The sequence below is a fragment of the Engystomops pustulosus genome, chromosome 2, assembly GCF_040894005.1.
Source record: "Engystomops pustulosus chromosome 2, aEngPut4.maternal, whole genome shotgun sequence".
Lineage (NCBI taxonomy): Eukaryota > Metazoa > Chordata > Amphibia > Anura > Leptodactylidae > Engystomops > Engystomops pustulosus.
Window position 1 is genome coordinate 157861358 of NC_092412.1, and position 71427 is coordinate 157932784.

At 40.9% G+C, this 71427-nt stretch overlaps 1 protein-coding gene across 1 annotated transcript; it reads left to right on the plus strand.

Annotated features, from left to right (window-relative positions):
* Positions 1-3243: 3243 nt before the first annotated feature.
* On the plus strand, positions 3244-60517 carry GUCA1C (guanylate cyclase activator 1C). Its single transcript, XM_072137112.1, has 4 exons — positions 3244-3534; positions 33111-33260; positions 57463-57550; positions 59319-60517. Exons 1-4 carry the CDS (start codon positions 3280-3282, stop codon positions 59450-59452), a joined length of 627 nt encoding a protein of 208 aa, XP_071993213.1. The 5' UTR covers positions 3244-3279; the 3' UTR covers positions 59453-60517.
* The last annotated feature ends 10910 nt before the right edge of the window (positions 60518-71427 follow it).

The window sequence follows — 71427 nt, forward strand, 5'->3', positions numbered from 1 at the left end:
AAATTATATCTAAGCTCTTGTTGTTTTTGGTTAAACTTTTGTACTTAAAGGGGTTTGCCCATGAAAGAAAGTTCTCAAATTCTAACCCCTTAGTGATGTTTACACATAAAGATAAATGTTAACCCCCTTACTTTACAACCTTACTTAGTTTTATTCATGTTTCAGGTCTTATAACTCAGTGATGGTCCATGTAAAATTGCAGATTGTGAGCAGGGACTCTCTAAGCAGACACATTATGATTCCTGTGTACTAAACTTTTATTTAGTTTCTGAACATTCACTAGTATCTGAGAGAGATGAGACATATGAGAGATGGTGAGCTCCATTAGATGGATATAAAACACAATGACACTGCTCTGCTAACTCGCCTACAAAACACTGTTGGCTTTGCTATATGCCTCCTTCTCCTGCTCTAAAGATCTATAAACAGAAGATTTACGGTCAGATCCCAGGGCAACCAATTGTATACACCAGGAGAGACAGGTAGAAGGTATCTCTGTGAAATCCTGTATTTTTAGTAACAGTGAATAAGAGAATGTGTTCTTTTGTTATACTGAGTATATTTAAGAATATATTCTTTTTGAGAATACCCCATTAATTCTAGATATCCTATGCCCAATATAATAGAAACCAAACCTGTGGTAATGCAAACGTTTTTAATTAACTCAATCTAAGGACCATGGTTAAACCCACTTTTGGCACAGTATAAATGTTACCTGTCACCTACTAGTACTAAAACAATACTATTGCAAATCTGCATTTGCATATCTAATTATTTAATGTAAATCTAAAATTGAGCATGATAACCCGGGAACACCCATGGCCTCCTTCCTTCTAAAATCAACTTTCAAAATTATGCTAATGAGCATGAGAGGCTACCCTAATCCCTGTGATATGGCTTTACAGACTGTTACACTATCTCCCTCCCCCTGCTCCTTCAGCACTTGTAGAGGTGCTCACTGCACAAGTGCTGAGAAAGCTTGGGGAGGGTGAGACAGTGTAACAGTCTGTAAAGCCAGATCCCAGAAGGGCTAGAGTAGCTCCACAGACTCATTAGCATAACTTTAAAGGTTTATTTTAGAAGGAAGCAGCCCATGGATTATATTCACTACATGTGAGAAGGATAATGGATATCCCCGAATGAATTCAATCAGTTGCTATTTTAAATGATCTACAGTATTACAATCAAAATATCATCCATACATAATGAGATCATTTCGACTATTCCCTATATTCAATTTCTATTCCCAACTCTTTCTGCAACACTGCACCAGTAGCACCTAAAATTGTGCAAAAACATTAAACTGCACAAGATTGAGACAGTAGAACATGGAGAAAGGTAGGATAAAGGCTATTGAAAAAAAAATGTTAAGCCCTGAGATAAAAATCCAATACAGACCAGACTGTAATTTGTAAACCGGCAACATGCAGAGTTGGTAGAGTTCTTTGGTAGAATTAATACATGAAATTATGAGACTGTCAGCCCCAAAGATTCAGGGCACAGCTATGCAAGCACCAACCCTACAATCCAATCCAAGCCTACAAGCTGCAGCCATGTCTCCCACAGCCCTACCATTCATTGCCATGCCAACAAGTCGGTGGCCGCTGGCCATTATTCTGCAAAACCTAGCTCCAGACCCACAGTATATACCTCTAGGCCCCCAGTATTTAGCTCCAGACCCCCAGTTTATAGCTTATTTTATTCCGTAGGGCTTCAGTGCTGCATCTATAAAAAATAAAACCGCATTCCTCTTCTATCATGCGACGTGGACACGGCACCATGATTCGCCGGCTCAATGCTGCAGTTGACGTGATGGCACCAGTTACATGGATCATGTCAGTGGCACTGGCCGCTGCATGAATTTGTAAACTGTAGCAGTGGTGGTGACTCTTAATTTTTCGGATCTTCATATGGGGCCAATGCTTGGGCGAGACAGGGCCATTTGGAGGCCGAAGGCCCTGGGCACCCACTGATGTCGGCCACCATGACATGGCTCTATGCTGTACACTGCATGTACACTAATGTTTCCTCCTTATGTACCTTTTTCCATCAGCCCATGATGAATCATTTCCCGTGATGTCACTTTTAATTTTTGCACCAGTCACATCCTTTTACATAGATGACGAGAGAGAATGAATTTTAGTTTTGGCGCTTGTATATTTTCAATTATGACTGAATGGAAAAGCTTTTCCCAAGCTATGACTCAGGCCTGTGTGTTCCGTACAACACAATATCAGTCTTATCATGTATGTAACACATATAGTCATTAATCATAACTCAAGTCTTGTTGTAGTATGCTTCACATGATTCACATGTACTAAACATGGCTTATTTGTAGATACATAGTAAACTTTGAGCAGGCAGTATGAAGTTGTTCAAAACTGTGGTTAATTTTAACGGCCTTCAATGCTCAATGTGTACAACTACAAAGTATCATTATGAGTACTGTCAAATTTCAAGAATTTCAAGGGCTACTATCAACATACATTACTACCATGCACCACATGAAGTAACAATGGACCCACATACACGACCTATGTGGTGCAGTTTTGCAGTTAAACTTGCATTCTTTAGAAAATTCTTTGTTGATGTATCCAGTGTTGCACACCCAAGGAAATTGATATATGCCATGGTGGTGTATTTTTTCGACATTGTGTGATTTTAGATATGCGTTTTTTTTCTCACAAAAAAATGCAAAAACGATGTCTGCACAAATATTCAGCAAAAATTATACGCCACGAAGCTACATACAACTAGTGATAAATCTCCCCTAATGTATTTATTTTGAAATCTGACTTTTTTGTTCACCACCAATGCATTCCACCATTTATTCCCTTTTGTTTTGTCCAACCCTATTATCAATTTCTTGTTTGTATCCCTTGTATATTACGTTCCTGATTAGCTTTAATTCTTTTTGACGTTTTCAAGCAGTTAGCCTAGTTCCTCTATTCCCAAACCAAAAAATTTGACCTTACATTTGGTATTAACCAACAATAACTATTCTTGGTTATTTAACTTGCGTTCACATTTGTCCCATAATATTTTGAAGGATATACTACCATTATGCCGATTAAACACACATTTTCTGTTTTAGTAAAAAAAAAAAAGCACCAGTAGGAAGTGTTTTCATCTTCAAAGTGAAGCAACTGACAATACACTTAATCTTACCATGTTTCTATTTTTGTACATCTAGTCTTTCCCCGTAACAAGCTTTAAGAGGTTTAAAACAGATCTTTACTGTAATATGAGCAGTGTTTTGGGAAACATTGGGACAAGTGGATGAATCTGTGGAGCCCTCTCAATGGAATGCCAAGCACAACTTCCCCTCAAATAAGCAATATGGGATCAACTAGCTCGACTGCAGATGATATTAATGCTTTAGAGATTCATCACTGGTACAGAAAATTTATGAGAGAGTGTCCATCTGGTCAGCTAAGCCTGCATGAGTTTAAAGGATTACTTGGCCTTCAGGGCATGAATCCAGAAGCAAACAGATACATTGAGCAAGTGTTTGGTACTTTTGATATGAACAAGGTAAGATTGCAATGTTGAGTACAATGAAATATATAGCATCTTGTTATTGAAAGTATTCCATTATAATTGGATTTAAGAAAGGGTAAATGTGATGCAGCCTAGTTGATTTCTACTTTATGCTCAACTTTATTTTTAGAATGCATGTTATAGACACTGAAAATGTCTTGCAATGATATATGGTTAAAAAATTATTGAAAAACCCAGAATGTTTTATAAATAATTATCTTTGAAAATCGCATTTTAGAAAGCAGAATGTATATGTCTACATTTTTTTCCAAGAAATTGGGGTATACGTGGTCCACCATATAAAATTGTTGTAAACATCTTGAGCCTCATTCACAAAGGGAAAGGTGGCTTACAATTAGCCTTATTTGTGAAAGCAAATATGAGTAAGATTTATTATCCACTTATTAAAACTGTTAAGTCTAAGTATGCAGTGTGTAACTATTAGACAGATCTTCTCCATAGCAGAACATATCAAACTCTAATACTGCTCTTAAGTAGTTTTACATTTTTTGCATAGGAACATCTTTCCCTGAGGTAGGACTGCGAAATATCATATCCAATGTAGTCAGACCTCATGACATGAACATTATTAATTCTTTGAAGTAGCTTTGAGCAACTAAAAATGTCAAGTCGAGTCAACTGATATCCCTCTGGCATCAATTGATGGCAGAATATTTATTACCTATCTTCAGCAAATAGTCAATATATAAAGATTAAGTATTATATTTTCCATATCATTTTTCATGGAAGTATGCTGCTACATTATGGGGGCAATTTATCTTAGAATTTTCTCTTTTTTTCTCTTATTTTTGTGACTTTTTTGGCACATTTGATATACCTGTGCCCAACTTTTCCACTAGTCTAGAAAAGTTAGCCGCGCAATAATTTTTCTGTGTTGTGCTTGAAATATCCTTAAAATTCTGATGTAAACATATTTTTAAAAAATCGCTATTTTGTGTGCAAATGGAGGTTAAAAAGTTGCAAATAAACTCCAGTCCTGGCCAGGCGTGGGAAAAACTTTGGAAGAAGTTGCAGAAGAGTTTGAGATTTTTGTGTGACTATTTAATAAAAAGTTGCAAAAACCGAATAGACTCAGCCGCCTGATATATCAACCTCTAAGATACTGTAAATCAAACAAGTCCAAAACCAAGAAAAGACAAACACAAATGTCCTGACTAAAGATATATGACCCCTGATTTCTGTCAGTTTCTTTTCCTCCTCTCCCTATTTAGAACATATAAATACTTAATAATTGTAAGGGAAACATGGGAGATACAGCTTTTAGCTAAATGAGTCTCAATCCGACAGGTGTCTTAATTTTATGACAAACCTAAATCTATGACTCATTAGGGGTCATTTATCTTTAGTATGGACATTTGTGCCTATATTTTTTGGGGGGCTTGCACTTGTATTTAAGAAGTGTTCAAGGCACATTTGTGTCGCAGCTGCACTATACTGCACAGAAATGGACATTCCTGTGCTCGGTCGGACTGTGTAACACAGTGTGTTGCACGACCCATGTTTAAGGAGCACCAAAAAAAGTACTGCACTCTGTCGGAGGAGAGGGTGCCAGATTCATGTAAAATGTGTACCAGTAATCCTGAATTTGGCACCTTCTGCACACCACACAGGCAAACGGCACAGTTTTAAGTAAAGGGTTTTGCTGCATATTGCTGCTTCACCGGCGGCATTTAAAAGACGGCGGTTCTTGGCAGCTGACATCTACGTATTGATTGTGCCCCCCCCCCACCGTAATGTTATTGGGGAGCGACTTATATGGCCCAAGGCTGTTTGGTTTATGCAGATCTGTTGCAAAGTGTGCTTGTAGTATGGCAGTATATGGAAGGATCAGTCAGATAACCTAGGGTTAAAGTGCCCTAGGGTGTCATAAAAATAATTTTAAAAAAATTAATAAAGACTAAAAGTTCAAAAATAAATCCTAGAACTGACATAAAAATACATTAGTAAACATATTGGGCATTACTATTTCTCAACATTTACCAAAACTATTTTTTTTGGTAAATGTCTGCTTTTTGAGCGTAACAGCTTTACATTTTCAGTGCCCTGTTCCACTTGAGCAACTTTGCTGGCACTTATATTACCTTTTATGGTCCATTTTTCTTTCAAATAGGTTTTTCTATTTCTCAGCATGTCTGATCTATCAAAATATATTAACATTTATTCCCGGCGTTGAATCTCATAATGGTAAATAGCGCCCAAATGTGTAAAATTTCCCTTTTTTGTTTTTTACAACATATAAAACATTTAGCAAAAAGTGATCAAAAGTTGTACAGTCCTCAAAATAGTAGCAATGAAAATGTCAGCTCATCTGAAAAAATTACACCTTACACAGCTCTGTAGACCGATGTATGAAATAGTTATGTGTCAAGATAGCGAAACAAAATAAATTTTTTTGGGACACAAGGTTTAAATTTTTTAAAATGTATTAAAACACAATAAAACCTGTAGTGTACCAAATAAATATTCAGCTAAAGGTCATGGATCAAAAGATACGTTTCTTTCCATATTATAATCTAAAATCTAATTGTTTTTGATTGCTTATAATGACAAAATTCTGCCAATTGTGTTTTCTCACAGAATGTCTAAAAGCTTCAGGATAAGATTTTGGTTAAATAGTCATTATGAGTTGAACTTGCTCTTCTGCTTTATATTTCTGCAGACAACACAATTGTACTTCAGCTTCATTTGACTGTACATTTTATTTAACTATTTTCTGCTAGACAGTAACATTTATGGTTCCATAGTTGAAGAACCTTCAAAATGTTTATTTATTTACACATTTTTATTGCCGTATTAGAAATTAGTCTACATACCAATACTATCCTTATTTTATAAACCAATTTTCTTATATTATCTTATTTTATCAGATACAATTTCTTATTCCACCCTATACTCACCCAGACCCTCCCCTGACTGGTGAGAATATTATCTTCAAACCTTTTATCAATTGTATACTCTCTTATTTACCCATCTTTCTTTTCCTTAATTTTCATATTTTTGAAACTTATGTACCATATTTTCCCAAACTTTAATGTTAGGTAGACATGCACTCATCCATTTACTTACTATTAAAAACGTATCTCTAAATATTGTACATGTATTAGGGTAATTTCTGCCTATTTTCCTTTGGAAACGATAAATCATGGTCATCACCTAAAATACACAACCATATACATCCTTGAATTTTGTTTTCTAGTGACTCTTAAATTTGCTCTCTAAGTCCTAACCAGAACATTTGCATTTCATTACAGTACCACATTAAGTGATAAAAATTAGCATTTTCCATATGACATCTTAGGCAAACCAATGACTTTCTCATATTAATCTATGTAACAGCTCCAGCTTTCTCATATAATCTTTTTACAATGCAATATTGAATATGTATGATTCAAATTCATAGTACATATTTGTATGTATGTTCATATATTTTCCTGAAACTCTTTTCTTTTAATTTTACTGACAAAAAATAATTTTGGCACAGCTGGAAAGAGCCTTTGATAGCAATTCCAGTGATACCAGTATCATGCTGCTGGCTTCTTTCTAGCCTGAGATATATCTGGTATATATAACATTAGATTTAGATTCAGCTATTCCTGATGTGGGTGGGCACTTCCAGGTTGTGACATCAGCTCAGTGCAGTGAAGCCAGAACAGGACAGTATGTTTATAATACGCCGATATGAAGCATGTGATAAGCCACATGCTTGTGACATCATAACAGGTCCTACAGCCCCTCTCAACAAGCCTCCTGTTGTCTCTAGTTGTACTATACGGTTTCTACTGTTCCTATATGGTTTAGCATGGGGAGAAAGGTAAAACCTCTGTTAGCTGCTAAACCACTGCAGATAGCTAATTATAGTAAATTAGAGTATTGCTTATTTTAGCTGAGTGCAGAGTTAGGCAAAAGTTTTTATACTCTACAGTTGTACATTTTTCACAAGTTGTTCTTTACTAATATAAGATCACAAAGATCTTATATAATACACTCAAGTTTTCTCTTGTCCCCAACTTTTTCTGGATTAAGATTTCTATTAACAGTGGAGTTTTCTGAATACCAATAGCAAGATTCAATTTTATATATTCCTATTTCATCTCATCAGTAAGATTATACTTATTTCTCAGAGCTTCCCAGCTTTTGACTTCCCCACTGTCTACTATACCTGGGATATATAATAATACTTAACACTTGTTATCTTCCTAATACTTTATTCACCTCATATCAAATTCTATATAACATATTTCTTATTGGGTGACAACCTTTACTTGATATTTTTTGACCTGTTTCCAATATTTCATAAAAGTTTCTAAATATTCCTTTTTCTATTCCACATATTTTGTACAATGAATCAGTATCTTGTGCTCTATATAAATACTGTAACTATGAAACTAGATTGTATATGTATGTTTTGATATCTGGATAGCTGTTTCCCTTTTTCCCAGGAGGCCAAAAGATATTCCTGCTTAATGTTTATTCTTTTACAGTCCCACATCAGAAAATTAAATTCATTTATTATATTTTATGAAAAAATTATTGTCTAACCATATAGGGGCGCTTACAAATAGATACATTAGTTTAGAAATGATTACATATTTTATCACATAACATTGTCTCTGTTCTGATTAAATTGAATCTTTATTCTAACCTTTATTCATGTCATTGTACTTAATTTGTTACATCCTTCTACTTCTTCTGAGATTTTAATCCCCAAATAAAAGGCTCACCCTGCTGCAATATTTTCAAATTCAATTTATTACATATCTCCATCCTCCTCAATGGCATCAATACGGATTTTGGTCAGTTTATCCTTAACAATTATTTCTTACTAAATTCTTTTTTCATTTCCCTGTCTAGTAACCCTGCAGAGAGAGAACACATTTCTATCCGAGACATTTATTCAGAAATCTTGTAGCCGGGAACATTAACTGTAGCATTTCAATAAGTCTCTCCCCTATCCCTAAGTTTTTCAGGGCCTCCCATAGTCCCGATCCACCCTGTCAAACACTTTATCATCTAACGACAGGATGGAGAGGGACTGCTCTTGGCTAGTTGTATATTACCAAACATCCACCCGATGACACCTTTGTGAGGTGGGCAGGATATTATGTAAGTTACCAACATACATTTATTAATAGTTCTGTGCTACTTTCTTGATATGTAAAGTGAAGTATTATTTCTTTTACATCAGCCAAACATGAAATGGCTGCAGATGGAGGTCCATGTGATATTTAACAGTCCATGAATAATCTCCCATCAAAGACTTTAATTTTAAATTCAGGGCGTTGTTCATGAACATGGATCTCTAAAGGGTTATTTGTCATTGTACCATCTCCTATTCATACTTTTTCATTCACAATATTGCGTCTAAAGAAAAAAAAGAGCACTATTTTTTAATACCGTTCTATATTCCTCTTTAGCTTTCTCCCATTCTATTTTATTTCCTTAATTTGGAGAAATACTATATTCTTGCATATTTAAATTCACTGCTATTTTGTACCTTTCATTTTGCTTAAACCTCTATTAGAAATGCTTTTAAGGCATACAGTATCATATTCCTCCTGTACATGTTTCCCTATAGGGAATGGTAGGTAAACGGAAGAGCTTCTGTTTACCCTCCATTTATAGTTTCTATTATTCTCTTCAAAACAGAAGAGCATAATAGAAAAACCGATGGGGTAAATTTAAAGTCCATCATGTCCTTCCATTACTTTACGCCGGGGCCTTTTTTCGTTTTTGTGTTTCCATTTTTTACTCCACGCTTTCAAAAATGTATTTTATCACTTTCAAAAATGTATAAACATTTTTATTTTTCCATGTACAGAGCTGAGTGAGGGCTTAATTTCTGTGAAACAAATTGTACTTCATAGTGACGGTATTTAATATTTCATGCTGTGTACTGGAAAGCGGGAAAAAAAAATCCCAAAAAATTGGAAATTGGTAAAAAAAAAAAATGTATTTGCGCCATTTTCTTATTGGCTTGTATTTTACAGCTTTCACGGTGTGCCCCAAAGGACATGTCTATTTTATTCTTTAAGTAGGTACCGTCACGGGGATACCAAATTTATATAGATTTTTATAATGTTTTCATACATTTACAAAAATTAAAAACTCCTGTTTTCCTGTGTCTTCTGGCACTAACAGCTTTTTCATACTTTGGTGTGACTTTTGATGACGTTTTCAATGCTATCATTTTCAAGACTGCATTGCCTTTTGTTCACTTTTTATCGAATTTTTTATATTTTTCAAAATGGCATGAAAGTGGCATTTTGGGCGCTATTTTCCGTTACTGGTTATGCAAATATTTCCGATTTGCGCCGATTTTCCCTGAATTGCCCCGGGATTTTGGCGCACGCGATCATATTGTGGCGCATCGGCGCTGGCATGCACGGGATGGAAATCGGGTGGCTGTAAAAAAAAAAACAGACGGATTTGGAAAAAACGCCACATTTAAAAGAAAAGTTGCTTGACACACGCTTACCTGCCCCCCGTGTAGGACGATGAAGTTCAGTGCACTCCGGCGGACTTCAGCGCAGCAGCGACACCTAGCGGACATCGGGGGAACTACCTTAGTGAATCCAAGCCGGACCCGAATCCTCCGCAGAGAACACGCCGCTGGATCGCGAATGGACCAGGTAAGTAAATCTGCCCCAATGATTTTTACTGTTTATTTATATTTATTTCAGTTCTTGGGAAAGGAGATTTTAATTTTTAGATTATTTTTTTTCAACTTTTACTATTACTTTAACTATTACAAATTGCACATTGTAATATATGGGTCTTTGTACTAACCGATCGCCGCCTCCCCAATGATTTCACAAGGCACAACAATTGAATCCAATATGGAGGCGCCCACACACAGCCGGGATTTAAATGCCTCCTGCGGCTTTGACGGAGGCATTTACACGGTTAACAACCGCGATTAGTGCCAGCGCCGACCGTGGGTGCTACCGATGGGTGTTTGCTGCAATATGCAGCAGACGCCCACCTTGTATGGAGATGGCTCAGCCTGTATATATATACACCCACAGCCAACATGTGTTGTACTATTTTGTCAGGGGTTAAAGTACAAAAATAGCTCTGCAGTCCATTTTTTCTGAAGAATGACAGAAGCAAGCCCCATATATATAAGACAAATGGAAATGGTGGAAGGATGGGGACCTTCTATACCTTCTAGGCCTGTTATGAACTGACACTTGTCAAGGTTTGGCATCTAAGAGGACAATGGCTATGCACACTAAAATCAGCAGCATTTATAATGGTAAAATGCGTGATAAATCCCCAGCTGAGGTTCTGTAAGAACTTAGATGTGTATTGTGATATTCTGCAGGAGGTAATGTGTGTTAAGATGTTCTGTATCAGCTCATGTGTGTATTGTGATATTTTACGACATCTTAGGTATTATGTATTATGAGGTTCTTCAGCAACTAAGGTGGGAATTATGAGCTTTTACAGAAGCTGAGGTGTGTATTATGAGGTCCTGTCGCAGCTGAGATGTGTATTATAATGTTCTGTTGCAGCTGATGTGTGTATAACTAGGTTTTACAGCATCTGAGGTAAGTATAATGAGGTTCTGTGGCAGATGCGGTATGTAATATGTGGTTTTACAACAGATATGACGTGTATAATAAGGCTCTTCAGAAGCTGATGTGTGTAATGTGATGTTCTGCAGCACCTGAGGCGTGTATTATGAGGTTCTGCAGCAACTGAGGGGCGTATTATGAGTAGAGATGGGTGAATTTGTTAAAATTCGGTTTGATCCGATTTGCCAAATTTTTCGAAGAAATTTGATTCGACCCGAATCAAATCATGACGAATCACGTTAAAAAACAGGTATTTCCTTGCTGCAGAGAGCCTGTAGGGTATTGTAGAACGTTGTGCCATGCTCAAATGTGCATAGGGAGCGTGGTTTGGTCTTCAAACAATGCTGTGTTTTAGTATGACTCGCACGTTAAAGCCGCCGCTCTTAGAATCGCTTCACTCTTCAATTCCATGGGCACTTACAGAGTCCAACTTCACCAAATAAGTGAAGCGGGAACGCAGCCTGACAAGGTAGCATCTGTGCCAGCTCGAAAGGACTGAGCTGAGGGCCAAGAACTCACTATAACATCAAAGAGTGCACTCTTTATGCACTGACATCAGATGATTCCATAGATTACGAAAGAACCTTTTATGTTAAACGCGGATACATGTAGAAACCCCCCAAAAGAGTGGAGAGGGTGTCGGCAGTAATTTTGCATTGACATTACTGATCATTTTGCCCTTCATTTCATCCGTCAGTGTCTGTTTTCAATCGGTTAATAATCCATTAGTATTGCTAAAGCCAAAAACAAACAGGAGTTGATCCAGAACAGAGATGACCAGTAAATGGGATATTTGCATGTCCTCTGCGTTCTGTATCCACTCCTGCTTCTTGCTATCAATCCTGAAGCTTTTCATTCCTTCTGACAGATGAAATGAAGGGGAAAATCAAACATAGTGGCAATGTCATAGAGTGGTGGAGGGTGAAAACAGCATTATGGAAATCACAGGGTGTTCCAGGGAGAAAGCGGTCAGTTGGCAGAAGCATGAGTAGGCCATTGAGTGGCACAATGACAAATTATGGCGCTGGCAGAAACACAGTAGGCCACAGAGTGGCACAATGAAAGAGTGTGGAGGTGGTGTCAACATGGTAGGCCACAGAGTTGCACAATGAAAGAGTGTGGAGGTGGTGTCAACATGGTAGGCCACAGAGTGGCACACTGACACAGTGTGGAGGTGGTTTCAACATGGTAGGCCACAGAGTGGCACACTGACACAGTGTGGAGGTGGCAGCAACCTGCTACGCCACAGAGTGACACAATGACAAAGTGTGGAGATGGCAGCAGCAGCATGAAGTCAGATAGTGGCACAATGACAAATTCTTTAGGTGGCAGCAACATGGTAGGCCAAAGGGTGGCAGAATCACAGAGTGTGGAGGTGGCAGCAACATGGTAAGCCACAGTGTAGCACGATGATAGAGTGTGGAGGTGGCAGCAGCAGGAGGTCAGAAAGTGGCACAATTAAAAATTCTGGAGGTGTCAGCAACATGTAGGCCACAGTGGGGCACAATGACAGAGTTTGAAGTTTGAAATAAATTGGAAGTTTGAAATTTTTAATTTACGTTTGAATTTGAAGATTAGAGACGCCACATGCATCATTCATTAGAATTTCCATGAAAATATAATGTCTTTGCCAAAAAAAGAAGTGAAATTTGGGTTATACAGCTCACCCAGAATGGACAACCTGGAGCAAGAATCACTCCAGCAACTATGTGGATTTTACACCGATTTCTTGCTATTAACTTCAGCAACAAAAAAAACTGTTATTTAGGGTATACAGATCCCCCTAAATGGACACCCTGGGATAGGAGCAGAAATCACTCCAGCAACTATGTGGATTTTACACAGATTTCTTCCTATCAACTTTAGCAATGAAATAATATTGAAATTTGCGGTATATATGTACCCCAAAACGGACACCCTGGGATTGGAGCAGAAATTACTCCAGAAACTATGCGTATTTGACACATATTTCTTCCTATTCACTTCAGCAACAAAAAAAAAATGCTATTTGGGGTATACAGATCCCCCAAAACGGAAACCCTTGATTGGAGCAGAAATTACTACTGAAACTATGTGGATTTTACACATATTTCTTCCTTTTCACTTCAGCGACAAAAAAAAATGCAATTTGGGGTATACAGATCCCCCAAAACGGACACCCTGGGATTGGAGCAGAAATCGCTACAGCACAGTAGAGTACAAGCAGCTAGACACTACAGACAACGCAGTGTGAAATGCTGAGATTGCCAATGGCTGCCATTTGAATTTCCCTGAAATTCGGACCAAATCCACTTTGTTCGAATCGAATCGCCCATCTCTAATTATATGGTATGGTTCTGCAGCAGGTGAGGTGGGAATATTGAGGTTTTGGAACAGATGTGATGTGTGTGTATATATATATATATATATACACTCACCGGCCACTTTATTAGGTACACCTGTCCAACTGCTCGTTAACACTTAATTTCTAATCAGCCAATCACATGGCGGCAACTCAGTGCATTTAGGCATGTAGACATGGTCAAGACAATCTCCTGCAGTTCAAACCGAGCATCAGTATGGGGAAGAAAGGTGATTTGAGTGCCTTTGAACGTGGCATGTTTGTTGGTGCCAGAAAAAGAAAAAACATCCAGTGAGCGGCAGTTCTGTGGGCGGAAATGCCTTGTTGATGCCAGAGGTCAGAGGAGAATGGGCAGACTGTTTCGAGCTGATAGAAAGGCAACAGTGACTCAAATCGCCACCCATTACAACCAAGGTAGGCAAAAGAGCATCTCTGAACGCACAGCACGTCGAACTTTGAGGCAGATGGGCTACAGCAGCAGAAGACCACACCGGGTGCCACTCCTTTCAGCTAAGAACAGGAAACTGAGGCTACAATTTGCACAAGCTCATCGAAATTGGACAGTAGAAGATTGGAAAAAAAACGTTGCCTGGTCTGATGAGTCTCGATTTCTGCTGCGATATTCAGATGGTAGGGTCAGAATTTGGCATCAACAACATGAAAGCATGGATCCATCCTGCCTTGTATCAACGGTTCAGGCTGGTGGTGGTGGTGTCATGGTGTGGGGAATATTTTCTTGGCACTCTTTGGGCCCCTTGGTACCAATTGAGCATTGTTGCAACGCCACAGCCTACATGAGTATTGTTGCTGACCATGTCCATCCCTTTATGAACACAATGTACTCAACATCTGATGGCTACTTTCAGCAGCATAATGCGCCATGTCATAAAGCTGGAATCATCTCAGACTGGTTTCTTGAACATGACAATGAGTTCACTGTACTCAAATGGCCTCCACAGTCACCAGATCTCAATCCAATAGAGCATCTTTGGGATGTGGTGGAACGAGAGATTCGCATCATGGATGTGCAGCCGACAAATCTGCGACAACTGTGTGATGCCATCATGTCAATATGGACCAAAATCTCTGAGGAATGCTTCCAGCACCTTGTAGAATCCATGCCACAAAGAATTGAGGCAGTTCTGAAGGCAAAAGGGGGTCCAACCCATTACTAGCATGGTGTTCCTAATAAAGTGGCCGGTGAGTGTGTGTATATATATATATATATATATATATATCTCATCTGTGACATATTGAGGTTCTGCTACAACTAAAGTGTGTATAATAAAGTTCTGCGGCAGCTGTCAAAATAACTTTAGGGGGGAGGTTTGCCCACCTCAGTGAAGTTGGCCCCCCCACCTTGTTCAAATCAAACAAAATTGGTGTCAAACGTTTGTGCTGGTTTGTGCAGAAAAATTTTTTGTTTGTGCCGCTATCTATTGTTTTTCAGATTTTAATGAAAGTTTCCAGAGGTCATCAGAGGTCAACCAGCCCCCCCACATTGCCCAAACCAAACAAAGCTGGTGCCAATCAATTCTGCTACGTTTGTGCTGGTTTGTGCTGCTCAAATTTTTGTTCGTGCTGCTTTTGTTTTGGATATGTGAACAAAAATGAAAGGTCAAAAGTTCAAGCAGCCCCCCCCCCCCCAAGCAGCACAAACAAAAAATTGAGCAGCACAAACCAGCACAAATGTAGCAGAATTGTTCGACACCAGTTTGGTTTGGGCAATGTGGGGGGGCTGGTTGACCTCTGATGACCTCGGAAGCTTTCATGAATATCTGAAAAACGATAGAGGCACAAAAACGAAAATTTCTGCTGCACAAACCAGCACAAATGTAGCACAAACATTTGACACCAATTTTGTTTGATTTGAACAAGGTGGGGGGGGGGCCAACTTCACTCAGGTGTTTTGCCCAAGTTTTGAGTTTGAGTATGGGAAACTATGGTGAATGGGGTTGGCTCAGAAAACTTGCCAGTCAGGGCCCAGAAATTCCTAGTGGTGGCCATGCACAGGAGGTGTGCATATATATTATATTTAACAGTCTATAAATAATCTCCCTGCAACACCTTATTTGAATTTTAAGTTCATGAATACTATCATAAGGACTAGGCAGGGCGATTGTTCATGGACATGTATCACTAATGGGTCACTTGTCATTTTACCATCCCTGGACTTAATTGCAGATATTTGACTCTTCTCTTTTTGATTTTCTATCTTTTCTCTAGATTTTCTCCTATTCATCCTTCCCCCTTCACAATATTGCATAAATTGAGCTTTATTTTCCATATGCGTGCCCTACTGTAGCTGATTTGGGCAAAAAATTAATCAAATGCTCTCAATCAAAGTGTTTGTATGCTATGATTAATAGTATTTGATTTATTTTCTGCCCAAAGTGTGCCAGCTACATTCTAAAAATCTTAAAAGGCAGCCCCCCTAACACCAAGTGTGACCTACAAGAAGTCTAACAACATGATGTGGGATTAAGCAAAACAAGTATATCTATTGCAAAAGGAACAGAATCCAAACTGTAGACAGCACTGTTTAGACCTGGTTGGGTCTCCTCAGTACAGCGTAGGTAACTGGTTTGGCTGTGTGCGAGGCTATTGACTAGGGTTAAGGCCAATTAAGGCCGCCTTATAGGCTTGTGGAGAGTTATAGCCATAGATGCTCCACTAGGGAATTCTGGGAAGAATGCAAATCCGTTTTCCAAGGTGTTAAATGGAAAAGATATACCGGTTTGGCTTAATCCCACACCATGTTATTAGACTTATTGTAGGTCATTCTTGGTGTTAAGAGGGCTGCCTTTCAAGATAGCAAAAGCTGTGACACAGCATCAATGCTGTGACCGCGGGATTGATCCGATCCCGACTGTTAGAGCAGGGTCCCAGCTGTCATGAGAATAAAATGGATATGTCATTTGGGATGTACAGCGAAATCTGTAAAATCCAAGCCCACAAGAAAACAATTTTTTTTCCCGCTTCCCAGTACACAGCATGGGATATTAAATACCACCATTTTGAAGTGCAATTTGTTACACAGAAAACAAGCCAACACACAGCTCTGTTCATGGGAAAATAAAAAAGCTATAGATTTTTGAAGGTGGGGAGTAAAAAATGAAAACGCAAAAACAGAAGAACTGCGGTGCGAATGGGTTAAAACAGTTCTGAGACTGCAGGAGTCACTGTTACCCAACAGCTTGTGTGTGTGTAGTGTAGTGACAATGTAACCCATTCTCTGCCTGCCTGGATCACTGCTACAAGGAATACATAACACAGTTTGCATATGAACATGTTGCCTCATGAAACATACAAAATACCAATTGTGCACAGGTGCCATCCTAGGCCCAGCCACATAAATTGTGCTCTAATACACTACATATGAACCATAAATATTTTGAGCATCTTGACTACCCAACATGACTTGCACAGGTGCTCCATTGATTGAATGCTAATACCACATTCCAGAAGCACTAATATCTTTGAGACAGTGCACCTGGATAAAGCCTTGTCACAACACAGGAAACATTTAAATATTTAGCATACTACAGGTACACTATTGCAAATGTATCTGTGATGTATATTTCAACATTTGATATATTGGGACTAATGCAGCTTAATAGATATTAGATTTTGAGAACAATTATTTATACGATAGACACTAGTAACCAACAAATATCACAATTGGATTAATATAGAAAAGTAAGTGGGGTCAGGGCCCCAACCATGTCTGAAGCTATATATACCTTGCTTATATACTCATTGCCCCAGCCTGGTCATCTACATGCATTCATATATAGTTACATATTAATATGACTACAAATTTTGAGATTATTCATATTTTTTTAGATTTGAGTATGCATACAGGCTAGTTGTCCTTACAAGTTTATATTTGGTTCATCTATATTAGAGATGAGCGAACACACTCGTCCGAGCTTGATGCTCGTTCGAGCATTAGCATACTCGAAACTGCTCGTTGCTCGGACGAGTATTTCGCCAGCTCAAGAAAATGGCATCTCCCGCCGTTGTGATTTTTGGCGGCCAGAAACAGAGCCAATCACAAGCCAGGAGACTCTGCACAAGCGTTAGGGTGTTCTATTAGAATAGTGTTATGCAGGAGTGATTCTACAAGAACCTAACAGCCCTTCTTAGGCAAAAAATACAGCAATAACAGCTATGTGCTGCACACCTCTCTCATGGAGCTACAAACAGTCAAGTGTTGATCCAGTAAACCCAAATTGTAAAACATAGAAAATGAGTTCCTAACGGAGCTCCCGATTCCCTTGCTTCCGTGTGTCTTTCTCTTCCAATATGTCAAAATAGAGCAGTTCACACTCCTCCAGCACAAATTCCTGAATCCTCCGATAAGAATATACCGCTATTCAGACCAACACTCCTGCGTTTTTCTTGTGACGTCCTCCGTATGCAACATATGTTGCGGTAGATCGCTGGAAGAAATTCACCCGCAGATAGCGTAGTAAAGTTTACACTCAGGATTTATTTAGATTAAAAACATACTCACAAAAGAGCGATAAAAATGCGCATATAAAACTCCAATATGGGACGCCAGCTGCACGTTCTCGTCCGACCCTGGGTTTCGCCCGGTTTGGCTTCTTCTGGGGCGTTGCTGGCATCTCCCGCCGTTGTGATTTTTGGCGGCCAGAAACAGAGCCAATCACAAGCAAGGAGACTCTGCACTCCACCCAGCATGACGTGGTACCCTTACACGTAGATAGCAGTGGTTGGCTGGCCTGATCAGGTGACCCTGGAATAGACTAGCCCCTGCCCACGCTGCTCGGATCATTCCCTGTCTTGATGCCGTTAGGGAGAGAGCTGCTGCTGGTCAGGGAAAGCGTTAGGGTGTTCTATTAGAATAGTGTTAGGCAGGAGTGATTCTACAAGAACCCAACAGCCCTTCTTAGGGCTACAATAACGTTATATATTTTTTTTTTTATTTGCTTGTGGCTGGGCTTGCTGCCACTAGTAGTGCAGCTAGTACCATATTGTGAGGAATTTGCAGGGAGACTTGCGACCGTTGTGTTTAGCTCTTAGTGACACACATATCCATCTCAAACACCTAAGTGAGACAATTTATTAGGGGTTTGATTTGAATTAGGCACAGTCTGTTTTATTTTTTTTTTACGTTTATTTACTTTTATAACTCAAAGTAATCTGGCAAAGCAGTGTGCTTTCAGTGTAGGCTAGAAAATAGCCATAGGAGAACCCCAACGGCTTACTTAGGCCTACAATAGCGTTATATTTTACTTTTTTTTGTTTGCTTGTGGCTGGGCTTGCTGCCACTAGTAGTGCAGCTAGTACCATATTGTGAGGAATTTGCAGGGAGACTTGCGACTGTTGTGACACACATATCCACCTCAAACACCGAAGTGAGACAATTTATTAGGGGTTTGATTTGAATTAGGCACAGTCTGCTAATTTATTTTTTTTTACGTTTATTTACTTTTATAACTCAAAGTAATCTGGCAAAGCAGTGTGCTTTCAGTGTAGGCTAGAAAATAGCCATAGGAGAACCCCAATGGCTTACTTAGGCCTACAATAGCGTTATATTTTCCTTTTTTTTGGTTTGCTTGTGGCTGGACTTGCTGCCACTAGTAGTGCAGCTAGTACCATATTGTGAGGAATTTATAACTCAAAGTCAGGAGGCACAGCACAAAATCCAGTTGTGTGCTGTCAGTGTAGGTTAGAAACTAGCCATAGCAATAGGATAGCATCGTTTTGTTTAAAAAAAAAAACATACAAAAAACAAAAAAAATGTACAGTTTACACTTTAATTTTGAAAATGCTTAACCCGAGGGCTAGGAGTAGAGGACGAGGGCGTGGACATCCAACTACTGCAGGGGTCAGAGGCCGTGGTCCTCGGCGGGGTGAGACACCACCTGCTGATGAGGGAGCAGGGGAACGCCGCAGAGCTACACTCCCTAGGTTCATCATGTCTCAAGTTACTGGGACTCGTGGTAGAGCACTGTTGAGGCCAGAACAGTGCGAAAAGGTGATGTCGTGGATTGCGGACAATGCTTCTAGCCATTTGTCCACCAGTCAGTCTTCCACGCAGTCCACCCATGTCACCGAAATCAGCACTCCTCCAGCTCCTCCACCTCAGCCTCCTTCCCCCCAGTCTGCCCCCTCCCAGCAAAATTTGGCATTTGAACAGGAATACTCTGAGGAACTGTTTTCTGGACCCTTCCCAGAGTCACAAACCACTTGTCCGGTTGCTGCTGAGCTATTTTCCGATGCCCAGGTTTTCCACCGGTCGCAGTCTGTGGGTGATGATCACATTATTGACGTAGTGGAAGAAGTGTGTAAAGAGGTGTCGGACGATGAGGAGACATGGTTGTCAGACAGTGGTGAAGTTGTTGTCAGGGCAGGAAGTCCGAGGGGGGAGCAGACTGAGGAATCGGAGGATGATGAGGTGACAGACCCAAGCTGGGTTGATGGGCCGGGTGAACACAGTGCTTCTGAGACTGAGGCGAGTCCTATACCAGAACAGGTTGGAAGAGGCAGTGGTGGGGCCAGACGGAGAGGCAGGGCCAGAGCTGGTGCATCAGCGCCAAATGTTTCACGTAGTCAAGCTCCCTTGGCGAGGGCTAGATTTTCAGAAGTCTGGAGGTTCTTTAAAGAAACACCGGATGACCGATGGACTGTGGTGTGCAACCTGTGCCAAACCAGGATCAGCAGGGGTTCCACCACTACTAGCTTAACTACCACCAGTATGCGCAGGCATATGAATGCTAAACACCCCACTCAATGGCACCAATCCCGTTCACCTCCGGCCGGGCACACCACTGCTCCTTCCCCTGTGTCATCTGCTAGTCAGCCCCCTGCCCAGGACCCCGGCCCAAACACCTCCCGTGCGAAAACCCCATCTTCGCCTCCACGATCCTCCACAACATCCACCAGTGTTCAGCTCTCCATACCCCAGACGCTGGAGCGCAAAAGGAAGTATAGTACAACCCACCCACACGCCCAAGCCCTCAACGTCCACATCTCCAAACTGCTTAGCCTGGAGATGCTGCCCAATAGGCTGGTAGAGACCGAGGCCTTTCGAAACCTCATGGCGGCGGCCGCCCCTCGGTATTCGGTCCCCAGCCACCACTACTTTTCCCGATGTGCCGTTCCAGCCCTACACAAGCACGTGTCAGACAACATCATCCGTGCCCTGACTAACAGCGTTTCTGACAAGGTCCACCTGACCACGGACACATGGACGAGTGCTGCCGGGCAAAGCCACTATATATCGCTGATGACATATTGGGTTAACTTGGTGGAGGCTGGGACCGAGTCTGACCCTGGGGCTGGTCATATACTGCCGACGCCGAGGATTGCGGGGCCTACCTCGGTCCAGGTCTCAAAGGCCTACTATGCCTCCTCCTCCTCCTCCCACCCCTCCTCCACCTCCTCCTCCGAATTACCATCCGTGGGCATGGCGCCATCAGTCGGTAGCTCTAGGCACAGCAGCAGTGCCATCGCTAAGCGACAGCAGGCGGTGCTCAAACTGCTGAGCCTAGGCGATAAAAGGCACACCGCCCAAGAGCTATTACAGGGCATCACGGCGCAGACTGATCTGTGGCTGGAACCACTGAACCTGAAGCCAGGCATGGTTGTGTGTGACAACGGCCGTAACCTGGTGGCAGCTCTGCAACTCGGCAGACTGACACATGTGCCATGCCTGGCCCATGTGTTAAATCTCATAGTTCAGCGGTTCCTCAAGACATACCCCAATCTGTCTGATTTGCTCACGAAGGTGCGCCGCATCTGTGCGCATTTCAGGAAGTCCAGCACAGATGCTGCCACTCTCAGGGCAGCACCGCCTCCAACTGCCCGCTCACCAACTGTTGTGCGACGTGCCCACGAGGTGGAATTCAACATTAACCATGTTATCCAGAGTTTACCAGCAGCGCAGAGCGATTGTATACTGCCAGATGTCATCTTCCACCAGAACTGGTAGTCAGGTCAGTCAGCTTCCTCAAGTCTACAATGAGGAGTGGACGTGGATGTCTGATATCTGTCAGGTGCTGAGTAACTTCGAGGAGTCAACACAGATGGTCAGTGGCGATGCCGCCATCATCAGCCTCACCATCCCGCTGCTTGGCCTGTTGAAAAACTCTCTGGTCAGCATGAAGTCGGAAGCTTTGCGCTCGTCACAAGAGACGGGGGAAGAAGATTCCCTTGTTGATAGCCAAAGCACCCTCAGGTCGGTTTCTCAGCGCATATCGGAGGAGGTGGAGGAGGATTAGGAGGAGAATGTTGGCGAGACAGAAGAGGGGACCATTGTTCAGTCCTTCACTGTTCAGCGTGTATGGCCAGAAGAAGAGGAGTTGGAGGAGGAAATGGACAGTCAGGCCAGTGAGGGGAGTGAATTCTTGCGCGTTGGTACTCTGGCGCATATGGCAAATTTCATGCTAGGCTGCCTATCCCGTGACCCTTGCGTTCAAAGAATTTATTCCAGCACCGATTACTGGGTATTCACTCTCCTGGACCCACGGTACAAGCAAAATCTTTCCACTCTCATCCCTGGAGAGGAAAGGAGTGTGAGAATGCATGAATACCAGCAGGCCCTGGTGCACAAGCTGAAACAGTATTTCCTTTCTGACAGCGCTAGCGGCAGAGGGCGTACTTCTGCGGGACAAGTAGCCAGGGAGAGTAGGCGAGCAGGCAGCTTGTCCAGCACTGGCAGGGGTACGCTTTACAAGGCTTTGCCAGTTTTATGTCACCCCAGCAAGACACTGTCACCTGTCCCCAGTCTCGGCAGAGTAGGGCTGATCTTTACAGAAAGATGGTGAGGGAGTACGTAGCTGACCATACCATTGTCCTAAATGATCACACAGCTCCCTACAACTACTGGGTTTCAAAGATGGACATGTGGCACAAACTGGCGCTGTACGCCTTGGAGGTTCTTGCCTGCCCTGCCGCTAGCGTGTTGTCCTAGTGGGTTTTCAGTGCAGCTGGTGGCATCATCACCGATAAGCGTACACGCCTGTCGACTGACAGCGCTGACAGGCTGACGCTTATCAAGATGAATAAAGCCTGGATTTCTCAGGACTTCCATTCTCCACGAGGTGAAAGAAGCTCAACCTGAATAATGTATGCACTCCTCCTCCTCATTTTCCTCCTTCTCCTCCTCTTTGTACACTAAAGCAGAGGAAACTGGCTATTTTTTGCCAGGGCCAACTGGCTCTAGCTATAGTACTCTATGTATTTAATTTTTCTGGAGGGCCACCTACCTGCTCCTCTGGTTTGAAAACTTTTTTGGACTGCCACATACAGGAACTCAATCTATTTAATTTTTCTGGAGGACCACCTACCTGCTCCTCTGGTTTAAAAACTTTTTTGGACTGCCACATACAGGCACTATCCAAATTAAATTGTCTCCATAGCAGCCTATACACGTCGTCTTTTTAGCTGCCTCCACACGTTGTCTCCATTGCTACCTCCACACGTCATCGCCATAGCTGCCTCCAAAAGTCGTCCATATAGCTGCCTCCATGCATCGTCCCCTTAGCAAACGAGCTGTGTCAGGCAGAATTTTGGGTTTTTTTCATGGCTTCCACATCAAACTTGTTAACTTTGTCGCCACCCTGCTGTGTTATCCACAAAATATACTGGCAAACTTTTATCATTTACCGATATTATTTCAGCACTTCTTGCGCATCTGTTTACATTCCCCTCACCCGCCATTCCCCTCACCCGCCATAACCCAAACTTATAAGAACACTACTACACTTGATCTTATACAAAAGGTTCTTAGAAGTGCTGTTTGGGGAGTAGCCGAGAGACAGGGGCTTGGATAAAAGCTCGCCTGGCAGCGGAGCACCAGCTCCATCCCAAGATCCAACTAACATAGTTTTAACTGCAGCACCTTTAATCTACTACTAGTTCACTGCCTCCATACATCGTCCCCTTATCAAACGAGCTGTGTCAAGCAGAATTTTCAGGTGTTTCACCAGATACATAGTGGAACTCGGCCCATCTGTCGCCGCCATGCTGGAGACCTGAAGTTGCAATCATAGCAGCGCAATATGGATGCCCCATACTGTCGCTCTTAATCATGGAACCATTTCCGAAAAAACAATTAAAAATAGAACCACTATGTTATTCCATTATTCCTAGGTGAAATATTCAAACGACCCGGCCTGCTTTGAAAATTATAATTTTTTCAAAGTAAACGCTTCTGGCCCCACAGGCCCATTTTGGGTGGGGAGGAGCCGAGAGACAGGGGCTTGGACAGGCAAAAGCTCATCTGGCAGCAGACCGCCAGCTCCATCCCAAGATTAGGCAGCCTCAGAGGCATCCATGCATGCTGCCCCTGCTGTTTCCTGTCAATTTTGCCTCCACGATCCTCCACAGCGTCCACCAATGTCTCCATGCGCAACTTTCAACTCTCTATACCCCAGACGCTGGAGCACGAGAGGATATGCAGCGCATCAACCCCTTATCAAACGAGCTGTGTCAGGCAGAATTTTCAGGTGTTTCACCAGATACATAGTGGAACTCTGCCCATCTGTCGCCGCCATGCTGGAGACCTGAAGTTGCAATCATAGCAGCGTAATATGGATGCCCCATACTGTCGCTCTTAATCATGGAAGTCGTCTCCATGGCTGCCTCCACATGTCGTCCCCTTATCAAAAGAGCTGTGTCAGGCTCATTTTTCGGGTGTTTCACCAGATACATTATGGAACTTGGTCACTATGTCGCCACCATGCTGTGTTATCGACTAAATATACCGTCAACCTTTTGTTCACATAGGAAATCATTTCAGCGCTTCTTGCTCACCTCCTTTGGTTCCTCTCTGCCACCCATTGGTTTGAAGCCTGAGTCCATTTAGGGTATGTCGCCATGACACTCTCTAGCCTGCCGCTGCCTCTGCATGCCGTCCCCTATAGTGTCAGAGTCAATTATTAGATGTTTTAGATGCTATCTAGCCTCATTCGGTCACTCTGTCATGGCCATGCTGTTGCCCATAATTTTGGCATAATGGTACAATTAAGCAGCCTCAGAGGCATCCATGCATGCTGCCCCTGCTGTCCATTTACGTGGTGTTTCCATCCTTTTCTGAGGTTCCCAGGTGTTTGGCCAAGCTTCCCTGTGCAGAGCCTTGGTCCCCTTGAAAAATGCTCGAGTCTCCCATTGACATCAATGTGGCTCGTTATTCGAGACGAGCACTCGAGCATCGGGAAAAGTTCATCTCGAATAACGAGCACCCGAGCATTTTAGTGCTCGCTCATCTCTAATCTATATACTTATACTCATAATTTCCAAGTATTTTATTCCGATTTTATTGGCACTATATACGTCTTATCTGTACATGCCCTATGCTGGTAACACGTATATACATTTAATGTATAATCTTTTAGCTTCTAATGCCCTGATTTTTACAAAACAGGGCTATAAAAATTATGCAAATGAGCCTGAGGGGCTCCGTGCTCCATAGATGATAATTGAGACCAAAACCCCTGAGGCTCATTTTGATTTTTAAAGCTTTTTTCATAAAAAGCTAAAAGAAGTATGTATCCTATCAGAGTGTGAACAGACCAGCATGTAACCAATCAATGCATGGTTTACACTCCTTGATCCTGGTGGTAGATGTCCTTTTAAGTGTGAGATTATAGAACATCCAGGTCATAGCCAATGGAAGGAGATAACCCACAAATAATACATTATATATATATATATATATATATATATATATATGGTTTATATTTTGCATTGGGCTCTAAGAGCTGAACAACAGGTTTTTGAAATATTTGAAAGATAGTTTAAAAAAGGATTGGAACTTTTTGAAGAAACCTCATATATATATATATATATATATATATATATATATATATATATACACACTCACCGGCCACTTTATTAGGTACACCATGCTAGTAACGGGTTGGACCCCCTTTTGCCTTCAGAACTGCCTCAATTCTTCGTGGCATAGATTCAACAAGGTGCTGGAAGCATTCCTCAGAGATTTTGGTCCATATTGACATGATGGCATCACACAGTTGCCGCAGATTTGTCGGCTGCACATCCATGATGCGAATCTCCTGTTCCACCACATCCCAAAGATGCTCTATTAGATTGAGATCTGGTGACTGTGGAGGCCATTTGAGTACAGTGAACTCATTGTCATGTTCAAGAAACCAGTCTGAGATGATTCCAGCTTTATGACATGGCGCATTATCCTGCTGAAAGTAGCCATCAGATGTTGGGTACATTGTGGTCATAAAGGGATGGACATGGTCAGCAACAATACTCAGGTAGGCTGTGGCATTGCATCGATGCTCAATTGGTACCAAGGGGCCCAAAGAGTGCCAAGAAAATATTCCCCACACCATGACACCACCACCACCAGCCTGAACCGTTGATACAAGGCAGGATGGATCCATGCTTTCATGTTGTTGACGCCAAATTCTGACCCTACCATCCGAATGTCGCAGCAGAAATCGAGACTCATCAAACCAGGCAACATTTTTCCAATCTTCTACTGTCCAATTTCGATGAGCTTGTGCAAATTGTAGCCTCAGTTTCCTGTTCTTAGCTGAAAGGAGTGGCACCCGGTGTGGTCTTCTGCTGCTGTAGCCCATCTGCCTCAAAGTTCGAAGCACTGTGCGTTCAGAGATGCTCTTCTGCCTACCTTGGTTGTAACGGGTGGCGATTTGAGTCACTGTTGCCTTTCTATCAGCTCGAACCAGTCTGCCCATACTCCTCTGACCACTGGCATCAACAAGGCATTTCCGCCCACAGAACTGCCGCTCACTGGATGTTTTTTCTTTTTCGGACCATTCTCTGTAAACCCTAGAGATGGTTGTGCATGAAAATCCCAGTAGATCAGCAGTTTCTGAAATACTCAGACCAGCCCTTCTGGCACCAACAACCATGCCACGTTCAAAGGCACTCAAATCACCTTTCTTCCCCATACTGATGCTCGGTTTGAACTGCAGGAGATTGTCTTGACCATATCTACATGCCTAAATGCACTGAGTTGCCGCCATGTGATTGGCTGATTAGAAATTAAGTGTTAACGAGCAGTTGGACAGGTGTACCTAATAAAGTGGCCGGTGAGTGTATATAAAATATATTAATATATCCTCCTAGCACAGTAGTAATATTGTAATTAAATGCATTTACATGATTATTTCTTAGAAAAGGAATAGCTGTTCAGCTGAAAAATATGCAATATTTCCGGGAAAGTTACTTTGAAATTGACCTCTTTTTAAATTTTAACCAACAAATATCTTTCTGGATTATTTCTATGCCTGTTTAGATGAAAAGGAACAGATTATAGAAGTAGAACTGATCCTCATAAATTCTTTTTCCATGGTGCTATATTCTCTTTTGACAAATACAGACCTGTTTAGCCTTTATGTGAAAATTTGAAGCCATTTCTTTCTGTTTTTGAGGATACCTAAAAATGCAGTTTGTCATGGATTATGGCCATCAAGTGGAACTGTTCATAGGATCATCATGGGACACAAATATATTGTCCATCCACATGTTGTTTTTGTCAATTCAAAAGCCTTCCTTGTGCTTTCATGGCTACTGGCATTATTTCCAGACACAGATCAGTCATAAAAGACAAAATATAAATTATTAACAAACAAAGGTGCTTTGTTTAAAATGAGTTTTCTGCCATATCCTCATATCTATGTTATGTGATGTATTCCTAAAGGAGGATCCATTTTTATCTGTTAAAATTGTCTAAAATTATCTATAAGGAAAACATTACCTCTTAGATATCCTATTATGCTTGATTTTCAGAGGCTTTCTCAGAAACCAAACCACAAGAACCCAGGGAAATGAATAATGTAGAACAAAAAGGTTGAAAAAAGGAGTTTTTATTAGTGAATATTAAAAATTACAATTAAACGGATACCGTATATACTCGAGTATAAGCTGTCCCGATTATAAGCCGAAGTACCTAATTTTAATACAAAAAACTGTGAAAACCTATTGACTCGAGTATAAGCCTAGGGTGGGAAATGCATTGGTCACAGCCTACAACCAGTATGTAGCCCGCCAGCACATGCCCCACAGTATATAGCTAGCGCCTGTCTCCTAGTATACAGCCAGCAGCCCATGTCCCCTAGAATATAGACAGCCGCTTGTCCCCTAGTATAAAAACAGACCCCTGCCCCATAGTATAAAGCCAGTGCCTTCCCCCCGGTATATAGCCGGTGCCTGCCCCCTAGTATATTGCCAGTGCCTGCCCCCTTGATATATAGCTAGTGCCTTCCCCCCCTGGTATATAGCCAGGGCCTGCCCCCCTGGTATATAGCCAGTGCCTGCCCCCCTGGTATAAAGCCAGTGCTTGCCCCCCGCTGTAAAGCCAGTACATGCTACCTTGGTATATAGCCAGTGTCTGCCCCCCCCTGGTATATTGCCAGTGCCTTCCTCCCTGGTACATAGCCAGTTCCTGCTCCCCAGGTATATAGCCAGTGCCTGCTCCACTGGTTTATAGCCAGTGCCTGCCGCCCTGGTATATAGCCAGACCCCGCCCCACTGGTATATAGCCAGTGCCTGCCCCCCTGGTATATAGCCAGTGCCTGCCCCCTGGTGTATAGCCAGTGACTACCCCCCTAGTATATAGCCAGGGCCTGCCCCCCTGGTATATAGCCAGTGCCTGCCCCGTTAGTATATAGCCACTGCCTGCCCCCCTAGTATATAGCCAGTGCCTGCCCCGTTAGTATATAGCCACTGCCTGCCCCCACTGGCATATAGCCAGGGCCTGCACCCACTGGTATAAAGCCAGTGCCTGCCCCCTTGATATATAGCCCGGGCCTGCCCCCCTGATATATAGCCAGTGCCTGCCCCCCTGGTATAAAACCAGTGCCTGCCCCCCGCTGTACAGCCAGTGCATGCTACCTTGGTATAAAGCCAGTGCCAGCCCTCCTGGTATATAGCCAGTGCATGCTACCTTGGTATATAGCCAGTGCCTGCCCCCCCTGGTATATAGCCAATGCCTGCCCCCCCCTGATATATAGCCAGTGCCTACCCCTCCTGGTATATAGCCAGGCATGCTCCCTGCTGCATAGCCAGTGCCTGCTCCCCTGGTATATAGCCAGTGCCTGCTCCCCTGGTATATAGCAAGAGCCTGCACCCATAATATATAGTCATTATATATGACAGTTAGAATGAGTTAATGCAGCAAGTCAATATTTGAAGTATTGACCCTTCTTCTTCAGGACCTCTGCAATTCTCCCTGTCAGCTCTCAATCAACTTCTGGACCAAATCCGGACTGATAGCAGTCCATTCTTGTACAATCAATGCTTGCATTTTGTCACAATTTTTGGTTTTTGTTTGTTCACCCGTCTCTTGATGATTGACCACAAGTTCTCAATGGGATTAAGATCTGGGGAGTTTCCAGGCCATGGACCAAAAATCTCTATGTTTTGTTCCCTGAGCCATTTAGTTATCACCTTTTCTTTATGACAAGGTGCTCCATCATGCTGTTGATCACCAAACTGCTCTTGGAGGACATTCTGGTACCATTCTTTATTCACGGATGTGTTTTTAGGCAAGACTGTGAGAGAAGCAACCCCACACATGAATGGTTGAAGGATGCTTTACAGTTGGCATGAGACAAGACTGGTGGTATCGCTCACCTTGTCTTCTCCGAACTCTGTTTTCCAGATGTTCCAAACAATCGGAAAGGGGATTCATCAGAGAAATTTACTTTACCCCAGTCCTCGGCAGTCCTCTCCCTGTACCTTTTGCAGAATATCAGTCTGTCCCTGATGTTTTTTCTGGAGAGAAGTGGCTTCTCTGCTGCCCTCCTTGACACCAGACCTTGCTCCAAGAGTCTCCACCTCACAGTGCGTGCAGATGCACTCACACCTGCCTGCTGCCATTCCTGAGCAAGCTCTGCACTACTGATGGCCTGATCCCGAAACTAAAACACTTTTAAGAGATGGTCCTGGCGCTCGCTGGTCCTTCTTGGGTCCCTGGAGCCTTTTTGGCAACAATGGAACCTCTCTCCTTGAATTCCTTGATGATGCGATAGATTGTTGACTGAGGTGCAATCTTTCTAGCTGCGATACTCTTCACTGTTAGGCCAGTTTTGTGCAGTGCAATGATGACGGCACATGTTTCTTTAGAGATAACCATAATTAACAGAAGAGAAACAATGATGCCAAGCACCAGCCTCCTTTTAAAGTGTCCAGTGGTGTGATTCTTACTTAATCATGACAGATTGATCTCCTGTCCTGTCCTCATCAACACCCACACCTGTGTTAATGCAGAAATCACTGAAATGATGTTAGCAGCTCCTTTTAAGGCAGGCCTGCAATGAAGTCAAAATGTGTTTTGGGGGAAAAAGTTCATTTTCTAGGCAAACATTGACTTTGCAATCTATTGCTGTTAAGCTGATCACTCTTTATAACTTTCTGGAGTATATGCAAATTGCCATTATAAAACCTGATGCAGTAGACTTTGTAAAAATAAACTTTTTTATCATTCTCAAAACTTTTGGCCATGACTGTATAGCCTTGAAAGGACAAAAACAATACCTGGGTCAATTCCTATGTAAGTACAGGAACAGGAACCACTGCAGGATATCTTTTGAAAAGGAAACTGTCACCAGATTTTACCCAACTAAACTATAATCCCTTCAGGTACTTTATGAACTGTCCTTTGTAAATTCCCTCTTTTATGTGAAATATCACATTTATCTATAAAAATGTCCCTCTTAAAGTCAGGAAAATATGATTCTTCATGCATATGTGGTTCTCTAGTACCTAGAACAAGCTTTTTGTGTCATATTAAGAATAACAATCTTATATTTCACATATTTGCTTCTGGTTCTGGACATACAGGTAGCTAAAAAGTAAGAACAAGATCTTTATCTGAAACTTGCATTTCCAAAAATGTTTTTAAATGTTTTAAAATGTCCATATCTATGTAGCTCACAAAGCCATAATCCTGGTGTTATCTAAAAGATGCCACAAGGTACTGTAAAACAGAAGGTAGGGGCTTCTGAACTGGAACTCGCCCTGCAACCACTTAACTTGTTATATTTACCCGATTTTGGGGGAGATTTTTTAAAGCTATACAAGTGAGATTTCACATATAAGAGATAATTCTAGAAAGGGCATTTTATACCCCAACTGATGGGGCTAGTTGTTTAGTGGGGTAAAACCTGGAGACAGGCTCTTTTTAAGCACATCTACCACCAGGATGAAAGCCTCAGTCTAATGCGCATACAGTCCTTCATCCTGGTGGTAGATGCCCTATGAAGCTACTCAAATTTATAATAGACAATAGGCTGCTGCACAAGGCTGATAAGACTGATGCTTCTTCTGTTATTACCATACACAAGACTTTAACCACTTCACACCGTACTATTGCTGTGAATGATGTATGAAGAGGGCTCTTAGTGTGGGGTTTGCTGTATATTGCAGCAAACACCCACCGCTAACACCCAGGTTTTAACCCCTTCATTGCTGGCAGCTGTCAAAATTCAGTGAAACTTCGAAGCCGCCATCTTCTTCTCGATCTCAAAGTGTCAAGGGGTTAATAAACGTGGGTCATTAAATGTCTGACAAGACAGAAAAAAAGTGATCCTAAAGAGGCATATTAGTGCTTTGTAGGAGTAGAATGCACCACATTTATTAGTGACGTGTATAACAATTCTGCAGCATGAACAAAGTGTATCAAAAAATATGGTGCACATTTCCAGAACAGTGTAGGGTGCACCAGATTAATAAAGACCATGTGCCAGTTTTGACTAATCTGCCTTATTCTGCACACTCCACAGGCAAACTGCACACAGTACATACTGCACTGTTTTGATGATGCAAAGGAATCTTGTCCTTACCTCTGCAAGGTCCTTGATCAAGGGTCGACTTCACTCTTAAAACCCTTAAATTAGAAAGGCCAAATGATAGGCACTCTAGAAGAAAAAATCTTCTGAAATCTGGTGGTATACAAGAAACAAAATGCATCTATGAACAGAAGCTCATAAACATGGATACTTTAATGTATACATTTAAGTTGAGGGACCTGGTATTGCAACCTAGAAGCTTAAAAAGTAACCGTCATTTGGGATGATTTTTGATATTATGGGGAAGGGAACATTTCTCTAATATACTTCATTAACAAATTCTCCTAAGTTTGTACAGTAACAGGCTGTAAAGTGCCCCTTAGTTACAATTTGCTTGGGAAAATCTATCTAGGGCAGCATTTCTCAACCTGTGGGTCACAACCCCAGAGGGGGTCGAACGACCAAAACACAGGGGTCGCGATCCTATTACGTTTTTGCCTCGATTCGCGGCAAAAACAGAGTATACCATGTGTGATAACTCACTGCTTGAGGACCTTCCTGCTGTGTACAGGGGAAACTTGAGGACCTGTGGTGATGTCATCATCACATGACCCTCTGGCTCCTCCTCTATACAGACTCCCGCGGAACAGACTGCTCTGCTCACAGTGAGTAGAACCTGAAGCAGCAGGAGGGGAATCACCAGAACTGAAGGGGCAAAACTGGAGACAGGAGGGGGGGCAATAAAATTGGGGGCAGGAGGGGGGGACACCAAAACTGGGGGCAGGAGGGGGGGCACCAAAACTGGGGGCAGGAGGGGAAGCACTAGATCTGGGGGCAGGAGAAGGGGCAAAACTGGAGGCAGCAGGAGGGGGACACCAAAATTGGGGGCAGGAGTGGAAGCACTAGAATTGGGGGCAGGAGAAGGGGCAAAACTGGAGGCAGCAGGGGGGGCGGACACACCAAAACTAGGGGCAGGAGGGGAAGCACTAGAACTGGGGGCAGGAGAAGGGGCAAAACTGGAGACAGGAGGGGGGGGCTAGAATTGGGGGCAGGAGGGGGGGGACACTACAACTGGGGCAGCAAATGGAGGAACCAAAACTGGGGGAGGGGGGACAGTATTATAGTAGTTATATTCCTGTACATAGGGGGCAGTATTATAGTAGTTATATTCTTGTACATAGGGGGTAGTATTATAGTAGTTATATTCTTGTACATAGGGGGCAGTATTATAGTAGTTATATTCTTGTACATAGGGGGCAGTATTATAGTAGTTATATTCTTGTACATAGGGGGCAGTATTATAGTAGTTATATTCTTGTACATAGGGGGCAGTATTATAGTAGGTATATTCTTGTAAATAGGGGGCAGTATTATAGTAGTTATATTCTTGTACATAGGGGGCAGTATTATAGTAGTTATATTCCTGTACATATGGGGCAGTATTATAGTAGTTATATTCCTGTACATAGGGGCAGTATTATAGTAGTTATATTCTTGTACATATGGGGCAGTATTATAGTCGTTATAGTCTTGTACATGGTTTGCGGTCACGCAACGTAAGGAACTGTATTGCGGGGTCACAGCATTAGAAAGGTTGAGAACCACTGATCTAGGGGATTGAAGACAGAGCTCTTTCATCTCTCCTGTTTTTTACACAGCTGTGAGTGTTAACCATACCTGCTCACTCTCTCTCTCTGGCTGTAGTATGCTTTGAAAATAATTTTTAAACAATTGTATATTCGTAATATATAAAAAAATATTTCAAATTATGGTTACGCTTTAAAGTTATATATATGTAGCATGTGTAATATGGAAAACGAAACATACTTGCTTTTTACTTTGTATTTTCTTTCTGTTCTCTTTTAGGATGGATTTATTGACTTTTTGGAATTTATAGCTGCAATAAACCTAGTTTTACGAGGAAAAATTGATCAGAAATTAAAGTGGTATTTTAAACTATATGATGCTGATGGAAATGGATCAATTGACCGAAAAGAATTGCTAAGTATAATAACGGTAAGGAAAGTAACTTTCCCTCTTGAGACTGTACACTGTTTCTAGAAGTAGTTGTACATCATTTATAGTTATCATTCATCTTTCCTTCTTCTGTAAAACTTTCTACGCGATGGTTTATATGACCCCAGCGTCAGATAAATTTTTGTGGCATGTTCAAGGCATTGTGCAGAATTCATCAGGGAATAATGAGGCCAAAGAAAGTTCAGGTGGTATTAAATAATGCCGTCAACGAAATGCTCTAATGAATTCTGGATACGAAAAGTTTTTTTCTTTTTTATTATAATTATGTGGTGGTAGAAAGGCTTAGGTAACAGATAGGTGCTAGAGAGGCAAGGAGAAAAAGTGTAAAGTATGATTTACTAGATAAACAAAAAGCTAAAACATTATTAAACTCTGCTGGTTATTGCCCCTGAAATTTCTAGAAAAATAACACAACGCAGTGTTATAGCAGAATGTGCCCAAATATTTATTATTTGGGATATAAATTGACAAATCACAAGAACTGAAGGGTTGTTATAAATCCGTCCAAAACCAGTGAGTAGCACAAACAATGAGAGAAAGTACAGATTGGAAAGGTACCACTAGGAGACAATAGAAGAAATGTAGGGGCGCTGCTCATAGCCTTGATTTTGAGTGCTAGCCTCTGGCATGTGGGGCTAACAAATAATATTTCTTAGAGAGTCCATCTTTTCTGAGGGAAAGACACAGATGGTGCTCTGACTTAATAAAGATGAAAGAAGTCTTTTATCTGAAACACATCAGGAAGATAGAAAAATAGTCGGCACACTTTTTTTTTTTTTTAAATGCTTTTTCTTTTATTTCATATCGTTAAAAAATGTTCTGTTTGGAAAGGTGTATTCTGTTTTCTTGCCAGTTTAAGGTCACTTAGGATTAACAAAATTACTTATATTTTCCAAATGGCAGAATAATGAGAGAGAATTTTTAAGGAATTTTTATTATGTTTATTTTGAAATATACATTTACACAATACAAAGATTACTATACCTTTAATCAATTTTGGAAAGCCCATATAATAATGTAATGGGTTTGGAAGCCTCTGATGTATTAGCATTATAGGTGTTAATTACAGACACACTTGAATGCACACATGCAACACACAGCTTCTTTGTGTAACATCCCAGGAAAGTCTAAAGAAACAAGCCAAACAGGATTGGAATGTCCATGCATCATACCACTCATGAAGGAGACTAGTTCTGTGCCCCAATGATAAACCTGCTTAAGTCCAAAATGTGCATATCAACCCAAGAATAAAGTAAAATATCTTGTGAAGATGCTGGTGGGAGCTGGTAGGAGTTTGTCATTAACCACAGTGAAACTAATACATGGGCTGAAAAGCTTAAGCTGAAAAAGCAGATGCAAGCAAGGTACCTATGTATATGTACTGATGCAGAGGAAAAAAGGTTTTATGTTCTTTAGAGTCCACTATAAATGTTCAAAATTTGTATTAGAAAAACCATCAGGTTTGAGTATACTGTACAGAAAGGGTTAATCAAAGTTCATCATTATTGTGAAGGAAACCATGACTTTTCGAACCTCTGAAGGTCATGCAAGGTCACTTAGTTACCCTTTTTAGACACTCCCAGAATGCACAGTTTCTGAGAGGTGCAGGAAGTGATTTAAAGTTGTCCACGCAACTTCCAGATATGGCACAACAATAAATCCCAACCCTGAATGGCTATAAGAACCCTTTCACTAGCCTCAGTGAAGTGGAATTTTACCAACCCAATTAAGATGCCACCAGTTCTCCTTTAATATAAGCCCGGTCCGTAACGAGATTATATAGGGTGAAGAACCAACCCGGTAGCATGTATATAAGTGAGGCAAGGACGTTGGGGTCCGTGGATCAAGATAAAAGAACAACACAGGTCAAATTTTATATTTAATTGCCTTAAGGGAACACTAGACAAACAGTACACGCAATAGAAATATATATATATATATATATATATATATATATATATATATATATATATATACAAGTATCAGCAATCCGTATGTTAGGTACCTTATGTGTGGGCCTAATGGGGATGGATAAACCACACTTTAAGTTCTTCCCTGTGCTTGGTAATGGTAAGATTTTTGCCAGGTGAAAGACAAAAGCATCAGGGGTATTCTGATTATATTAGGTGCAGACACACCTCTGCCCACCCCCAGGAGGGCTCATATGACCCTCCTATTTGGTATTAGGTCCAGAACCTTGGAGAAGTCATAGCTTCTCAAGGAGAAGTCGTAGGGTCAGGGTTCTGGTATGATTGGATCACGGTGAATCCCTGGATCGCATTGATACCAAACATGACTCATTTGCTAAGGTCCCATCCTGAGATATGTATATCTCTGGACCCTAGGGTGCTAGAGCCTTTGGAATTCTTGCACTGTGATCCCCTGACAATCACAATCCAAAAATGCAGTTCCCCTTGGGCTGAGATGGATCATAAATGCAGAAATCTTTTGAAGCTACCCATCCTGGAGTGATAGTTAACACCCTAGCTAGCTCAATTAGCTAATTAAGCTGAGGCTGGGGGAAGTAAGGGCTATGGGGGGGCTTGATGAACAGGACAATATCTGGACGGTATACCTATATCTTCATCACAAGTATGATATATGAAACCCAAATTTGTGCTAATAAAAATTATATTTTGTCCCTACCCTTTCAAAAGAAAAAAACAAGATCCCACACAGCTATAGTGAAAGAAAAACTAAAAAAGGTATAGCTTGTGCAACACCACTGCCAATGCATAGCCTAGGTGGTTGTTGCAAATAGCGACCTCTCCTTGTCAGGATCTATTTGGGGAGCTTGCGCAACTCATTCAGAAGCTACTGCTGGGTAAACTTTGTAATTGCAGCTTGAAGCCACTGCCTGGTAACGCAAGAGTTAAGCATGTGAAATGTTGTTATCCAATGATATTCCTTGTACTATATTAAAGCAAGCTGGAATCTGGTTGAAGGGTACTACCACCTGACCAAGGGAGTATAAAAACCCCTGGTGGGCGGGAGAACATAGTCTTGGATCTTAGTCAGCAGAGTGAGAAGCAGGCCCAGTGTGCAGCTCCTGCACTGCTGCCGTCCAGACTACCAGGAAGCAGAGGTGTCTTAGGGCAAATCCGGAGACTAAGCCCCTGATCAGAGGTCCACCATCTGGACTTGGCTCCATCTTTACCAGCCTAGCCTGAAGCTGCTACGAGGCTGCAAGCAACTTTTCCTGTGGACCAGCTATCTCCTACCAGCTTTCCAGCCTACTGAATCTGCTGCAAATGTTTGGCCACTTTGCCCTTAAAGGGGCCCCCACCAAATGTTGGTGGTTCGTGCGGTCGTATGACTGCCGGAATTGCCCACAGTGTATTTTGGACCGGGCTCCCCGGGCCATGCCCACCAGGCATGTGGCATGCCCCGACTTCAGCCTATGGCAGAGCGAGGGAACAATAAGCTCCCTGCTCTACCATTAGACAATCGGAAGTAAACCAAGATGGTGGCGCCTTGCTCCTCACTGTGCCACCTGCCTGCAGGGCACTGCCATCTTGGTACACCTTCAAGGGACACCATGGGGAAAGAAGATGAGGTCAGCGCGCATCGGGGGAATGGAGGAAGGTAATAATTTTATTATTTTACCTTGGACTGTATATTGGTTTTATAGGAGAATTGTATATAGTTATTATGGGAGTGGTGTATACTTAGTTATTATAGGGGATGTATATAGTTATAATAGGGGGACTGTATATAGTTATCATAGGGGGTGTATATAGTTACTATAGAGGGTGTATATAATTATTATGGGGGTGTATAGTTATTAAAGGGGGCTGTATATAGTTGTTATCGGGAGATTGTATAAAGTTATTATGTGGGGGACTGCATATAGTTAGTTATTATAGGGGAGTGTATATAGTTATTATGGGGGTCTGTATATAGGTATTCTAGGGGGTTGTATTTAGTTGTTATAGGGGGACTGTGTATAGTTAACACTGTGGGACTGTATATAGGTAATGTTGGGGAAATATATATAGTTAATGCTGGGGGATGCATATAGTGATTACTGGGAGGCTGTATGCAGTGATTGCTGGGGGCTGTATATAGTGATTGCTGGGAACTGTTTATACCGATTACTGTGGGAGCTGTATATAGTGGTTGCTGGGGGGCTGTATATAATTATTGAAGAAGAGCTGTATATAGTGATTACTGGGGGCTGTATATAGTAATTACTTGGGGCTGTATACAATTATTTATGGGGGATGCATATAGTGATTACTGGGAGGCTGTATGCAGTGATTGCTGGGGGCTGTATATAGTGATTGCTGGGAACTGTTTATACCGATTACTGTGGGAGCTGTATATAGTGGTTGCTGGGGGGCTGTATATAATTATTGAAGAAGAGCTGTATATAGTGATTACTGGGGGCTGTATATAGTAATTACTTGGGGCTGTATACAATTATTTATGGGGGCAGTATATAGAGATTACTGGGAGCTGCATATAGTGATTGCTGGAGGAGCTGTATATAATGATTACTGGGGGTTGTATACAGTGATTACTGGGTGGATGTATATAGTGATTGGTGGGGGAGCTGTATACAGTGATTGCTGGAGGAACTGAATATAGTGATTGCTGGGGGAACTGTAGATAGTAATTACTGGGGGCTGTATACAGTGATTGCTGGGGGGCTGTATACAGTGATTACTGGGGGGCTGTATACGGTGATTACTGCGGGCTGTATATGGCTATTGCTGGTGGCTGTATATAGTTATTACTTGATTGCTGGAGGAACTGAATATAGTGATTGCTGGGGGGGCTGTATATAGTTATTACTCGGGGGCAGTATACAGTGATTACTGGGGGCTGTATATGGTTATTGCTGGTGGCTGTATATAGTTATTACTTGGGGCTGTATATAGTGAATGCTTGGAGCTGTATATAGGTATTGCTTGGGGCGGTATATAGCTATTGCTCTACCCTGTCTGAACTAAAGTCAGTGGGGGCCCTCACCAGCTTTTGCACCCAGGTGCCCCTACCAACCTTTTTTCGGCCCTGCACTTTCTCCTGTGCAGCCTTTGAATTGCCTGTAAGACACAATTCAAATGCTGCATGTTAATGATTGTCAGTCTTGGACACTCCCATTATGAATTATGTTAGCCCCGACTATCATGCTACAGTAGTATGTATATGAAGCCAACTGAATTACTAACTTTGTCTGAACATGAGGGGTGATTTATCAAGGCATTTAAGCACTGATAAAGTCACAATTCTGGGGGCATGGAGAGGTGTGACGTGGGGAGCCGACAAGTTTTCCCTGTGGCAGCCCGGTTTACAATTGCCCAGAAACACGGACACGCCTGAATCCCTTTAAAATACGAGGCTGAATAAAAGGGACGAGTAGGAACATCAAATCAATGGCACATGATTCACCAGCAATTGGTAAATCTCCCCCATAGACTTCGGGGATAAATATTTGGACAAAGACAAAATGTTCAAATTTTGGTTCTATACATTACTTTAATGAATATAACAATGGAGAGGTTCACTGGCACATTGTGATTAAACCCCACCCCACCCTATATCTTAATATAAGCTATTAAAATGTTGCACCTATTTTCACAGAAGCATCGCATAGTTATTATTGTGCAACCTGAAACACCCCAAAGCAAATTAGAGCAAGTAAACAGGAACAGTCTTATCTGAATACTTAAGTATGGAAGTTGAAGTAAGGGGTCCGTACAAAATTTTACTGTTTACCCAAGAAGCATAATAATTATTGTGTGACTGTACAGCCCCAAAGCAAACTAGGGTGAGTAAAAAAGGAACAGTCTTACCTCAATAGTCAAGTATGGGAGCTAAAATAAGAGGTCCCACCAGTAGGTAGCGGGAGTCACTTTGTATCAACAAGCCCCTAGAAGGCCCTGTGAAGTATCCCTGACCCCACAAGGTATAACTCCCGCCCTTACAAGGGCAGTCCTGTTGGTAGCTGCTCACCAGATCAATGGGTGACTCTTCCGAGGCCTAAAATATAGAACAGAGGTGGAGGGGGAATTACTCCACATGCTCCATATAGTCAAAGCCTTCTCATCCAAATCACCTAGAGTCATTATAGTCAAGCTTTACTCACCAAAAATACAGCGTTCATCTGCCCAAGTTGAATGGCTATGAGGATAATGCTCTAGTGCAAGTGGTGCAGCAACATGCCGCTCAGTGGAGCAGAGAAATACACGTGCAGAGATAACTAGTCACACCTCCCTGTCTAGTGATCACATGACACCCTGTCATGTTCCGTTTTGGACCAATAGAGGTGGGGATGTGTGATGCAACAACCAATAAGGCGGTGACCAATTATTACATTGAGTGTTCCCAAACTCTCATAAAATAGTATTTAATGACGATGGTGGAAACATTAGTGGAAGTTGGTGAGTTATTATAAAAGGTGCCAATACTAGTTAATAAAGGAGGTGTTCAGAAGATATTATTACAACATTAAATTAATGAGATGATGTAATACATTTAAGTGACCATAGCATAGCAGTTAGATAAAGCTCATCTCGCCACGTTATTTACAGTTAACCCTTGATGGAATTATCAGATTATCAGGTACATTATAAAAGGATGCATATAAGTACCCCAATCTGATCACCAATAATCAACAGCAATCGCCAATATGTAGGACATCAGCTATAAGGAGTATATATATGGTCTCAAATATAGCAATTAAAACTATGTTGTTTGTTGAAGCCATTTGGTGACAGTATGCAGCATGAAAATCCATTTAACTCTCTCTGTATAGGAGACGGACCCAATTGCTCCCGCCCCTACGCTTTGGCGGCTCCGCTATGTCCATAAGCTGCCATAGTAACCGATCACCGCCCTCTGATGACGTTCCAGGGTGCGGTGATCGGGCATACAAGATGGTGGCGGGCATTTAACAGTAAGTTAGGTGCACTTAACAGGTTAACTGCCGCGATCGGTGCCAGCACCAACCATGGCAGTGACAGGCGGGTGTTGGCTGGTTTATAGCCATTTACAGCCATTACCCGGTGTGTATGAAGAGAGCTCGGCTCGTGAGCTCTCTCTATACACCCTTTGCCGCACGAGGACGATATAGTTCGTCCTCGGTCGGCAAGGTGTTAATTTATCCATTGTGTGCATTTGCAACCTTCTATGCAACTTTTTAAAATGTCACAAATCATAAATCTTGCTTCAAGCTACACAATACACAAATCCCAGTCACAAAACACACCAAAATGAAAAATTTTCTCCAATACTACAGAGAGCTAAACTAAAGTCCCATATAAATAATAAAATCCGAAAACAGTAATTTTAAGAATGGACTTATCTCCTCTATATTCTGCATTGACATGTTGTGATAAGTGGATATCTTTTTCATTTGTGATTAAATTCACAGAAGATTTTGTCAACGTATTCCAATCCACAGGGGCAGGTGATCTTATAGATGACCCCAATGGACTTACAACTGATGGGCTTCAGTATAGTATAAGTCCGACCTGTATTGTTACCTCTAAAGGTCTTGCTTATCTCTATAGTCACATTGTTATTATGTAGCAATTAAAATTATATTGAGAATTCATAAAGAACATCCAAAAGTTGATCAGACCTTGTGAATACATAGTATAGGATACATAAAAAAAAATAAACGAAAAACAAAAATCAATATGCCATACGTTTAGACGTATAAACAGGTAGATAAAAGCTAATCTCTATCTGGATGGGGATTAATCAGAATCACCTAAGTTTAATGATATTATGATATATCCAAAATATAAAGAGTAGATGCCATACAAATATAAGATGCAAAAAACATGATGATATGGTAGAAGCAATAAGTGCTAACTGTAGCTGATGCACCAACTGAGAGTTAAGGTAAATTAAAAAACATTCATGTAATGACTCATATAGCATGAGGAAATAAGGAAATAAGGCTTGAAGCTATGATAGTCACTAATTCAAACTTTTTCAGACAGTGGTACCGAACAAAGTAGTGATCAATAATATCCCTTGATTCATGAAGGACATTGTCAATATCGGAAAAAGAGAAAAAGGCAAAATAGCTTACCAGGAAGGATTGCATACAGCACAATTGGGGAAGGGCACGCATGGGGAAAGGGAGCTGACCTCAGTGTGAGCTAGGCTGGTTTATAAATCTTATCGTGGGGACTTCTGGTTTAAAACCGGAAGTGACGAAACTTGCATTCCATGATTGGAATGCATACTAGCTCATGCACGATGGGGGTATATAGTGACTTGTAGATAAGGTATGATGTAGGGCTGAAGCATATTAGGTAAGTATAGAGGATGTGATTGGTTGCAATGACGGGATGGAGGGTGGCATGTTAATGAGTATAAATAATATATTAAGGGGAAAAGACTATATAAGCTTAATCATATGGAGGAAATTAGAACAAGTTTGGCAGGTAACCACATGAACCGTAAAATTAAAAAAAGACATTGATACATGCAGAAAAGAAAATCAAATGAAACATGCAGAAATGACAAGTGGGCAATGAAAAAAGACTTAGAAATCATAAAATAACATTTGTAAAATGAACTGGCAAATGAGAGAAATAGCACATGGGAAACAGAGATAACACATGAGCAATGGAGAGTGATGTAAAATAATAGACAAAACAAAAACCATACAAAATTAATCCATGACACATGGGGAGTGGGGAGATATACGGTGTCCCAGCGGTTATATTGGTAATTATCATCTCTGTAAGAAAACATGAAAAATTAAGAATCCACAGACGATAAGTAGAATAGTTAGCAAAAACTCTGTAAATTATACTCTCTATTAAGTCCATTCGGATATAGTGTCTGCAGAGTCTGTATCCAATATGATTCACATACTAATGCAAATTGAACCCCCCCCCTCCCCTGCTTCCTATTTCCTTGCTTCTAGCTTGAAATTTTGACTGGTTGAAGGAGTGTCAATTGTCTTTGAAATGGGCAGGCATAAAAAGTAAAACATTAGAAACACGAATACTGCATTTATGCTTTGAAAACCAATCACAGATGTGCTGTGCCTTTTGTGTTTCACCTACATAGCCTAGGCTGCAAGGGTATTTGATCAGGTAAATGCAAAATTCCAAATCACAGGTGTAATATTTTGATTGGTGGGAAATTTGATACTGGCCGGGTGAAGGAAATTCCTCTCTGAACATTGGAGACAAGGGAAATTACCTTTATTAGGTGTCAGTAAGCTTGTTGGGGTAGTTTAGGGGTTGTGTCAATGTCTGCTCTCACTAGTTTTTCTTGTAAACTCAATGCCATCTTAAAACAGGGTAGAATTGGCTGCTGAAATTCTGTAACGTTAAGATGTCCTTTTTGGAGAATTGGCCAGTGTCTTCTAAATGTTCTATGAATTTGGTATACGAAAGGGTGGTAGGAATGTATGAAAGGGAGGGAACAATTATTTTGTTTGGGGTGTTTTTGGCGTGATTTATAGTGGTATTAGGTGTTGTGTGGGTGTCTCCTCTTATTAAATTTAGTTTGCATATCTTCAAGTCTGGTATCTAGTTGTTCTAGTTTTCTGACAATCGTTCAACCTTGGGTCAAAACAACAAAATACTTTCTCCTGGACACATTGGAATTCCTTAAAATAATTAAGGATATACATAAAATACATCCAGAAGCCATTTTAACATCTTTTGTTGTCAATAGTCTGTATACATCTATAACACATGACCAAGGAATGGCAGCTATTCAAAAATTACCCACATCACACAACTATCCTTAAGGATACTTTTTACGTACAAAAAAATAAATTGGCAATGGGCTCTAATGCAGCCCCCCCATATGCAAATACATATATGTCCGACTTTCAGGGTTCTTTTGCCTACCCACATCCATTATTTGTGGAATACTGCCAAGTCTGGAAGTGATATATCGATGACATTTTTTTGCATATAGGAGGCCTGGAGAGCTCATGAATTCTCTACAATACCTTAATTCTGTCAGACCATAATTGCAATTTACAATGCATTATGACTCTACCAAAATTCAATTTTTGGACCAGCTTATTATTAAAGGATGCAACCGGATGGAACTCTGGTCTGACATACACTAAACTGACTGACTATAATAATTATTGTAATAATTAACCACCCAGAATCCACAAAAAACGTATTACCATTTTCCCAATTCCAATTCCACATGTTTGAACGTATTGTCAGCAAACCAGAACTACTAGATACCAGACTTGGAGATATGCAAACTAAATTTAACTAAACATAACACCTTATCCCACTAGAAATCACGCCAACAATGCCCCAAGCAAAATGTTCAGTTCTGAATCCCTTTTGTACATTTCCACCACCCTTTCGCATACCGCATTCATAAATTAGAAGACACTGGCCAATTCTCCAAAAAGGACATCCTAATGTTACAGAATTTCAGTAGCCAATTGTACTCCCTTTTAAGAGGGCATTGAATTTAACATGTTCAGGCTCTGCGCCATACATGTACGGTGCAGAGGTGTGGAGGCTGTATGTGCCAGCACCGATTGCAGGTATTATTGTGGGCGCCACCATCTTGGTTCCAATCATCGCTCTCCAAAAGGCCCTTCCCTTAAACAGACCCGAGGCTGTCTGGTTTATGCAGATTCGTTACAATGGCTCATTGGCCAGTATATGGTAGGAATGATCAGACCATCTAGGGCGTCTAAAGCATACTTTAGAGCATCTAAAAAAAATAGTTTAAAAAGTTACAAAAAATAAAAATGTAAAAAAACAAAAAAATTAAAATCACCCCCTTTCCCTAGAACCGATATAATAAGTGAAAAACAGTAAAAATCACAAACACGTTTGGTATAGCCACGTCTCAAAATGCCTGATCGATCAAAATATAATATAATCGGTTATTGCCTGCGGTGAACCCCACAATGGAAAATTGCCACCAAATATCAGAAATGTTACTTTATCGAACACATTTGTTTAATTTTTGAAAGTGTATTAAACACAATAAATCCTATATAAATTTAATATCACCATGATCATATTGAGCCAAAGAATAAAGCAGAGGTGTTATTTGGAGGGCACAGTGTAGGTGTAAAAAATTGAGCCCACAAGAAGTGTTTTTCGACAATTTTACGACATTTGGAATTCTTTTCCAGCTTCCCAGTACACTGCATGGAATAATAAATAGCATCACTGAGAAGTAAAAGTTGTTACACAAAAAAGTCAGCTCTCTCATAGCTATGTACACGGAAAAACCGAAAAAGTTATGGATTTTTGAAGGTCGAGAGCGAGAAATGAGTGAAAAAACTGTGTCCCTGTGTCCCAAAGATTATGGGGCTGAACCAGAGAGGAAGGTTCTCAATAAGTACTGGCTGATCCTAAAGATGGATAGTGATGTCTCACTGATTTCATTTAGACAAGGATGATTACTTAGGGATCGTCTGGTTTACAGTCATTTTACACCTCCAAGACCACCAGGCACTTGTTTGGACTGCAGGGTGATAGGATGCTATAGGTGCAGTGGTTGCATCATATGCCCCTATATAGAAATAGGCAAGACCCTTAAAGGTAACAATACAGGTTGGACTTATACAATATGGAAATTTATCAATTGTAAGTCCATTGGGATCATCTATAAGATCATCTGATTGGAATATATTGACAAAACCTTCTGTCAGTTTCATCACAAATGAAAAAGATATCCCCCTTACCACGACATGTCAATGCAGAATATAGAGGGGATAAGTCCATTCTTGAAATTAATGTTATTGATCTGGTGGAACCACCATACCAGAGAAGGGCAGGGGGATTGGGACCAGTTGAAATGGATTTTCATGCTGGATATTGTGTTACCAAATGGCCTCAACAAACAAATCGTTTTAATTGCAAGATGTGAGACCATATATACTCCTTATATCTGAAGTCCTACATATTGGCAATTGCTGTTGATTATTGGTAGTCATATTGTGGTATTTATATGCATTCTCTTCTAATGTACCTGATATGATAATTCGATCAAGGGTTAACTGTAAATAGCATGGCGGGTTGAGCTTAACTGCTATGCTATGTTGTAATTACATCCTCTGACCACCTCCTTTATTAACTGGCATTGGCATGTTTGAAAATAACTCACCAACGCTTTATAATGTTTTTGTCCCACTATTGTCTCCATTATGCTCATTAATTGCATGAGCGTTTGGGAACGCTCAATGTTATGATTGGTCACCTCCTTATTGCTTGTTGGATCACATACCTCCGCCGCTATTGGTCCAATCCATATCCTTGGGCGGTAACAGGTTGTCATGTGATAGCAATACAGGGAGATGTGACCAGCTACCTCATGCACGTATAAGTTTGTGCCCAGGTGCCATTTCTCAGCTCCACTGAGCACTAGAGTGGACTATAATGACTCTAGGTGAATTGGGTGAGGGAACTTTGGCTATATGGAGGATGTAGAGTAATTCCCCCTCCACCTCTCATGTTCTTTATTTTAGCCCTTTGAAGAGTCACCCATTGATAAAACGCATCAGGGCACGCTTATCTACCTAGGGACAACTAGTGTGATCTGGTAGGGACAGCTACCAACGGGAACGCCCTTGTAAGGGTGGGAGTTACACCTTGTGGAGCCAGGGATACAAAGTGACTACCACTACCTACTGGAGGGACCTCTTACTGTAACTCCCAAACTTGACTACCGAGGTAAGACTGTTCCTTTTCACTTGTTCTAATTTGCTTTGGGACATTACAGTCGCAAGTTAATTACTATGTGGTGCTTCTGTGATAATAAGTGCAATATTGGAGGGACCCCTTACTTTAACTCCCATACTTGACTAATGAGGTAAGACTGTTCCTTTTCACTTGCTCTAATTTGCTTTGGGGCTTTACAGTTGCATGATAATTACTATGTGATGCTTCTGTGAGTAGGTTCAATATTTTTATAGCCTGAAGAGGTAATTCTAAAGTTTTTTAACGATAATTAAAAGTTAAGTTTTAACCTCTTTATGCTGTAGCTTTATGGACATTGTTGTAGTAGTTTCATTGATTTCCTGAGCTGTTATATTTGACAAATACATATACAGATAGGTTATGTAGACGCAGGATACACATACATATACGCAAAGGTTACACAAACAGGTTACTCATAGTATTCATAATGGCACTTCACAAATTATAACCCTAAAACAAATGGTAAAGTTTCTAACTTCTGTAAGCAGCTGTACCCTAAGCCCAAAATGTACTATAATGTTAAATGAAGGGAGGCTGGCACAAGTAGACAGAAGGGCCGGGGGCCCCTGAAAGGGGAGAATCTCTTTTTTCAAATTAATCTTGAATTTTGTTTCTAGGTGCTATGGATCCAGAGATATTCAGGTTTAACCCCTTAACGCTGAAGCCACTTTTCACCTTCCTGACACGGCCCATTTTTTCAAATCTGCCCTGTGTCACTATAAATGGTTATAACTTCGGAACGCTTTAACATATACAAGTGATTTTAAAATTGTTTTCTTGTGACGCTTTGTACTTCATGTCAGTTGAAAAATTTTGGTGTTTTATGTTGCATTTATTTATGAGAAAATCAGATGTTTGGTGAAAATTTGGAAAAATTCTTGATTTTCAAACTTCAAAATGTTCTACTTTTTCCATACATAGTCATAACCGCAAAAAAACGTAATAACTAACATTCACTAAATGTCTAATTTATGTGGACATGGTTTTTTATGCATACTCTTATATTTGTAGGATGTTATGGGCCTTTGAACGTTAGGTGCGATTTTTCACATTTTCATAAAAAACGCAAAATACTGCTATTGAGGGACCTTCTCAGGTTTTAAATCACTTTGAGAGGCCTAAATAAAAGTAAAACCCCATAAATTACCCCATTATAGAAACTACACCCCTCAACGTACGTAAAACAACTTTTATGAAGTTTATTAACCCTTTAATTATTTTACAGGGGTTAACCCCTTAAGGACCAGGCCCTTTTTCGTTTTTGCGTTTTTATTTTTCACTCCCCACCTTCAAAAATCTATAACTTTTTTATTTTTCCATGTACAGAGCTATGTGATGGCTTATTTTCTGCGTAACAAATTGCACTTCGTAGTGATGGTATTAAATATTCCATGCCGTGTACTGGGAAGCGGGAAAAAAATTCTAAATGCAGTGAAAATGATGAAAAAACACATTTGCGCCATTTCTTGTGGGCTTGGTTTTTACAGCTTTCACTGTGCGCCCCAAATGACAGGTCTATTTCATTCATTGGGTTAATACGATCACGAGGATACCAAATTTGGATAGGTTTTATAATGTTTTCATACATTTACAAAAATTAAAACCTGTACAGAAAAAAAATTCTTCATTTTGCCGTGTTCTTGCGCTAATAACTTTTTCATACTTTGGTGTATGGAGCTGTGAGTGGTGTAATTTTTTGCGACTTCTGATGACGTTTTCAATGCTTCTATTTTTAGGACTGTGCCACCTTTTGATCACTTTTTATAGAATTTTTTCTATTTTTCAAAATGGCAAAAAAATGCCATTTGCGACTTCGGGCGCTATTTTCCGCTACGGGGTTAAAGCGCAGTGAAAAACGGTTATTATATTTTGATAGGTCTGGCATTTTCGGACGCGGCGATACCTAATGTGTTTATGATTTTTACGGTTTATTTATATTTATATCAGTTCTAGGGAAAGGGGGGTGATTTGAATTTTTATGTTTTTTTAATATAATTTTTTTTTTTTTACTTTTTTTTATTTTTTTTTTTTACTATTTTTCAGACTCCCTAGGGTACTTTAACCCTAGGTTGTCTGATTGATCCTACCATATACTGCCATACTACAGTATGGCAGTATATGGGGATTTTGCATACCATCTATTACAATGTGCAGATCGCACATTGTAATAGATAGCCTCGATCATGACAGCCTCGGATCTTTGTGTGATCCCAGGCTGTCATGGCAACAGATCGCTGCTCCCCGGTGACGTCACGGGGAGTGACGATCGGAGCCAAGATGGCGGCGCCCACGCGCCGCCGGCAGCTTTGCCGGCGGCGATCAAAGGGTTAACACCCGCGATCGGTGCAAGCACCGATCGTGGGTGTTAGCGACGGGCGTTTGCTTCATTATGAAGCAAATGCCCGGTGAGTATGAAGAGGGCTCAGCCCGTGAGCCCTCTTCATACTCCCCCATGCGCAGTAAGACGTAAGGGTACGTCTTATTGCGCTATGGGGTTAAAACAAAATCGGATACAATTTTGAAAGTAAACTTTTTTGGCTAAATGAATGTGTTTTTCAAAAAATGTACAAATTCTCAGTGGATAAAATACCAAAACGCTCCACAAAATTTGATACTCAATCCCTCCGGCGTATAACAATACCCCATATGTGGTGGTAACCTGCTGTAAGGGCACACGCCAGGGCATCGAAGGGAAGCTGCGCCATTCAGAGCAGATTATGCATTGTCACTTTTTATTGGCTATACAATCTTTATTTTTTTGGCAATTTGGACATATAAGGGCTTATTTTTTGCGACATGAGATGCACTTTACAAATAATTAATTTTCGTGGGTCATTAGCTTATTGAAGAGATTTTATTAACTCTTGAATGTATGGGTGAAAAGAAAATTGTCAATTTTGGTTTACTTTTTTTTCGTATTTTTTGGGGGTCGTACACCGTACACTAAAAATACTATATTATCTTTATTCTATAGGTGATTACGATTATGGTGATACCTCATTTATGCAGTTTTTCATTTATTTTTACAATTTTACTGGATAAAAACTAATATAGAGGAAATCTCATTAGTTTTTGCATCGCCATTTTTTCGGAGACGTAACTTTAATATTTTTTGGTTGACAGAGCTAGTTTTGGGCTTATTTTTTACGAGTTGAGTTATTCTTTTCAGTGGTACCATTTTGGCGCACATAACTTTTTTTGATCACTTTTTAGAACATTTTTGTGTAGAGATTTTATGAAAAATGTACATTTTTGGCGTTTTTTACGGGTTTTGTTTTTACGGTGTTCACCGAGCGGGTCCAATAATGTTTCTGAGTTATTTTACGGATTATTACGGACGCGGCGATACCAAATATGTGTGGTTTTTTGGCGATTTTGTGGTTTTTTCACTTTATTGCATGTGTATAGGGAATATTTGTGTTTAGGGGACTTTAACTTTATTTAATTAATTCTCTTTATTAAAAAATGATTTTATGTAGTGTTTTTAACATTTTTTTATTAACTTTTACAGGTTAGCTTGAACAAGTGATCCACTGATCACTTGTGCAAGCTCTTCTTCACATTACACAGTGTAATACAGATGTATTACACTGTGTAATGTAACACACTGAGCATGCTGCGCATGCTCAGTGTGTTACAGCCGGGTCCTGCCAGAAGGCACGGACCCGGCTCACAGAAGAGGATCGCGCAGCCCCGGGGAACGGCAGTCCCGGGGCTGCGATCGGAGCAGCGGACCCCCCGGTAAGCGCCGCGGGGGGGGGGGGGGCGATTCTTCTCAAATGCCCCTAGCATGCCGCGGTCATCGCGACCGCGGCGTGTCAGGGGTTAACACTCGCGATCGGAGAAATCTCCGATCGCGGGTGTTAGAGGCGGGTGTCGGCTATAATATACAGCCGACACCCGCAGCTTCTGGCGTGGGCTCCGTTCTGGAGCCGGCGCCAGAAGCATGACGTACTATTACCGCATTTTGCGGGAACGCACCGCCATGCAGTAATAGTACGTCAAATGTCGGGAAGGGGTTAAATTGAGAATATCAGGTGCCATTTTCATATTAAAAAATCACTCCCGACGGCAGTTTAACAGTTAATATTTCCGTTTTCCTGACACTTAGAAAGACAAATATAGATTCATATAAAAGGCTCTCTTCTTTCATAGGAAAAAAGAAGTGAGGTTCTATGTGTCACAGAGCCAGAGATACAGCCCCCTGAAGTGTGTCCCCCCCTCCAGATTCTTAGCCATCAGGCTGCAGGGAGAATTTGCTGCACACAGGAGCTGCTGCTCCTCACAGATAATGGAAATATTCACTTTATATTTGAGAAGGGATAATATCAACATGTTTTTAACCCTTCTCTATGCAGAACTATCTAAGAACACACTTTCTCTCTTATCGCCTTCTCGCCTTTTATTTTGTGATATATTTTTTTTGCGAAAAAAACGATGAACATTCGATCCTCTTTGCCTAATGTCGCTATTATATATTAACACTGCGACCCAGAAAATGTCCATAAAGTTATATGTAACACCAAATACACACATGTGTTCTGGAATAAAGTTTTTATTTCACACCATCCTCCATTATTTATACCTATGTTATGACGTTATGACGACACAATTTTGAATTTTAAATCCCGCGCTTAGTCCGAATCAGTCGGGTTGCCCCACGGCCACGCCCCCGATTTGTGCTGCATGAAAGTCGACGCAATTGCGCCAAAACCGATTGCGTGCACCAAAAACCCCAGTTGAATGCAGCGCAAAACAGAAAAAGTCAGGAAACCTGACATAATGCGGTCCACGGATCCTTAGTAAATGTGCCCCATAGTTATTTATTTGGGTTACCATTGTGTAAGTTCGGATACATTGATAGATCTGTGTGACGCTCAGAGCAATTTTCTGCAAAAATAATTTGGTGTCCCCTGTGGGTTTAACGTTCCCTCTGCTGCATATTTTGGTGAATATACACATGTGGGGTATGTATGATCTCCTCACATCTTACTGTTTTAGGAAAGTATATTTTCTTTATATAAGTATTCTGGATTTGTACATATTTTAGAGGAAATTTTGAATATTAATTGGCAACTGCTTTAAAAAATATATGGGTTTTATAGTGCCTATTCTATTATTATTCTATTATTCTATTTTATTGCTATATTTTGCAGGTTGTGACTGTCGGAAAATTTCTAGCTGAAAAGCAGACATCTAGTTATTACAGTTTTAGTAATATTATGTAGATTTATTTATGTGAACTAACAATATGGGACTTTTTTGAACTCTACACATGTCCATCTATTACATTTAGGAGATGAGAAGGTAAATATTTTCTGTTTGGAGCACATTATTTGCCATCAAATTTTAAGTATTTTTTATAAAATGTTTGAGTCACCAATGTCTATAAACTCTTTAATGCAATTTTGAAAATAGGGCAAGTGTCTGCTTTCAGAAAATATGTGGTTTGTTGGAGTTTACTTTATTCTTTTTGCTGTAATTTCGATTTTATTTTTAAACGTCAAAACTGTACAAATGGTTCTGGCCAATAATGCAACAAAATATCCAGAAATGCCGGGCGGTGAAAGGGTTAATACCTGTTGGTTGAATTCCGGGGTGAAGATGCTTTTGATCTATCTCCTGTCTATATATCTATCCGTCTATTTAAATATCTCGCTTTTTTTCTGTCTATTTATTAGTCAATCTTCTATTTCTCTTCTATTGTATTTATCTCTCATATCTATCTACTGTATATATAATCTACTGTATATTCTGCATCTAGAAATCTCTAGCATCTTTCATATTTATCTTCTATCATAATAATTACAAATAATAATTCCATTATTTAAATGGAGCCTACAGATTACGCAGCTCTGCACAGAATTTGCCAAATCAGTCCCTGTCCCCATGGGGCTCACAATCTATTCAACCTACCAGTATGTTTTGGAGTGTGGGAGGAAACCGGAGGACCCGGACGAAACCCAAGCAAACATGGAGAGAACATATAAACATCTTTGCAGATGTTTACCAGTGCTGCAAGGCTGTAGTGCTAACCACTGAGCCACCGTGCTGCCCATCAATCTCCCTATTATCTATCTCCTATTAAATTCTCCCATATTTCAGTTTGTTTTATGACTGGTCATAAAATAGTTTTGGGGCCCCACTTTTAGTTTTGCCCAGGGCCCCACTTTGTCTAGAACCGGCCCTGGTAGACAGTCCTCTAACAATTAATTTTAATACTCGAGTAAAAACTGATACTTCTACATTAAAGTCTCATTGAGTAATCACTAAATAATCACTGCACATTTCCAAAGCCTCTCTGACATGGTTTCTCACCGCAGCACTGGCCATACTGGATGTATCACATACTAGTGTACCATGTGATACATCCTCTCATATATTAGTATGACATGCCATGTGCTGATTGCCTTCATGTACATCATGATCCGGTCCCCTACATGTAAAAACCATCTCTGCCCTCCAAAATGCAGTCCAGTTTAAAACCAAGTTAAAAACAACTTGTCTGGAACAAAATAAAACAGTGAAAAAAAGTTTGTTTTTTTTTAAGAAAAGTGCCTTTAAAAAAAGCCCCCTGAAGAACCATCCCATGCAACAATCAAATAAAACATAAAAAAGTGAAAATCACCCAAAAAAGCACAACATATTGGGTATCAAAACGTCAGTAAGAACCCATACAATAAAATAAAATTGTCACTGAACCTGCACGGCGAATGCTGTAAAAAAATTGAAATGAAATTATTACATTTTCACATCTGATAAAAGCGCATAAAAAGTGATCAAAAACAGCTCTGTAAACAAAAATTACAAATTATATACCCATTGTTACATGGTGATGCAAAAACAAGCAAATTTAAGCAAAATTATTTCTATATTCTGCTTAATATAGAAAAAGGCTACATAAATGGGGTATCGCCGTAATCATGATGACCCATAGAATAAAGATAACACATTATTTTTATGGTACGGTGAACATCCGTGAATAGGATTGCTAAAAACCATAAACAAGATTTAATGAGTTTTAACCACCACCAAGAGCTATTGAACCCCCCAAAAATGATGTACCTGAAAAGTGGATCTCACAAAAAAAGTAATCCCGCATGTGTCCAAATTGCAAAAAAAATAAACTTTTTATAGCCTGTAAAATATGACGATGCTGATCTGCTCTGAATGGCGCTCTTTCCCTTCTACGACCTATACAGCAGTTTACCAACAGATATGAGCAATCCTCATACTCGGGAGAAATTGGGCATCAAACTTTGTGGAGTTTTTCGCTATTTAATACTTTGTAAATTACACCTCCATTTTAACCCCTGTGAAACATTTAAAGGGTTAACACACTTCTGAAAGTTGATTTGTCACACATTCAAGGGTATAGTTTCTAAAATGGCACAATTTACAGGGTTTTACTGTTATTTAGGCCTCTCAAAGTCACTTAAAGCTGAGCAGGTGCCTCTAAGTAAGGGTTTTGGCGATTTTCATAAAATGAGAAAAATTGCACCCACAACCTAGAAAAGAGAGAGGATGCATAAAACCCTATGCCAATATAAAGCAGACATTCCGGAAATGTTAGTTATAAAGTTACTTGGGTGCTATGGCTATCTGCCTGAAAAGCAGAAAATTTTGCACTTTGAAAATTAATAATTTTTATAAATCTTTGCCAAATTTCCATTTTTTTCATAACTAAATACAAAATGTTTCTATTACTTTGTAATGCTTTAACATATCTAAAGGATTTTGAGAATATCTTCCCGTCACACATTGTACTTCAAAAGGTATAACCACAGGGCAAATTTTAAAAATCAGGCCGGGTCTTAAAGCACTGAAATGGCTTAGAGCTGAAGGGGTAAGGGGGTCTCTGCTAACATTTCATTAAAGGGGCATATGCTGACAATTCATTAAGGAGGCTTCTGCTGACATTTAATTAAGAGGGTCTCTACTGACGTTTCATTAAGGAGGCTACAATGAACATTTCTTTAATAAGAGCTTCTGGGAAGTATATCAATAAGGGAGGCTGCTGGACACTACAGCTTTTAGATCTGCTGCATCTGTGTAGCATATATGTGTATTCTCAAGTGTAAAGTCTGCAACAGGGGTGGAAATGAGAGTTTAAGTACATGGGAGAACTGATCCAAAGTTTGCACCAGGGCCCAATAACGCCACTGTTCTATTTTAGTTATGCCCATGGTTTACAGCTGTTCTTCAAACAACACAATAAATTACAATAAAAACACAAGTAAATTTAGAACCTTTCTATACAAAGACAGCAAACAGAGATCTAGAAAACTTAAGAATTGATACAGAAAGTATATTGAAATTGCACACACAATATCAATTATTTGATGAAAGTCGACAACCCCTCTAATTAGTGATTAATATGGACCTGACTTTTTAATAAGCGGATCAAACTTTGTATAGACAGAAGTGATGAGTGGTGAGCTGCAATGTTTGTGACAGAGTTTGAGCTCACCCGAAAGCGCTACGGTTCAGCCCATAAACCTGCTGCTAACACCCACAGTTGTGCTGACACAATAACTAAGGGTCCGCAGACCGCACAAACATCGGATATTCTGACGATTACCAATTTGCGCCGCATTTAAAAGGGTATTGTGGTGCACGTGATCGGATTATGGCGCAATCATGCCGGCTTTCATGCAACAAAATTCCGGGGGCGTGTGATTGGATGATCCAAAGGATTCGGACTGAGCACAGGATTTAACATTTAAATTGTGTTGCAAGAAAATGCACTAACATGACCCGGGAAGAAGAAGGTGAACTCTGGTGGACCTGAGCGGGGAAGCGACACATGCAGAATATCAGGCGCACGATCTTAGTGAATCGCACCGGAAGCCAAGATCATCGGAGAATTCACAGCGGGGATCGCGACAGGACCGGGTAAGTAGATGTGCCCCTATGGGTGACTGTCCACTTATCCCAGATAAGTAGATATTCCATATGTTTCTGTCATAATTATGTTGTAAATTATTTTCTAAGATAGAACTGCAAACAGGAGATCCAACTTTCATAAAAAAAATACCTATACATGTTCACTTTAATGCAAATTGACCGTAACAGATGGCACAGACAGTTGAAAACACCTGATGAATAATTCAAATAAGTATGTTTTACACATTGAATATGTATATAAAAAAGCTGCCAACTGTCCCAGATTCCCTGTTGATCTTAAAAATATCTGCATTTGTAAAGTGAAGAGTGTGATTTCACACTTTCTAAAATGATGGCTTATACACCTTGGTGCTGCTGTTTATGTATGTTTTTACACACCTCAATGGACAGGAGAATAGGTAACAAAAGGCAAGTGGTCAGAAACTGTTTGAAATACAATGCAGTCAGATGTGATTTTCATCTTGAACATAACATTGCAAGCGTTATGTCCCCTTAAAGGAAATCTTTCCATCAAAATTAAGCATGACAAACCAGTGACACTTGCTCATAGATCCAGCCACTGTGACTATGGTAATCTTATTGTATTTGTTATCCATGGTCTACTTCCTTATAAAATCAACTTTTACAATTATGCTAATGAGCCAGAAAGATTCTGGGGGGAAGTTACCAGAGCCCATCCGTGCTGCAGCTTCGTAGGTTGTTAAAAGGTGCAGAAGCATGTCTCAACCTCCCCCTGTACAGTATATCAACCTGTAAAGCTTCGTCACAGAGGGGCTCTGGTAACCCCCCTCTCTCCCCCTTCCAGAGCATTACCAACTCATTCTCATAATTTTAAAAGTTGACTTTAGAAGGGAGAAGGACATGGATAGCCATTATTAGAATATTACCACCTTCATGGTGCCTAGATCTATGAACAAGTGTCCCTGGTTTATCATGCTTCATTTTGATGGTAGGTTTTCTTTAAAATGACTGCACAGAAAACACACATGACATTACAAGCATGACATTACGATCAAACAGATACACAAAACAAGTATCTTTTCCTATTTGTGTTCACGGAGTTTACATATATAATCTAGCAAAAAAATTATTTCTTCAAATTCGTTGTTACAAATATATTCATATAGATAATGGTGCATTGGACATTTCGGGCCCCTAATCAAAGTTATCAGGGGTCTCGATTATAGGTCTATTTCTTCCAGCTTGGCCATAAGTTTCAACTGTATTGCTGGGCAAAGGATACTGATGCATTTTAAAGCTTTCAGAGGCATATGGACAGAATCCAAATTCTTCCTGATTCCAAACCCAGATATTGTTTTTTCTTTAGTTTTTTGTTTTTTTTTAAACAACCAATCAGCTACATTCCATCACTGTGTGGGGCACCTTTGATTTCAGGGTTGCATGTACTGTAATTGTATGAGTTGTCCCTGATTATAGGCAGTCAAGTGTATAAACCTTCAAAATTACAATACATTATTTAAAGCCTTTCCAATGTAGAAAAAGGTGCATGGTATAGCAATGGCTGCGTGAATCATCGTTTTAGCCTAGCTCCGGCACCCACCTCACTATTGGCACCAGTCACAGGACATATTTGTACCCGAATTTGCCTTGATGGGTCCCAGGAAAGAGGGGACTAGAAAACAGACCCTGCTGTAAGCGGTCCAGGGCTCCATCACCCAGAATATGGATACTCTGCACTCCTCCGCTGCCGCCACTCCAGCTCTAAGTATGACACGTGCACAGCCTGCATCATGCCCAGAACACACTGCTGACCAGCCTGTTCCACCATTGACTCTGGCTTCTAGCAAGACTTTTCAACTTCATCCGAAGCCACCTTTCCTCCCAGCAAATTGAAAATCATCACAGACTAAGTAATCTACAGATTTAGGGGTTCATTGAAGAGGTGGAGCCACAGCAGTTGGAATGATTGACTTCGGAATTCTTTTCATCCCTTTTCTTTAAGCCCAATGATCATCCAAATAGAGATCGAACCCTGGTCATTAAAAGGTAGGCCACTCACCATCCACCCTTAACTTGCTAGACGCACACGTCAACTGCGGAAAGCTCTGTTCTAGCCACTTTACGAGATAAAAATATCATATGCCACTGGGGTTATCCCTTACAGCTGATGGCATGCAAGGATGGAATACACCAACATTCCGTACGCTGGGTGATCTCCCACACTTCCTTGTGACTTTGGAACTACCAATGATTAACATCTCAGGCTGAACCTCTGTCCCCTGCATCCCAGCTCTACCACCACGCATGGAATGGCAGATGCTTGAACCGAAAAACAAAGCGGGATCCTGGAAAACCGAGACCCACCCGAACCTGACTCCTCCCATAGGGATAGTAGCTATTTAAGCTACAAAATACTATTGCTAGATTCCAAGAGTAACCTGCTTCTTTTTTTATTTTATTTTTTAAGAATTTGGATTAATGTTACAGAATGTTACTTCAGCATTGTTTATTTATTTTTACACTGTTGAATGTATGGGTAAAATTATGTAACATAATGTCTATCAAGACAGAAAAATCATTAGATATGCATGGACCTAATTCAACCAATTACATTTTTGTCCTCATGTTTTTTTTCTTAGGCAGTTCAAGCTATAAATGGTCACCATGGAATCAGTCCTGAGGAATTCACAGCAATGGTATTCCAAAAAATTGATGTAAATGGAGACGGTATGTTTGTAGAATATTAATTTTTGATAAATATTTACACGGTCAAGATATTTTTATGTGTGTTGTTTATTTATTTCTGGTAAATATGTGTGTAGCATAGACATCTATGTGTTTGGTTTATTCATTGTTAGAATGTATGTGTTTGCTACATTCATTGCAGATATACACTCACCGGCCACTTTATTAGGTACACCATGCTAGTAACTTGTTGGACCCCCTTTTACCTTCAGAACTGCCTCAATTCTTCGTGGCATAAATTCAACAAGGTGCTGGAAGCATTCCTCAGAGATTTTGGTCCATATTGACATGATGGCATCACACAGTTGCCGCAGATTTGTCGGCTGCACATCCATGATGCGAATCTCCCGTTCCACCACATCCCAAAGATGCTCTATTGGATTGAGATCTGGTGACTGTGGAGGCCATTTGAGTACAGTGAACTCATTGTCATGTTCAAGAAACCAGTCTGAGATGATTCCAGCTTTATGACATGGCGCATTATCCTGCTGAAAGTAGCCATCAGATGTTGGGTACATTGTGGTCATAAAGGGATGGACATGGTCAGCAACAATACTCAGGTAGGCTGTGGCGTTGCAACGATGCTCAATTGGTACCAAGGGGCTCAAAGAGTGCCAAGAAAATATTCCCCACACCATGACACCACCACCACCAGCCTGAACCGTTGATACAAGGCAGGATGGATCCATGCTTTCATGTTGTTGACGCCAAATTCTGACCCTACCATCCGAATGTCGCAGCAGAAATCGAGACTCATCAGACCAGGCAACGTTTTTCCAAACTTCTACTGTCCAATCTCGATGAGCTTGTGCAAATTGTAGCCTCAGTTTCCTGTTCTTAGCTGAAAGGAGTGCCACCCGGTGTGGTCTTCTGCTGCTGTAGCCCTTCTGCCTCAAAGTTTGACGTACTGTGCGTTCAGAGATGCTCTTCTGCCTACCTTGGTTGTAACGGGTGGCAATTTGAGTCACTGTTGCCTTTCTATCAGCTCGAACCAGTCTGCCCATTCTCCTCTGACCTCTGGCATCAACAAGGCACTTCCGCCCACAGAACTGCCGCTCACTGGATGTTTTTTCTTTTCCGGACCATTCTCTGTAAACCCTAGAGATGGTTGTGCTTGAAAATCTCAGTAGATCAGCAGTTTCTGAAATACTCAGACCAGCCCTTCTGGCACCAACAACCATGCCATGTTCAAAGGCACTCAAATCACCTTTCTTCCCCATACTGATGCTCGGTTTGAACTGCAGGAGATTGTCTTAACCATGTCTACATGCCTAAATGCACTGAGTTGCCGCCATGTGATTGGCTGATTAGAAATTAAGTGTTAACGAGCAGTTGGACAGGTGTACCTAATAAAGTGGCCGGTGAGTATATATTTATATTTACTGCTAGGAGACCTTGTTGTAGATGGTCCCATAGCAGTTGGCCACTTAGAGTTCATTCTTTTGGATGTTTAATGGTGGGGACCAATTAATTTTTCCCTCAGGATCGTTCTTGCGTCTGCTGCATTTTTGTTACAATTTTTCAGGCAGCAGGTGGAGGGGGTGCAATGCCTTTTCTTGGCCCTGACTTGGGAAGTGCCCTCAAACTGCTGTGGTGTAAGATTCTTTGCATTCAATTGCTCCACTACCACTCCCCTAAGCACTGAGTAAGAGCTGTATAAGGCTTTTTGTAGTAAGGTTGGTATTTACATATAAACTGCACTTTCTTTATCAGTACAATAACTGCATTCTACTGTTCTTTTACTTTCTAGGAGAACTGACATTAGATGAGTTTATCAGTGGAATTGAAAAGGACACAGAGCTCTTTGAAACAATTTCAAAAAGTTTTGATCTTTCTAATGTGTTAAAAACTATTCAGAATGGAAGAAGAAGAAGTATCCCGTAAATGGAAAGTTAAAAATTAGGATCTTTGTATGTAACGGTCTTTCTGCAAGTCTTGCATTCTGGGGCTTTATGCATAAATTGCTTGGTGATTTTTTTTAAAGGATGATGGTGGTTGCTTACTCTGAGCTGCTCTGAATCAGAAGACCTGCATTTAAATACATAAGCGTTATGCACTTTGCACATTGCCTTGAAGGAAGATTTATATTATGTAATCTAACAAACCCATACTAGTGTGTGCTAGCCAGGAAAAAGTAATCTCACTGCTATTCATTGATTTAAACCAAGTTTAAATGACTTTAGAAGGAGATTGACTTCAATCAGGATTAGACTAGAATAGAGAAGATACTGTCTGACCTTTCAATGTAAGTAACTACTGTTTAAATTGGCTGAATAACATTTCTCAACTTTCAGGCTCATTCAGTCATTATTTGATGAGGTCATAATTCTAACTTAATCTTACAATTTTAATACATTAACATTAATAATGAATGTTGCAGATTATTGCCATTTCTCCAACATTGATAATACAAATGTTCATCTTTCTCTTCACTTAAAAATATAATGAAGGTTTACATGCTTTAGGAAACTGGTTGCAGAAATGTTTGTTTTTGTTTGATGCATTTAGGGATGTGAGTGTATAGTTAAAAAACTGTATAAACAAATTCCTACTGCAGAAAATAACAGGCAAGGGCAAGCACATAATGCTTATGTATGATTAATACATTGTTATCATATGCTTACATTCACTTAATCAGAGTTCAATAATCTCAACATTTAGATAGTACTATATGTACGGGTAATAAAGGTCAATGCCATGACTGCAATCATTATAGCTGTGTTTATGTAATCTTCTGAGCTTTGGATTAACACCTTATCCAGACAAATGCTATATAGCTAATAGAAGCCGATTTTCCTGTCTGTGTTAACTGCCCGTGTAGGGAAATGTATTAAACTTAGCTAACATGTGCTTCCCTGAAGCAAACATCCATTTCTAAATACCTGTTACCTTACATAATATAAATGCTCTCTACTGTTGTTTACATTACCTCTACACTAATAAAGTCACATTGATATCATAAACACTTGTTCTGTATTATTTTTCATACCCTGGTTAGTATTGTTAACTTGTAGCATAAGTGTCATTAGTTTGAAACTATTTAAAGGCCCCTTAGAGGACCTTACGGGAAATCTACCATCAATATCAGGCATGATAAACCAAGTGGTAAACTTAGAAGAGCAGATCCTACCAGAGGATGCACACACCGATATGTCAGTGTGCTTTGTTTACAACCCTTGACCCTGGTGGTAGATGTCCTTTAAGACATCAGATACTCAATTTATATAGTTTCTCATGTTTTGCTTATTTTGCAGGCTAAAACCAGTTTGGGAAGAAGATGAAAATTACTCATACTGGTAATTGGATTTTCCATAACTTCCACAATGGCACTTGACAAGAGGGATTCCCCACCTCTCCAGGGTCTACACCATTGAGCTTTTAGAGAACAGATTTTGATTACCTTGTTTTCAGATGCCATTACGCATTTGAAAAGTTCCCGAGGTAACAGAACAGTGAACGCCCCTATAAATGATCCTATTTTGGAAACTTCACCACTCAGATAATTTATCAAGGGTTATATTGAGCTTTTTACCACCACAGGTGTTTTATAGAAAGTATTTACATTGGCTTGTGTAAGTGAAAATCTTTTTCCAACCCCCCCCCCCCAAAAAAAAAATGCCCCATGCAGCCAGCCCCCCTCTTATGAAATGCCACTAGCCCCCCCCCCCCCCCCCCTACTGATGAAATGCCCCTGCAGCCCCTTGGCGTAAAATATACATTCCGTATATTCCGGCGTATAAGACGACTTTTGTAGACTGAAAAATCTTCTGTCTGGTCTGGGGTCGTCTTATACGCCGGTAATGTTTCTCACCTTTCCCGCGATCCAGCGAAGCTCCACTGCCGATCAGTCAGAGGCCCCCACCTGACCCCTGCGCTGCGCTGATAACTCGGCGCAGCACAGCGGGCAGATGTTTTGAATTGTGACAGCCGCGGGCTTGCCTGTTAAAGCGTACGGACTGTTCTGCATCTGGTCCGTGCGCTGGATCAGGGAGGGTCCGGAGCTGTCATAATTCAAAATTAGAACGGGCCCACGTTCCGCCCCGTCCCACCCACCTCACACTACTTACCCGCAGTCGACACCCATCGCTTTCGCTGACGCAGGCTATGTGACACATCTGCTGAGGTCTATGACCCGGCACCTTACCTGCAGATGCGTCATCAGCCGTCGCCTGCGCCGGATCCCCTGATGAGAGGCAGCACGAAGAGGAGCGGGATAAGGTAAGAATTATGTTTTTTATTTAGCTTAAATATATAGGGCCCTGTTTGGTGGTGGGGGACATTATTTATGGCTACTGGGAGTGCAGGACAGTAATTATAGCTACTGGGGGGGGCATTAATTAGGGCTACTGGGGGGCAGGACAGTAATTATAGCTACTGGGGGGGGCAGGACAGTAATTATAGCTACTGGGGGGCAGGACATTAATTATAGCTACTGGGGGGCAGGACATTAATTATAGCTACTGGGGGGCAGGACATTAATTATAGCTACTGGGGGGCAGGACATTAATTATGGCTATTGGGGGGGGGGGCAGGACATTAATTATAGCTACTGAGGGGGGGCAGGACATTAATTATGGCTTCTGGGAGGGGGGCATAATTTTAATTTTTACCGGTGTTTTGTATGCGTTGGAAAAGGGGTGGTCTTATATGGCGAATATATCTTAAACTCTATATTTTAACAGGAAAGTAGGGGGGTCGTCTTATACACCACGTCGTCTTATACGGCGGAATATACGGTATATATATATATATATATATATATATATATATATATATATATATATTAAATAAATGTACATTCCGTATATACTCGAGTATAACCCTACCCTAATATAAGCTGAGGCCCCTAATTTTTATACAAAAAACTGGGAAAAATCTGTTGACTCGACTTTAACCCAGTCTCTTTTGGCCTAAAGGACGTGGACCCATTTTTCAAATCTGGCCTGTGTCACTATAAGTGGTTATAGCGTGGGAACGCTATGAGATATCCAGGGGATTTTGAGATTGTACTTCAAATTAGTTTAAAAATTTGGATGAAATTTTTTGCGTTTAGTTATGAAAAAAAACAATTTGGCAAAAATTTGGAAGAATTCTTTATTTTCAACGTTCTAAATTCTCTACTTTTGATGCAGATCGTCAAAGCACCCAAATAAATTCATAACTTACATTTCCCAAATGTCTGCTTTATGTTGGCATGTTTTTTTAAGATTCCACATATTTTACTAGAATGTTATGAGGCTCAGAATTCATTTTTCACATTTTTTGTAAAATCACCAAAACCCGTATTTAGATGGACCTACTCAACTTCTAATTGACACTGAGGGGCCTAAATAATAGCGAGACTCATAAATTACCCCATCGTGGAAACTACACCCCTCAACGTATGAAAAAACACTTTTAAGAAGTTTGTTAACCCTTTATGTGTTTTATAGGGGTTAAAACAAAATGGAGGAGCAGTCTGCAAATTGTAATATTTTTTCACAATACACTCATTTTGGGTGGAAAATTAAACATTTGCAATAAATTAAATGAAAAAGGCTCCACAAAGTTTGATACCCAATTTCGCCATGCAGAGCAGATTTGCATTGTCACATTGTACAGGCTTTAATTTTTTTTTTTTTTTTAATGTGCACCTATGGGGGATTATTCCTTTTACCACATGAGATGCACTTTTCTGGTACGTAATTTTGGGGCATCTATAGCTAATTGGGGAGATTTAATTAACTTTTTGTTGGTGGAGGAAATGAAAATCATCAATTTTTAGGAAAATTTTAATGTGTTTTTTTTTTGGTCGTTAACCATACCATAAAAATAGTATATTATTTTTATTCTATGGGTCGCCACGATTATGAAAATACTTCATTTATATATATTTTTTTATTTTTTCCCATTTTTACTGAATAAAAAGTAATTTGGCAAAATTGTTGTTAATTTTAGCATCACCGTATTTCATATGCATAACTTTTTTATTTTTCACCTCACAAATCTGTTTAAGGGTTTATTTTTTGTGAGAATGATTGTTCTTTTTAGTGGTCTTATTTTAGATTGTGTAACTTTTTAAAATCACTTTTTAGAGGTCTTATTTTAGATTGTGTAACTTTTTAAAATCACTTTTTAGAGGATTTTTTAAAGGGCATTAATAAAAAAATCATCTTTTTTGAGAGAGTTTTTTGAGGTTGTTTTTTACGGGGTTCACTTTGCGGATCTAAAAATTGGAGAAAATATGGAATAATAGACTTACCGGTAATTCGGTTTCCACTAGTGACCATGACGGCCTCCACCTGGAGGTTGCTCCTATATCCTGTAGGGACAGAAAGTGCAAGAGATTAAAAGCTCCTCCCTAGCACCCAACACCAGTGTCTACCAAAGTACCACCTGGAAGGATGCAAGTGCAAAAAATTTACATAGAACCATCTCCAAGAAGGAGGAAAGGGAGGGAAAAAATGGGGGGCCGTCATGGTCACTAGTGGAAACCGAATTACCGGTAAGTCTAATTCCATATTTCCACCACGTTCCATGACGGCCCCCACCTGGAGACTTACCAGATTACCCCATTATTTGGGAGGGACCACCGCCTGCAGGATTTTCTAGCCGAACGCCAGGTCCTCCTGGGAGGCAATATACAAACGGTAGTGCTTTGCAAAGGTCGAGGAACTTGACCACGTTGCTGCCCGGCATATCTGGTCCAGAGATGCACCCCTTTTTTCGGCCCACGATGTTGCCATGGCCCTAGTGGAATGGGCTTTAATGTCCCCCGGAAGGGAGGTGTTTGCGGTTTTGTAGCAGAGAGAGATGGTGGATTTTATCCATCTGGCTAAGGTCGTTTTTGAGGCTTTAAACCCTCTATTCCTCCCCCCAAAGTTGACTAATAAATTTGAATCTTTACACCACTCTTTTGTTGCTTCTAAGTAAAAGAAAATACATCTCCTAACATCTAAAGTCTGCCACTTTTTTTCACGTTTAGATTTAGGATTAGCACAAAAAGAGGGAAGAATAATTTCCTGTCTACGGTGGAAATCAGACACAACTTTGGGGTGGAAGAGGGGATCTAGTTTGAGAACTATTTTGTCGTCTAAGATTCTTAGAAAGGGTTCCCTGCGCGAGAGGGCATGAATTTCGCCCAATCTGCGAGCTGTGGTAATCGCAATTAGGAAGACGGTTTTAAATGTGAGGATTTTCATGTTTGCAGAATCAAGAGGCTCAAAGGGGGGCTCTGTGAGAATATTTAGGACCAGCGAGAGATCCCAAGAAGGGACTGGGTTGTGTATATGCGGTTTAATACGAGAACAGCCCTTAATGAATCTTTTGATCCATCTGTGATCTGTTAAGGGGAAATCAAAATATATACTTAAGGCCGAAATTTGGATTCTAAGGGTACTTGGTTTAAGACCGAGAGAAAACCCTGCTTGTAAGAAATCTAAGATTTGACCTAAGTTTGGGTTCTCTGGAGAAGGAGGATAGTCCCCGCACCATGTACAGAATTTTTTCCAGATCTTGGCATAAATAGCGTTAGTCACTGGTTTCCTGCATGCTTGAATAGTGTTGATCACTTCGGTAGAAAGGCCTTTGGTATGCCCTCTCAGGATCCAGGCCGTAAGTTTTAAATGTCGTACGTCTTGATGATATAGTGGACCCTGTAGAAGAAGATCCAGACGATAAGGTAGATGAACAGGATTATCTATAGCTAGTTCCTGAATAACCGGGAACCAACTTCTTTTTGGCCAGTATGGAGCAATAAGAACCATTAATACCTGTTCTGTTCTCAATCTCTGCAAGATTTTGGGAATCAGGGGTATGGACTAAAAGCATAGACTAACCCTGACCCCCATGCATGACTGAAGGCATCTAACCCTGTAGGATAGCCCCTAGGGTCTAAAGAGAAGTATTTAGGGGATTTATTATTTAGGTGGGTCGCGAAAGATCTAAGGTTGGCGTCCCCCAGATATGACAGATTTCCCTGAAAGTTTGTGGGTTTAGTGACCATTCATGTGGATCTAATGTAACCCGGCTTAAGAAGTCTGCTTCTATATTTTCTGTACCTTTGAGATGGATAGCTGAGAGGGATAGAAAATATGTTTCCGCCCACCGAAAAATCTGATGTGATAACCCTGACAAAGTTTTTGAATTTGTGCCCCCTTGTCTGCGCAGATAAGCTACTGTAGTAGTGTTATCAGAAAGGATTCTTACATGTTGATTTCTTATGTGTAAGTGGCTCTGTTTGAAGGTTTCTAGGACTGCCTTTAACTCCCGGAAGTTTGAGGACCTAGAACGAGTCTGGCTGTCCCACTGACCTTGAAAATAGTGGCCTGCCAACACAGCCCCCCAACCTGTCAGGCTTGCATCTGTTCGTATTGTCAAGACCGGGTTTGGATTCCACCAAACTCCTTTCTTTAAGTTTATGGGATTCTTCCACCATGATAGAGAATGTTTGACTAAAAGGGGAATTTTTACCTTGTGGTCTAGATGTAGAGGGTTTTTGTCCCATACCCGGATTGTCCAAGCCTGCATAGTCCTTGTGTGGTTCTGAGCCCAAGCCACGCACTGGATACAGGACGTCAGGAGGCCCAGAAGACTCAGAGCTGCTTGAATGCTGCACGACTCCTTTCTCTGGAAGAGACTCACATTTTCCTTTATTTTTTGGATCTTTTCTATCGGTAGGAAAGAACTCTTGTTTCACAGAATCTAGTTTTACCCCTAGAAACTTTTTCACTTTCTCTGGTTTTAAATCTGATTTTTTCTCGTTTATGACCCAACCTAAGTCCTGGAGGAGACCTATGACTATCTGAAGGTGGGTCTTTAGTTCTAATTTGGTTTTGGCCACTAGAAGTAGGTCGTCTAGGTAAGGTACTATAACTATGCCTTTCAACCTTAGGTGGACCTCTACCATAATTTTTGTGAAGAGATCCCAAATGGTAAGGCCTTGAACTGATAATGAAGTATTTTTCCCCCGGGGAACAAACTGTGAATCTGAGATATTTCTGGTGATCCTGACAAATAGGGACGTGATAGTATGTGTCTTTTAGATCTATTGTACATAAAAGATCATTTTGACCTATTAGGGGGGTTGCTGACTTTTTGAAGTGTTTGTATTTTATAAACCTGTTTAATTTTTTCAGGTTTATAATTAGATGGTAAGACCCATTGGGTTTTTTTTTACCAAAAATAGAGGGGAATAAAATCCTTCCCCTTTTTCTATCTCCCGGACTGGAACAATCACATCCATCTGAAGTAACTGTTGGATGTTGGTCCAGAGATGGAGAGTTTGTTTTTCTGGGAGATTTGGTGGGTTCTGAAAATGTTGTGGGGGAATATGGAGAAATTCTACCCTGTAACCTGACTGGATGGTCTGGAGTATCCAAGGGTTTGGGCAGATTTTTTCCCATTCGGGCCTGAAATGGGAAAGTCTCCCCCCCCCCCACCTGCAAGTCATTGTTTTCTCTGTTTGTGGTCGGGGTTAGAGAAAAACCCACGATCTGCCCCTCCTTTTGCGTAGCTCCATCTCCCTGTTTTTCCTTTGCCCCTAAAGGGAGTTTTCTCTTCCCTGGAAGTACAAAAGGGAAAGGGAAAGGAGGGTTTTTTAGGAGGAAGTCTATTTACTGGAAACCCCTTTTTTCTGTCTGCAGCTTTCTCTAGTATAGAGTCTAATTCGCTGCCAAACAATAATTCGCCCTGGAAAGGTATACCACAAAGCATAGACTTAGATTTTATATCACCACCCCACTGTTTCAACCAGAGAGATCTCCGGACAGAATTGGTTAAGGCCGCCTCTTTGGCCGAAAACATTAGAGCCTCCGCCGAAGCATCCGCTAGAAATGCTGTGGCAGATTTGAGGAGGGGTAAAGACTCTATAATAGATTCTCTTGAGGTCTTATTTACAAGATGGGATTCTAATTCTGATAACCAGAAATATAAAGTCCTGGCGACAGAAGTGGAGGCAATGTTGATCTTAATATTTAACGAAGACGTCTCCCAAGCCCTCTTTAGCAAGGCATCAGATTTACGATCAAGGGGGTCTTTTAATTGGGCACTATCTTCAAATGGGAGATCCGTTTTTTTAACTACCTTAGCGACCTGGATGTCAACCTTAGGTATTTCGTCCCATAATGCATTATCCTCAAATTGCAGTCTGTTTCGGAATTCTCTAGGAACAGAAATTCTTTTTTTTGGTTCCTTCCATTCTGCTAACACTAAATCTTTTAACGTGTCAACTACTGGAAAGAAACTTTTCTTTCTATATTTAAGTCCCCCAAAGAGGTCATTCTGCACTGAAGTAGGTTCTGACACATCTTCTATTTCTAATGTGTTTCTCAGGGCTTTTAATAGGTTATCTAGATCTTCGGATGCAAACAAGTATTTTGTGTGCCCCCGATCCTTAGAATGTACCTCCTCTAAGTCTTCTTCCAGTCTTTCATTCATAGAACCGGACAGGGCCGATTCTAGCATATTTGCTGCCTGAGGCGAATATTAAAATGCTGCGCCCCCACCCCCGCTCCCTGTTTAGTAAATACTGAAAACTTTACTAACAATTAACATCCCAACAGACAGCTTACTGACACTGTGTGACTGACTACAGGTTCTGGAAGTCATTAGTGGCATCTAGTACCTTATAGATGACAATCTCTTCCATCAGGAGGACTTTATTCCGGGTTCTCCATTCCATAACATATCACTGCTGAATTCACGGCCAGATATCTTCAGCTCCGTGCAGCACATCTCCACTCGGTGTCCCTAAAAATACCACAGTCACGTACAGTATGAAGTCTCCTGGATAACAACACTGCGCTCCTAAATAATATATACCCCTCACAACGTAATGGACGTTACTCTCCCCACATATAAAACATCCCTTCACTATAATATATACATTCTACTGGAATTATAGCATGCACAGCAGCAATCAATATAGAACACCCCTAATTTATTAATACAGACCCCCCCCCCCAACATTTGGTTTACACGATGCAAAGTTGTATCCTATTGTATCCTATAACTAATATATCCCATATATCGCTCCGCTAATAAATCGTGTCTGTCTCTTAAAGAGATAGGCGCGTTTTATTTAGCTGGTGGGCAATTGGGGCGGCAGCGGGCGCCCGAATCACCCACATTAGAGCGGCGAATATCGCCGCCCTTTACAGGGACCCGCAATCTGCCGCCTGAAGCGAGATTTTCATCTCGCCTCATGACAGATGTGGCCCTGGAACCAGAAGGAAAATCTGAATCCTGATCAAAAGAGGAAGACTGAATATATCTAGGTTTTTTCCTAGGTGGTTCGGGTAAGTGAGCAGCAATAGAGGAGGATACTTCCTCCTTTATTGCGGATCTAATTTCGTCCATTAATGACGATCTTTCCTCTTTTAGAATTTTAGCAAGACAGTCTGGACATAGACTCTTTCTATAATCCTCGGATAATTTAGAATTACATAAGCCACATCTTTTAGAGGGTTTTTTAAGGGGTTTATCTCTCTCTCTCTCTCTCTCTCTTCTTTCTCCTTAGGTTCTTTTTGTTCTTTTCCCTAAGAGAAGCATACATGATAACAGTCAATAGACAGGTATGAAATGTATGAGTGAGAGAGAGAAGTGGTCAGCCCAGGGTTTGTACTTACGGGTACCAGGACCTGGAACAGGTTGGATGCGTCATCAGCCATGTTGCTGGAAGCACCAGAGCCACCCGAGATAGGGTTCCCCAGGGACGCTATATAAATGATCTGGCGTGCCTGGAGCGGCTCTTCTCTCCTCCCCCTTCCGGTTTGACCGGAAGTGATTAATTCCTGGACTGTAGGCGAGTCCCAGGAATCAGGCATTTGGGGCCGCCCCTAATGACGTGCCCGGCGCCCTGGTGACGTGCCTACCGGAAGTCGCGTCACCTGATGACGCGCCCGACTTCCGGCACGCGGCTATTCCGGAACCGCGCGCCACCACAACCTACCCGTCCGCTGGAACCCTCCACCTGCCGAGGACCGACGCCCGGCTCGAATGCCGGTCCCCGAACCTGAAGAAAGGCTCCAGCTCGCAGGTATTTGCAGTCTGCCTGCTTGCCCCCCCGTATCTGGCCCAGCATTAGTCTTCCGGGACCGCTGGATGGGCCGGATGGCGCGGGGGGTGGGGAGGAGGTATTTCTTGTTCCCCTCCACTCGGTTGTGGAGGCGGAACTATTGGAAAAGTAAAAAGTAAAAAAGTAAAAAATTTCTTGTGTCTTCATAAGGAGACTCTCTTGCATCCTATATCCTGTAGGGACAGGAAGACACTGGTGTTGGATGCTAGGGAGGAGCTTTTAATGTCTTGCACTTCCTGGATATAGGAGCAACCTCCAGGTGGGGGCCGTCATGGAACGTGGTGGAAATCTTATTCATTTTAGCATCACCATCTTTTCATATGCATAACTTTTTTATTTTTCGGCTGACAAATCTGGTTAAGGGCTTATTTTTTGCGAGAACAGTTGTTCTTTTTAGTGGGCTTATTTTAGGTGCATAAAATTTTTTAAATCACTTTTTAGAGCATTTTTTATAGGGTATTAATTAGGGACATTTTAGGGGCTTATATTTTTATGTATTTATTTTTTATTTATTATAATGTGTGTGTTTTTGCATGTTTTTACTTATACATACTTGAACTTAAACCAGCGATACTCTGATCACTGGTTCAAGTTCAATACACTGCTCAACAATACTATTTTTTTGTAGAGCAGTGTAAACTGTCTGAGTATGCAGGCGCACCTTCTGGGTCTGACTGGCAGGGAGATCGGGCAGCTCCGGGGCACATGCCAGTCCTCGGAGCTGCCTAGAAGAGGATCGGATCCCCCGGTAAGCGGCACGGGGGATCCGATCCATAGGGGGAAGACCCTTACACGCCATGGTCATGCTTGATCGTGGCGTGTAAGGGGTTAACACCCGCGTTCGTGAGCCGGTGCCAGAAGCAGGGCATTATAGTGCGTCCTGGTGCACTAAGTATCTAGCCACCGGGACGTACTATAACGTCCTGGTGCGCCTAGGGGTTAAGCCTAGGGTGGGAAATACATTGGTCACAGCCAGTATATAGAAGCAAGTTCCCTTCCCCTCTAGTATGTCTAGTATGTACCTATCCAGCTCCTGGAAGGACTTAAGCACATTACAGCAAATAATTACATTTGTGTAATGTAAAGTTATTACATTTTCCAAAATAATTTCTGTATCAATTTCTCCCAGTTTTCTAAATCTCTGCTTGCTGCATTTCCATAGGAAACTTATATGTTTACTTCCTGTATATAAACACTGGTCCATGGTCATGTGATGCTAACAAGCTATACACATGTGTGACATCACACAGTTTTGATTACACAGTCTTATGACGAGCAATGTTCCAGTGTGAGATCACATGACCATGGACCGATGTTTACAGAAAGTAAACTATGAAGCTTCCTGTTGCAGGGCCGGGACAGGGCATTTTGGTGCCCTTGTCAGACTAGCATTATTGCCACCCCCTCCTGCAAAAAGTTGCAGCAGAAGGAATGATAACATGGCACACTGCCTCCATTAAAAATCATATGCACAAACAAAAGAGGTCATCATTTGCAATGAGGAGTACCAGCAGTAAATCTGCCCTACATTTAAATATATACCTCAAATGTATATACCAAACAAATTAACAGATGCCGGCAATATAGGGGAGTAAGGCTCAGTTTACACCCGCGATTGTAGTGCCCGGCACAAAATTTAGTTTTCTTTAACGGCATAAACACGTGTTGTAGAGCTTTTTTTTCCCGCTATGAACAGAAGTAAACTTTTATGAAAATCAATGGCAATGGATGGTAATGAAGCAACAGAGCACACCCTCCCCTCACTGTTGTGCCATCTACTATTTGCTGCCCTGCCAAGACTTGC

Bases quoted from the DNA above. Each gene is read 5' to 3' on its own strand.
- GUCA1C (XM_072137112.1), top strand. From the start codon at position 3,280: ATGAATCTGTGGAGCCCTCTCAATGGAATGCCAAGCACAACTTCCCCT. The intron at 33,261-57,462 runs GTAAGGAAAGTA...TTTTTTTCTTAG, and splicing joins AATTGCTAAGTATAATAACG to GCAGTTCAAGCTATAAATGG. The intron at 57,551-59,318 runs GTATGTTTGTAG...TTTACTTTCTAG, and splicing joins AATTGATGTAAATGGAGACG to GAGAACTGACATTAGATGAG.